The following is a 72,089-nucleotide window of genomic DNA, read 5'->3' on the forward strand; positions in this document are numbered from 1 at the left end:
TCTTGAAGTGCTCTGAGCACCAGAGCAAGATCCCAAGAGGGTATGGAGGGAGGGCGAGGAGGATTTTACCGTCTCGCCCCCCTAAGGAACCTGACGACCGGGTCGTGCTTCCCAACCGTCTTACCTTCTACATGGTCGTGATAGGCAGATATTGCAGCAACATAAACCTTGAGGGTGGAGGGCGACAGCCTACGCTCCAACCCCTGTTGCAGGAAGGAAAGCACAGACGCGATCGAACATCTTCAGGGGTCTTCTCAGCGAGAAGAACACCACTCGACGAACAGGTCCCACTTCAAGGCGTAAGCCTGTCTTGTAGACGGTGCTCGTGCCGAAGTGATGGTGTTAACTACCTCTTGGGGTAAGTCACCTAGAACCTCCGCGTCCCGTCCAGGGGCCAGACATGAAGCTTCCACAGGTCTGAACGCGGGTGCCAAAGGGTGCCCCGTCTCTGAGTCAGAAGGTCCTTCCTCAGAGGAATCGGCCAAGGAGGGGCTGTCGCGAGGAGCATAAGTTCTGGGAACCAGGTCCGGTTGGGCCAGTACAGCGCCACCAGCAGGACCTGCTCCTCGTCCTCCCTGACCTTGCACAGTGTCTGTGCAAGTAGGCTCACTGGGGAAAACGCATTTGCGCAGCCCCTGGGGCCAGCTGTGCGCAAGGGCATCCGTGCCGAGTGTATCCTCGGTCAGCGAATAGAACCACTGGCAGTGGAACGTTTCTGGGGAGGCAAACAGGTCGACCTGTGCCACCCCAAACGGTCTCCAAATCAGCTGAACCACCTGGGGGGTGGAGTCGCCACTCGCCTAGGAGCGCAGCTCGTGAAAGCTCGTCGGCCACACGGTTGTGCACACCAGGGACATGAATGGCCCGAAGCGACCTCAGACACTTCTGACTCCAGAGGAGATGGCGGGCGAGTTGCGACATGCGACGGGAGCACAGACCACCTTGTCGGTTGATATACGCAACGGTCGCAGTGTTGTCCGTGCGGACCAGTACATCTTTGCCCCGTAACCGCGCTTTGAGGCGGCCCAGAGCAAGATGCACCGCTAGCAACTCGAGGCAATTGATATGCCAATGCAGGTGCAGGCCCGTCCAAACCCCTGACACCGCATGCCCGTTGTACGTGGCTCCCCAGCCCATGGCAGAGGCATCCATGAAAACCACAGCGTGCCTGGACACCTGTTCCGGGGGCACTCCGGCCCGAAGGAACGAGGGGTCTGACCATGGACTGAAGGACTGGCGGCAGGCCGGTGTGATGCTCACCCGGTGAGTGCCGCGTTGCCACGCCCATCTCGGGACTCGGCCGTGTAGCTATTGCTGAAGCGGTCTCACATGAAGCAGGCCGAGCGGTGTTACTGCCGCAGCGGCAGCCTCTGAAACTGTTTCAGTGGAACCGCCATCCTGCCTTGAAACGTGTTCAGGCAGCTCAGCATCGACTGGACACGCTCCTCCGTGAGGCGCGCTGTCTGTTCGACCGAATCCAACTCCATACCGAGAAAAGAGATCCTCTGCACGGGGGCGAGTTTGCTCTTTTCCCAGTTGACCCGAAGACCCAACTGGCTGAGGTGTCTGAGCACCAGGTCCCTGTGTTCGCACAACTGATCCTTGGACTGTGCTAGAATGAGCCAGTCGTCGAGATAGTTGAGGATGCGAACGCCCTGTTCTCTCATGGGCACAAGGGCCCCCTCCGTGACTTTCGTGAAGACACGGGGGGACAGGGACAGCCCGAAGGGCAGGACTCTGTACTGATATGCTCGACCCTCGAACGCAAAGCGCAGAAACGGCCTGTGTCGAGGAAGAATCGAGACATGAAAGTACGCGTCCTTCAGGTCGATCGCTGCAAACCAATCTTGGGGACGGATGCATTCGAAAATGCGTTTCTGCGTGAGCATCTTGAACGGTAGCTTGTGGAGGCTCCGATTCAGGACTCGCAGGTCCAAGATTGGCCGTAACCCACCGGTTTTCTTGGGTACAATGAAGTACGGGCTGTAGAAGCCGGTCTTCATATCGGCTGGAGGGACCGGCTCTATCGCGTCCTTCGCCAGTAGGACAGCGATTTCCGCACGCAGGACATGGGCATCTGCAGCATTCACCGAGGTGAAGCGGACGCCCTTGAACCTGGGGGGGCGCCGGGCGAACTGAATCGCATAGCTGAGCCTGATAGTCCGAATGAGCCAGCGAGACGGACTGGGGAGCTCTAGCCAGACTCGCAGAGACCGTGCAAGCGGGACCATAGGGACCCCCGGCGTACCCACGGTGGGGCAGCGAGGTGGAATGCAGGTACCGGGCTGGGGCGGCTGTCTCGTGGAGGCGGCCCGCAGCGAGGTGAGAGTGTGCTGTGCAACACTTACCTGATTCCACAGGTGGGCAGGAGGAACGTGAGGAGGTCGTCCATTGCTGCCCGCTGGCGAAGGGGGAGGATGAATGTGGTCCGGCGTTTGACCGGCCACAACTCTCCGAGCCCCGTGAGGACCCAGAGATGGAGGAAACTGCTCTTTTATTGAAAATTTGGGTACCGAAACAAAACGTTTTGTTTTGGAACAGAAACAAAACGGAACACAAAATTCTCCTCCCGGCCCTCCGCCGGGGGATGGAGCGGTGCGGTCACCGTCTCCAGAAGAGCAGTCCTCCCCATCTCCGGGTCGCCCGTCTCAGGGCCGCTTGCCCTAGCCCCTGCCTTTGCCACCTCTCTTGGCAGGAGCCTGGACGGGCTGGGCGGCCTGCTTGCGCCCGGCTCCACGATGTCGCTTGGGTGGAGGCTGCTGCGACGCGGGAGCGGAGGCAGACGCAGGCGGCCGCCCTCGGCGACGAGCAGACTGAGGTGCTGCCGGCGGCGGGGTGGAGACAGCAGCTGACCGCCGTGGCAGGATGTGACTGATGGCCTCAGTCTGCTTCTGTGCGGCCGAGAACTGCTGGGCGAAGTTCTGGACCGCGTCGCCGAAGAGGCCGGTCTGGGAGACGGGGGAGTTAAGGAACCTGACCTTGTCGGTCTCCCTCATCTCTGCCAGACACAGCCAGAGATGGCGTTCCTGGACCACCATAGTGGACATCGCACGACCCACGGCCCGCGCCGTAACCTTCGTCGCACGAAGCGCGAGGTCCGTTGCGGTTCTCAGTTCTTGGAGAACTGCGGGATCGTGACCACCCTCATGCAGGTTCTTCAGTGCCTGGGCCTGATGAACCTGCAACAACGCCATAGCGTGTAAGGCGGAGCCTGCCTCTCTACAAGCCTGGTAGGCCTTTCCGATCAGATCGGACGAGTACCTACAGGCTCGGGAGGGGAGACACGGGTTCCCCCTGGATGTGGAGTTAGGGCACAGTTGCATAGCAACGGCCCGTTCCACGGGAGGAACCTGCGTGTAACCCTTTGCAGGTCCGCCATCGAGGGTGGTGAGGGAGGAGGATCCACTGGGCCGGTTTCGGGCAGTAAAAGGTGCCGTCCACGACCTAGTGAGCTCCTCGTGCACCTCCGGGAAGAAAGGAACCGGGGTGGGGCACTGAGAACCAGCACGGGCCACCCCGAGAAACCAATCATCCAACCTTGAAGGTTCGGGACACGGTGGAGGGTTCCACACGAGCCTGATCTTCTCGGCGGCCCGGGAAAGCGTGGCCATCATCTCCGGATCCGTATCGGGCACAGCGGATCTTCCCGAAGGAGCACCCTGCGCCGACACGTCATCTCCAGAGAAGTCTGACCCTCCCTCCGATGTAGCGATGGACATCTGATCATCAGGGGGAGCCCCGAAGGATACGGATGGTGCACATCTCGAGGACGGCCCACCACGTTCCGACGGCAGCTCTACTGGCTGCGGAGTGCGTGAGGGATGAGGGTTCCCCGGGGGTTGGTTCCCTGGGGGAAGCGCGCTCACCGTAACCCTCAAATCACCCGTGCTACTGCCTGAAGTAACCCTCTGTGGAGGGTTAGATCGAGGCAGAGGCACGGGGACTCCACCCCCTGCGAGATGGAGTCTAGACCGCAACTCCGAGATGGTCATGTTCCCGCAGTGAGAACATGAGTCATCCACCAACGCTGCCTCAGCGTGCTGAACGCCCAAACACGAGATACAGCGCTGGTGACCATCCCTTGGTGACAGGTAACCACCGCATCCAGAAACACACAGATAGAATGTCATCTTGAAAAAGACGCAAGCTCTATCTGTGTTTGCTCTTTCAGAAGGACGCTCTCCTTGGTGCTGAAGCACGCAGGGGGCGGGGTCGCGGCGACACAGTCAGGGGGTGGGTGCAGCCTGATGTGCGCGCTCTCTCACACGAAGGCGCTCTCCTACCAGCCGTAAGAACGGCTTTTCAGCGCTCTCCACCTAGCGCACCGAACCAGCTGTGAGAACAGCCTTTGTGATTGCTCTAAACAAACAACACAGAGAGATGATCCGAAAACCACGCGACCGCTGTTGTGCCGTCACACCAACACCGACTGAAGAGATCGCTTCCGAAAGGCGGCTTCCGTCTTCAGTCAGGACTGTGAAGTAGTGAGTGATATCTGGCGTTACCATCTACCACCCGGCTCCGAAGCAAAAGGTTGATTTGATGCAATCACCTGTGTCTCATTTATACCCGCACGGCGTGGCATGAGCACCTGGTGCAATCATTGCATGCCAATGTGCATTGGCTCGTTTAGTTACACTCAAAGTAGATTGGCTCTCGCGAGCGAGATTCCTATTCGTCGGTACTCCGACGTGGCGTCGAGAGTGACCGACTGAATGGGAACAACTCTTTCAGTAGTTTAGTGGGTATTGGATCTAATAAACATGTTGTTGGTTTAGATGCAATGATAAGTTTATTTAGCTCTTCCTGTCCTATAGTTGTAAAGCGGTGTAGTAGTTCTTGAGGGGCGATAATTGAGGTTGAATCATAAGACATCATTAAAGATTGTACATTTACAATTTTGTTTCTGATGCTTTCTATTTTCTCAGTGAAGAAATTCATAAAATCATTACTACTAATTTATTTGTTAGTCTAGCCACAGTGTTAAATAAAAACCTTGGATTATTTTGGTTATTTTCGATTAGTTTGCGGAGATGCTCAGCCCTGGCTGCTTTTAGGGCCTTTTTATAACGTGACATACTATCTTTCCACGCGATTCTAAAGACCTCTAAATTAGTATGTTTCCATTTACGCTCTAAGTTACGAGTTTCTCTCTTGATAACATGTGTAGCACTGTTGTACCATGGTGCTTTAGTTTTCTCTCTAACCTTTTTTAATCTAATTGGTGCAACAATTTCTAATGTACTAGAGAAAATGGTGCTCATACTGTTAGTCATTTCCTCTAGTTCATCTGTTTGTTTTGGTTCACTTAGCAGCTGAGACAGATCAGGTAAGGTATTTGAGAATCTATCTATAGTGGTTGGAAGGATTGTTCTGCCTGGTCGATAACGTGGCGCATCATGACAGATTTCAGCAGTACGCAGTATGCAAGTTACTATGTAATGGTCAGTGACATCATCACTTTGCGGTATAATATCTATATCGGTTGGGTTGGTTCCATGTGATATAATTAAATCTAATGTGTGATTAAGACGATGAGTGGGACCAGTGACGTTTTGCTTGACCCCAAAGGAGTTTAATAGATCTGTAAACGCAGCCCCTAACGCATCATTTGTGTTATCTACGTGTATGTTAAAATCTCCAACAATTAATGCTTTATCGACGTTGACCAATAGATCTGAGAGAAAGTCTGCAAACTCTTTTAGGAAATCAGCATAGGGCCCTGGAGGTCTATATACAGTAGCCAAGGCTAGAGATAATACGGATTTCTTTCTTACATCTAAGAGCGTAACATTTAGCACTAGTACTTCAAACGAATTAAACCTGTGACCTGTTTTCTGAGTAACATTAAGAATATCTCTATAGATTGTTGCAACACCGCCGCCACGACAAGAGGGGCTCATGCTTATAACAGTATCCTGGTGGAGTAGACTCATTAAGACCGAAATAACCATTTGGCTTAAGCCAGGTTTCAGTAAGGCAAAGTACATCGAAACTATTATCTGTGACAATTTCATTTACAATAACCGCCTTAGGTGTGAGCGTTCTAATGTTTAGAAGACCTAGTTTTAGAAATTGTTTTTGTTCACTAATATTGAGATTTTCTGGTTTAATCACAATTAGATTTTTCCTAAATCCTACAGTAGATTTAATGTTTGACCTCACTAAACGAGGAATAGACACAGTTTCTATATAATGTTCTACATTGGTACTTATGTCAATTAAGTTAGGACAGCAAATATTGTGATTTGGACTTTGACTTACTAGTCATATTGTGGTGTGCAACGCCCTCGAGATGTTGTCCGACAGAAGAGCCGCTCCGATTCTGTTGGGGTGAAGGCCATCAGGACGGAAGAGCCTAGGTCGCTCCCAGAACAGATTCCAATTATTTACAAAGAGCAGCTTCTGTTCATCACACCATGACATTAACCATTCATTTAGAGCAAGTAATCTACTGAACTTTTCATGTCCTAGTCGGTACGTGGGAAGGGGTCCAGACACGATGATCGTTGCTTCAGGCGATGGCTGAAGACACGCAAGACAAAAAGGCATTTTAACGATTTATTGATACCACTGCACTCACGTGTCACCGTTAAGGCAACTGGTGAAATTAATCAAAATGAACAAACAAACAAAAACAGACCAACAAGAACATCATCAAAAGAGACACAGATAAACACAGCTTGTCGGCTAACGTTACCGGCTTGACATCAGGATGCACACGAAGCTCGCGCAGCCCGTCATCCGCAGAGGCCATTGCTTATTTCACATAGATCGCTCACAACCCGCGAAAAGTTCAAACAGATGATGACATCAGCGGGGGGTAGCGCCGACACACCGCTGGGCCTCTGGGGCGTTCTATCACCTCACATCAAAATTTGATTGGCTGATCACCCCCGTCAGTCAAAGTTATGATCCAATGGAAAATGGCAGCTTCAACTGAAAGCTAGCTATACTACTAGTGCTGGTCCACGGAGCTGTGACGCGTTTAGATGATAAAAATATAGCTCAACCTCACAAAAAATAATCACATTCTTCCTGGAAATATAATTGTAATGGGCTGAAGTAGACAGTGATTGAATTTAGACATGTTCATACACACATTCATTGAATTATGAAAAAATATATATATTTTTGATTTTGACAGGGCCAGCAGAGAAGGCCCTGATCGCCCACCACTGCTGAATTAGCAGCACGCTTACTGTATGACTTCATTTGCGCCGGTGCAAGAATAGGTTAAAGAGCTTAAAATACTGGTACACAAGTTAAAGTATCAGTTTTGATGTTAATATTTATTCATCTACTGTCGAACTTGACAGTATTTCTTCTCTTGTTATTTCATAGGAAGCTTCAAAGAAGATTCATGTGCCCTGTGTTTATCAGTATCCAAGTAGGTTTGTTGGGTAAAAAAGAAAAACTAAATAAAGTAGAAATTTATTTGACAACTTTCCCCCCAAGGATTCCATAGTGTTGTGAAAATCTAATATCGTGACAGCCCTAGTCTGCATGACAATAAAGTTGACCTTGACTTTGACTTTGCATACAGGCATTAGAGTTGTCTGCCTATTCAAATGATTCATGGTTTGGCTACTCAAATGACAACAAAGTCTATCGGGGACACAAAAAACAAACAAACACTATAATCAGACATTATTAGAAATAAAGAAGATTCTTGCCAGGTTAATGTAGGTGGATCTTGAAAATCACTTAACTCATAACATTGCCTTATTGCTGGCGTCGCTACACAATCAATTCATTGATGATTATTCTTAGATAGTGTTTTATGTGGTAACACAATTATTGTATGTTCATATTTTATTTTATTTTTTATTGGTTATTGTTCGAAATAAAAAAGAGAGAGAGAATTTTGTTTGTTAAATTAAAGTTAAAAAAATTTTTTAAATAACGACCAAGCAGCCGACAATGAGTTAACCTCATGTTTGATCATTTAGCCTCTCAAATCAACACTTGACTTGTCTTGCCTATAATAAAATCCATAGATATAAAACACTTCAAGCTTATCACGATGTTAGTTTAAATGCTTACTATCACCACAACAGTAAAAAGGCATTTTTGTCAAGCTGAGGCAGGCCTGATGCTGCTCGCAGCTCACAACGGTGCTCGCAAACGAAACGGGCTATAGTACAATCTAAACTAATAAACAAAATAAAAAGGTTGTCTTACCTTACACTAGAGGTTTTCAAGGGTCCAAAAATGAATTCATTCGTAATGTGCTTAACGGAACCGACCTGGACCCGTCTATTATTTAAAAAGCTGGACCCGGACCCGGCGCGAAGACACAGACCCAACTGGATCCGATTGTCACATATTCCACAATAACTGATAACAAGTCAATAAACAAGCTATGAAAAATATAACTTTTTGTCTTACCTATAGCCGTCGTCTCCCTTCCTTGTAACGTTACTTGTTATGCATTAATCCTTGCCAAAAAGTTAAATCCATGTTATTCCTCTCTTGTTATTCCAAGCATGCTCAATTCACTCATCATTTCAGCTTTAAAAGTCCACTTTATGTCACGGTGACGGATGCTAAATGCGTTGTTGCAGATTTGCAGCCTGTCGAGGATGCCTCTATGTAGGGCCTACTACTCCAGAATGCCACAGGCATGGGTTTGAGCTCTAAGGCCGGTTTTACACTGCTCGTGTTAGCAGAGCTTATGCAGGAGCAGAGCTGAAGTGACATTGCTGCGATCGTTTTGGCGCTGTGTCTATTTTTTCTGTACTGCTCACGCTAAATTAAACCCACAGTGCATTGTTCTTGGTCAAAATGTATCTGATTTTCATGTAAAATAAAATTTCACCATGAAATTATGTAGTGAAGTGTTCGCTGTTTCACAAATCACCATATGATATTCAGTGCTGTGAACACACGGAAACACATCACTGTCAGAAGGTTTTGCCCAAACTTCAAAAGCCTGTTTAAATTATTAAAACTAGAGGCATCTCTTAACTTTAAGGTTACTTGTATCATATAAACTACCTTTTAAACAGCATGTTATATGCATATGTGTTTGGGACATAGGGAAATACAGTCGCATTCGCAGTAGATGCTGTCCGTCGTAAATCAAAGCACAGACAGACGGGTCGGAGGAGAGCACCAGAAAAGGTGACAGAATGTATGATACTCATCTGTATTCAGCATAGTGCTCTTCACTCTCAAATGAGAGGAAGCCTAACAACACCCAGAGGACATCCACAGGGGAGGCTTTCTCAGTAATAGCCTGGGGGAGCGGAGGCTTCAGCATAGTGCTTTTTACTCTCTCAGTGAGAGGAAACCATTTCACTCAACCTAGGAAGGTTATCAAGAAGGCAGAGAACCAAACATTTGAAATCGTGAACTTGCCTGGAGCTTGAAAGAGCAACAGCTTCAACAGAATGATTCTCATGAGGAAGCCAGCTTACCCAGCACAGAATAATTATCAAGCCGGCCCTAGAGGCCAAACACTTGAAATCTGGTAATCTGGAAGCTCAAATGAGCGGCGGCCTTACAAAAAACGACTCTAATTTGAGAGGAGGCCAGGTCAAGTCAAGTCAAGTCAACTTTATTTATATAGCGCTTTTAACAATGTAGATTGTTTCAAAGCAGCTTTACAGTGTTAAACAGGAAAATAATGCAGCATAATTTTATTCAGCTGTATAGCCATTCTGGAAAAATTTCAAGTATCATACAGTGACAGTGTGGGCTTTAGATCAATAATTTGATCAGTAATTTAGTTTAAATGGTTAATTTAGTTTATTATTTAGATGTATTTCGATGTTTAGTTGAAAAATTTAGTGTCCCCAACTGAGCACGCCAAGCCAGAGGCAACAGTGGCAAGGAAACCAAAACCCCATTAGGTGACCTAATGGAGAAAAATAAACCTTGGGAGAAACCAGGCTCAGTCGGGGTGCCAGTTCTCCTCTGGCCAATTAACAAACAGCGTTTTATTATTATTATTCTGGCAGTTTTACAGCTCGGAGGTCATAATAGATCAGAATATTCGAGGGACCGGGGGCAACATGCTGGAGACGGGTTTATTGAGGATGATGTTGATTAAATAATTATTAAAGTGCAATATTCGAATGATCGGAGGCACTCGCTACAGGTAATGTTCTTTCTGAATGTTACCCACTATATAAAAAAAACTTTGCAAAAACTACTCTCATAGGAGAGGAGGTATATAGTAAAAGTGTGACGATAACCTCCCTTAGTAATGGGAGCTTCCCCTATATAATACTATATAACATATAATATTGTGAAACCGCCCCCTTTAAATGAGGCCTGCCATACTCCAGCCTGAAAGGATGCACTCACTACCAAGCCCGGCGCTGGACCCACAGAAGGGTTACAATGATGGAACAAAGTCATCATCGTCTCACCTTCTTCACTCTCGATAGTCATCTCCTGCTCTTCCTGGCTTGACAGCAGCAGAGCACTGTCTCTCACTTACAGCCGCTGGGTATAGATACCTGTCCCTCTTCCCTTAGGAAGATGCCCAAACAAACAACGTGTGTGTGTGTGTGTGTGTGTGTGTGTGTGTGTGTGTGTGTGTGTGTGTGTGTGTGTGTGTGTGTGTGTGTGTGTGTGTGTGGGATCAAGTGTCATAAAGCTTTGAACACAAATCCATGCACAACTTGAAACGTTTGCTTACATAAGCCATTCTTACCTTGATTTTGAACAAACGCTTCAAATAAACAGTCCCTGAATACGGAAAAGAGAGGATGACATGTTCTCTAGGTGCCTCTTATATAATTCCTGGTCGCACTAGTATGATGTCATAGGCTGTCAATGGCCAATACGATTGCAGTGATTTTACAGTTGCTTCAGATACCAGTCACGATGAGGCGTTTACCCATAGTGTCTCAGGACACAGTGACTACGTTTACATTTGCACCAATAATGCGACTATTTCTAATAATCAGAGTAAGGTCTTGATCACAGTAAGATTTTCACATGGCATGAGCAGAAGGCTGGTTCTTCACTCCAGTTTACATGCAATTTTCATTATTCTGATTATTTGCTAATAAGTATGGTTATACCACACTCAGATAGGCATACAGTATGCATGTTACCGGCCGTTGTTTTAATCTACTCGCATCAAATTCATAATACATTATTATTCGGTGACGTGATGAACATCGCAATGCCGGGTTTGCCTGCTTCCCTCATGTTCTTCGCACCGTCTTGATGAAGACGGAGCAGAGACTGCTCAGCGAGTTGTGTCGACAGAGTTTAGTGATTTGGAGAAGAGAAGACTTCAGAATAATGTCACAAAGTTCTTTCATGAAGTTGTGTGAACAACATCCGTGTACGTCCGCGCACATGCGCACTTTGGTCAGAATGGTAATAATGCGATTAAGGTGTTTACTTGCCTGTTTATTGCGATTAAAATCAGTGAATGCCACCTAGTTTAATGTGAATATGGTTACTACAATTATGAGCTTAATCGCATTAGTTTGATCGAAGTATTGCATTTACATGAGGTAAAGTTTAATCGTAATATTGTCAAAATCCTATTATAATCGCATTATGATGTAAACGTAGTCAAGGAGAGTTTCCTTTTGAAAGGAAAATGAACTGAGCTGGACAATGACATCACTGTTTTCTCCAGAGTGGCTGTACAGCCGAAACAAACTTTGTTGCATTATTTTCCTGTTATCACTTTTAAGCTGCTTTGAAACAATCTGCATTGTAAAGAGCACTATGTAAATAAAGGTGACGACTTATAGTCAAAGGGTTAGGGTCATTACTATTTATTACTAAAGACATTCATATCATAACTTGTTCATTTGTTTATACACGGATTTGAAAGATGATTTATTTGAAAAATAATACCCTGTTTTTAGGTCAACATTTTTTGAGAAATGTTCCAGCTCCAGTCAACGAGAAAAAGAGAGAAATATGGGAATGGAGGAGGAGAAATATGATCATGTGACTCGACTGACAGAAGTCTCACTGGTATGTAAAGGTGAACTTTTGCATCATTCCATCATTCTATCTCTCACTCTCTCAGAGGAACAACTTTAATTCAGTGCTCAAATAAAAGCAGAAAGAATCGAGAAGTGAACATGAGGGTTTTCTTCAGGAGTCTGTTGCTTTTACTGGGTAAGTGAAACATCTTTTCTAATATCTTGGGCGTTTCTGAAAGATGAGGCTGGAAACAGAATGTAGATCACTAACAGAAATAGCTCATTCTAGAGAACACTGAATATTACTCAATTGGTCTTTTCTTTCTTAAGTGTAAATCTAACAAAATACTATACTTGACTGGTTCAAATAGAGATCATGATTCTCTCACGATTCTGAACAAACAACTAAACAATATGTAAGGGATAATGTCTAGGGTCACTCTGAAGGGGTTTATTCTGCGATAACAACCGGCTGGATGTACATTATCCTGCTTATTACACGGCTACTTGTCTCTAGTATATTAGACACAAAATATTGTCTTGAGTTTAAATATTTTATTAGCTCTTACGCAAAGCTTCCGTGAAGAAAAACAGTTCCAAACTGCATTAAGCCTTTATCTATTGCTGAAAAGATTTGTTTTTACCATATATGTGGAAATTAATTCTGAAAGGTATAGTTCACCCAAAAATGAAAACCAGCCCATGATTTACTCACCCTCAAGTCATCCTAGGTGTATATGACATTCTTCTTTCGGACGAATAAAATTGTAATTATAATCGGCTGAATCTTTACTTTATAAAGTTTTAAATATGGGTATGTGTCTTACACAAACGCATCGATTTGCTTTAGAAGGCCTTTAATAACCCCCCAGAGCCGTGTGGAGCACACTATTTGATGGACAGATGCATTTTTATGGACTTCAAAAACAGAAAACAATCACTGCCATTATAAATCTTGGATTAGCCAGGACTTTTTTTTAATATAAGTCTGATTGTATCTGTCTGAAAGAAGAATGTCATATACACCTAGGATGACTTGTGGGTGAGTAAATCATGGGCTAATTTTCATTTTTGGGTGAACTAACCCTTGAAGTCTTCCATTGTAACCCGTGGTGGCTAAGTTATTTTCAGACAGTCAACGTCCGCACTTTCACAACGAGTGACACGTTAAAGGGTTAGTTCACCCAAAAATGAAAACCAGCCCATGATTTACTCACCCTCAAGTCATCCTAGGTGTATATGACATTCTTCTTTCGGACGAATAAAATTGTAATTATAATCGGCTGAATCTTTACTTTATAAAGTTTTAAATATGGGTATGTGTCTTACACAAACGCATCGATTTGCTTTAGAAGGCCTTTAATAACCCCCCAGAGCCGTGTGGAGCACACTATTTGATGGACAGATGCATTTTTATGGACTTCAAAAACAGAAAACAATCACTGCCATTATAAATCTTGGATTAGCCAGGACTTTTTTTTAATATAAGTCTGATTGTATCTGTCTGAAAGAAGAATGTCATATACACCTAGGATGACTTGTGGGTGAGTAAATCATGGGCTAATTTTCATTTTTGGGTGAACTAACCCTTGAAGTCTTCCATTGTAACCCGTGGTGGCTAAGTTATTTTCAGACAGTCAACGTCCGCACTTTCACAACGAGTGACACGTTAAGCATATAAGTAGTACCGGTCAAGATAACTCATAGTACCCGGATGAGCGGTGTGTTATTCACTTTGGCGGTTGTTATCTGGGAATAACATTGACCAATCAGAATCAAGTATTCCACAGAGCTGTGAAATAAAACATGTAGGGGTTCTGACAAAATGTTAATTGCTGCAGTCTATTTAATAAATGTTTATTGTTTAATCAAATGAATGATTCAATGACTCATTCACTCATAAAGACTTCACTTGTTTCATTATACCAGATGAATAAGTGTTATTGAATGAATCTCTTGACTGAATTATTCAATGACAAATACATTTAACACTCACGTGTCTCCACCGACTGATGTAACGGTGCAATCAATACAATCATTGTTTGAAGCAACAAGTTACTTTCAAAGGGTGATTTACTCTATTTTGATCGCAACCATATAAATCAGTGTTTATATCCGAAATATAAACTTTCATCCCAGTTCTTCTGTGATCATTTGAATATTTGTAACAGAAATAGTGAGACTGTGAGGTTGGAAACACAGATCTGAATGTTCCGGTGGGATTTTATCAAAGGTCTAATAGACACAGGAGAATCGCTGTCATTTAGGAATGAGATTGTGTGGGTGTTTGAATTGAGATTTGTGTTGTTTTAACGATTAATAGTGCAGCTCTAATTATGCAAAAATATAAGGAGCCAATAAAAGGACATAATGGGAGGAAAAAATTATATATCAACGTGTTCGGGTTCTCTTGCAAAAGTTCTACATTCCCCTGTGGACATAACTTTTGTGAGAGAATGCAAAAGCATTGAAATATATTTTTTTTTCCATCACAATGTTCCTTTAGGGGCTCCATAAAAAAATTAAGCCAAATATGAGACAAGTTCAAATTTACAGCAGAATTTGAGTTTGTCTCATATTTGGTGACATTTGCATCATTGATTCTGTTATTTTCCTGTTTATTACTGTGAAGCTGCTTTGAAGCAATCAGTATTGTATATAAAGTGCTGTATAAATGAAGGTGACTAATACTGCCCATCATTCTGTGTTTCTCATTTCAGGGTTTTTCTCAGTTCAAATCAAGGCAGATGAAAAAGAAGGTGAGATTTCATGAATTAAACACAATTACATCTTTTGTTAATTAGTCTTTGCCACTGTGAAACATGTTTAGGGCTCCACAATTTCAGACACATAATGAAAACTCACAAACTCAAAAAGCCCATGAGTAACCCCTCCTGTACAAACCACCCATTCCAAGCGGGACTCGAACCTGGGTCCGCCGGCATGACAGTCGGACGCTCTAACAAAGAGGCTAAAGGCTAGCGTCAGTCGCTAGAGCGTCTCTTGAGATCAGAGGAGTGAGGTTTACTCGCACAGCAACTACTAGCTGTCCTCCGTTACACATGCAAAGGAAATTTAAATACCAACGGATTTAAAAATGAAAATAAAGTAGGTACAGAATAATTCATAAAATTAATTTAGGATTTATTATTTATTTTACAAAATATAATAGATGCCAGTTTGAAAAATTAAAATAAGCATTCCTGAAATCCTTATTTTATTTCAATTAAAATTGGCTGCTGTTCAATTCCTTCCATCCAAGTCAAAGGAGAAATCACAACATGATTTGCACCTGGGCAGCAAGATGTGTGTGAAAAGAGATTGTGATTTAGTCCTGCAGATGTTGCTTGTTTTTATGGGAGTGTTTATGAAATATTGAAGATCCACCCACCTACTGTAACAACATCTCAATGACTCACAGTCATCGGCTCTGAACTTATTTATCACCATAATGAACCAAACTATTATTTTCAATTAAACATCAACATCTAAACCTCTGGGCCCGGTTGCATTAAACCTCTTAAGTTTAGTTTAGTTTAGTTTAATTGAATAAATCTGTGATTGACACGTGAGAAGACAAATAACCGCATAATGAGCTACATAATGAACAAGCCTTTCAGTCAGGTGTGTGAGAGTGAACTAGAGAAAGAACAAAACAAATATATATTTTTGTAGTTTATTTAGAATATAGTTTTAGAATATAGAATATAGTATACAAAATAAAGTGAGAGCCAATGGCAGAATGTCCTATGTGGGCCAGTATCAGGTCACTGTCCAAAAACGGTAACACTTTATTTTAAGGGTCCAGAATAATGCATTAGTTAAGCATTAATTAAGGGTTAACTTGTTCACAACTAAGCATTAGTTAATCACGAACACACTAGTAATTAATGATTAACTTTACATTTAAAGGGTCCGTAATTATGCATTAGTTAACTAGTAATTAATGATTTGCTTGTTCACAATTATGCATTAGTTAAGCATGGACACAATAGTTATTAATGATTAACTTAACATTACAGTAAGGGCATATTAGACATTATTTACAACTTAATAAGCCATATATTATTTTTCTGTAGCTGTGTAATTATATGTCTGTATTTTCTGTTAAGTTAACTGAACAATAAGCTAGTAATTATGTTTAATTACTGCTGATTTTGGTGTTATAAATTGCTAAAATAGTGTAATAAAGACAACTTGAGCCCCTATTCTGAAGTGAAAGTTTTATTCTCATTAATTATTGCACTTATTGAATGATATTTAAGTTTATTAACCAGAATAAGCCAATAATTAAGCCTAACTACCATTAATACAGTACTAATAAAGGCAATTTGAGCCCCTATTCTAAAGTGAAAGTTTAATCCTCATTAATTATGGCACTTTTTCAGTGATATTTAAGTTTATTAACCAGAATAAGCCAATAATTAAGCCTAACTACCATTAATACAGCACTAATAAAGGCAATTTGAGCCCCTATTCTAAAGTGAAAGTTTAATCCTCATTAATTATGGCACTTATTCAGTGATATTTAAGTTTATCATCCAGAATAAGCCAATAATTAAGCCTAACTACCATTAATACAGTACTAATAAAGGCAATTTGACCCCCTATTCTAAAGTGAAAGTTTAATCCTCATTAATTATGGCACTTATTCAGTGATATTTAAGTTTATTGACCAGAATAAGCAGCTTTTACGGACACAAAACATACTTTTGTTGTATATTTGTATATTTGGATAAATGGTTTAAGGTAAGGTTAACATTGAAACAAACGTATTATGTTTTACAGAAAAAAAACCGAAAAGTATATTTTATTAAATTTTAGTAACAATATAGCATTTCAATTATATGTTGAGCCACTAATCTCACTCAAACCTCTAAACCTACATATAAAAATTTCTTAAAAGTATGTAACGTTAGGGTGAACTTATGAAGAAAAAACATAACAAAAGTGTAATCACAATAGTTTCTTTATTGTGAAAATGTCAAAAGCGGTACCAATAGTAGTCCAAATGACGATGTTTTGCAGTCGGAGTCCTCTCTGGCGATATAGATAATTTAAGTTATTTAATTTAAGCTTCACTCCACTATTTGAAGGCGCGCGCGTTTCTCATTCAAACACTAAAACACGGCATGTCGCAATCTGTGACGAAGCAGGCGAGAGCCAATGAGCGTTTGATATCACTGCCGTAAAGCAAGTTTTTTTAATTCATAACGTGCGCAGGCTTTGTTTACGGTCGCTGTTGAACATGAAGATGAAGATCGCTGGATAAAGATCATCATATGGATTCTAAAGATGTGGATTACAGCGAACAAATTAAATTGGTGTATTTTGTGAATTTATGTTGCGTTTTGGTGTACTTTCTAGTCATTGTGTCCACGGTATACAATAAGTATTGCATGATAAATAATAGTTAAATGATTACAGAAATGTTACTCATTTTAGAGTTTTAAAGTGAAGTTTTGTTTAACGTAATCCTTTGAACCGAGTTTGCAGCAGAAGTCACAAACAGCGAAATGTTTAGTGATAACTCAATAAGTGCCATAATTAATGAGGATACATCTTTCACTTTAGAATAGGGGGTCAAATTGCCTTTATTAGTGCTGTATTAATGGTAGTTAGACTTAATTATTGGCTTATTCTGGTTAATAAACTTAAATATCACTGAATAAGTGCCATAATTAATGAGGATACATCTTTCACTTTAGAATAGGGGGTCAAATTGCCTTTATTAGTACTGTATTAATGGCAGTTAGGCTTAATTATTGGCTTATTCTGGTTAATAAACTTAAATATCACTGAATAAGTGCCATAATTAATGAGGATTAAACTTTCACTTTAGAATAGGGGGTCAAATTGTCTTTATTACACTATTTTAGCAATTTATAACGGCAAAATCAGCAGTAATTAAACATAATTACTAGCTTATTGTTCAGTTAACTTAACAGAAAATACAGACATATAATTACACAGCTACAGAAAAATAATATATGGCTTATTAAGTTGTAAATAATGTCTAATATGCCCTTACTGTAATGTTAAGTTAATCATTAATAACTATTGTGTCCATGCTTAACTAATGCATAATTGTGAACAAGCAAATAATTAATTACTAGTTTAACTAATGCATAATTACGGACCCTTAAAATGTAAAGTTAATCATTAATTACTAGTGTGTTCGTGCTTAACTAATGCTTAGTTGTGAACAAGTTAACCCTTAATTAATGCTTAACTAATGCATTATTCTGGACCCTTAAAATAAAGTGTTACCCATATTACTAGGTTTAATGTTTTTGAAAGAAGTCTCATGCTCACAAAGCCTGCATTTATTTGATCAAAAATACAGAAAAAAGTAATATTCTGCAATATTATTACAATTTAAAATAGTGGGCTTCTATTTTAATATAATTTATTTCAGTGATGTAAAACTGAATTTTCATCAGCCATTACTCCAGTCTTGTTTCACATGATCCTTCAGAAATCATTCTAATATGCTGATTTATTATCAATGTTACAAACAGCAGTGTGTCACGGGTGGCTGCAGGCAGATGGTGGCTGCGTTCGAAACCACATACTCATTGAGTAGGTACTTAATCTAAGGCCATGTCCCAAATGGCACACTTCATGTGCACTTTAGGTCTTGTGGACTTACAATGGCAGACGCGTGTGCGTGTCGGTTAAGTCCACGAGACCGTAGGGTGTCCCCTTTGTCATTTTAGGTCTCAGAAGGGTGCTCGCGAGCGCCCCCTTTGCGGTCGATATGCGTCCTTGATGCGCACTTCAGCCGAGCCCACACTGGTGCGGGTTCCTCAGCGGACTTCTTCCCAACAGTCAAAGTGGCGTTACGTCATGAAAGTGCGGACTCAGAAGAAGACTGCGAGGGTTTAAGCTTGGTACATACTCTGCAAGAACAGTTTGTTTTCTCGAGTTGGCAAGAGCAAGAACAAAGTTAGTTCTGGCCAGGACATTCCATACTTCACGAGAAAAGCAGGTGTCGAACATCTCTGTTTCTCTGCATTAACCCCGCCCACATTACATTTCTGACCAATCACACAATAGTTCTCGGACACCCACAAGAAAAAAATTCTGCTCAGACGATGTGTCGAGAACAAGCTGTGAGAACAAAATTATGTCTCTTTATTTAACTGTTCTTGCAGAGTATGTAGTGGCCTTTAGGGTGCCGTTTGGGACAGGGCCTCAGAATGATGTTCAACAACAGGTTGTAATAATAAGATTCCTTTGACAGGCAAACAGGCAGACACAACACACACTAAACATAGCGTAGATCGGACAACTGTGGTGATGATGGTGAATACTGATATAGGGAGTGCTGATGAGTGACTATAGCTGTGTCCCAAAGTAAAGGGTGCGTACTTCAAAGGCTGAACCGAGGGACAGGGTTGCCAGGTCTGCACAACAAAACCCCTCCAAGTGCTAATCAAAAGTAGTGGAATCACGGCCAAAATGCGGCAAAACGTGGGGGGCGGGCGGTAGAAATATTGCTAAAGTAAAGCAACTTAAACCTCTGGACTATAAGCTACAAACAACCCACAGCAACAGTAAATACAGCCCAATTCCAGACTGATCTCATGAAATAGCGGATGTATGACACGCCAATTCGCTATGCCATTTTGGGGTGCTATCAAGACGCATAATCGCTTTTTAGCGTGTTTATCAATGCTGTTTCATTCTATCCCCCTACACTGCCCCTACCCCTAAACCTACCCATCACACACACACGCACACATACACACACACACACTGCCCCTGCCCCTAAACCTACCCATCACACACACACTGCCCCTACCCCTAAACCTACCCATCACACACACACTGCCCCTAAACCTACCCATCACAAGAAACATTCTGCATTTTTACATTTTCAAAAAAACATAATTTAGTATGTTTATAAATCCATTTACATTCACGCGGAATCACACGCCGTAGACATACACGCGGAGATGATGGTTCGTTTCGGCGTACACATACACGCGGAATTACACGGCGTAGACATACACGCGGATAGCTCAAAATGCGTACAGATAACACACCATTTGGCTTTAGAGAGTGGCGTGTATGTTTAGAAAGTGGCGTGTATGTTTACGCAAAGTTATGATGTCATGTTGCAAATTCCAGACTTGGCAACACTGAACCGAGCGTCGTTAAATGGGCTAGCAGGTGTGTGACAACTGACAGTGGACGTTCGCGAGGAGATTTTAAAAAGATAAATGGAGCAGAGAATTTTTTTTGGTGCTTTTTATAAGTTTTTATTGGATTTTGACATGCTTCAAAGCCTGCGACGATGGGAGACCGGACCATATTAACCAGGTAAACATGTAGTCTATGGTTAAATATTTAATCGTTAGCAAATTGCAACTATTAGTTAACAGTTTATTTCTTATTAGGGCCCGAGCACCGATGGTGTGAGGACCCTATTGGATTTCGAAAGTTTTTTATTATTATTCTTCTTCTTCTCCCGAATGAATCGCTTTTTTGGGGGCCTAAACACACTCGAAAACTCACAAAACTTTCAAAACTCGTCCAAATTGGCGAAAATTTACGTCTGTTATGGTATTCAGAATTAGGCGTGCCAAAATGGCTCGACAGCGCCACCTAACGTAGTGCCCCTCCCGCTACGTTTCACGTACAGCTATGAAATTTGGTATACACATGTAACAGCCCAATACCTACAAAAAAGTCTCTACGTGCAAAATCTGAATACCAACAGGAAGTCAGATATTTTTTATTTTTTGTGGCAAAATGTGCCATTTCCAGACGTTGTACTTTAACAAACTCCTCCTAGAGATTTAATCAGATCAACATCATATTTGGTCAGTCTAATCTAAAGGCCTTTGCGACGTTAAATTGCGAAGATCTTGAGTTTTCCCTGAAGGGTGTGTCCGTGGCGGCCTCGCAAAATCTGATGTTTCGCCATGAAAAAGGAAGTTGTTGTAACTCGGACATACAATGTCTGATCTGCCCCAAACTTCACATGTTTTATTAGAGTCTTTGCCTGAAGACATCAATATGCCAATATTCAGTGACAGTCATAGCGCCACCTGTGGGCAACAGGAAATGGCATGTTTTACGCTGTGATTAACTCCTCATTGAGATGTAACCCGATCAACATCATATTTGGTCAGTCTAATCTAAAGGCCTTGGTAATGTTATATTGTGAAGATCTTGAGTTTTCCCTGAAGGGCGTGTCCGTGGCGGCATGACAAAGTCTGATGTTTCGCCATGATACAGGAAGCTGTTGTAAATCAGGCATACAATGTCCAACCTGCCACAAACTTCATATGTTTGATAAGAGTCCTGGCCTGAAGACATCTACATATGAGTTTCAGAATTAGGCGTGGCAAAATGGCTCCATAGCGCCACCTACTACATTTCAACTAAGTGCCCCTCCCGCTACGTTTCACGTACAGGTATGAAATTCGGTAGACACATGTAACAGCCCAATACCTACAAAAAAGTCTCTGGGTACAAAATCTGAAAACCAACAGGAAGTGAGATATTATGATTTTTCTTTACTAAATTGTTGCAAATTTTCCCATTTCCAGATGTTGTACTTTAATCAACTCCGCCTAGAGATTTAATCAGATCAACATCATATTTGGCCAGTCTAATCTAAAGGCCTTTGCAACGTTAAATTGCGAAGATCTTGAGTTTTCACTGAAGGGCGTGTCCGTGGTGGCCTTGCAAAATCTGATGTTTTGCCATGAAACAGGAAGTTGTTGTAAGTCAGGCATACAATGTCCAACCTGCCACAAACTTCATATGTTTGATAAGAGTCCTGGCCTGAAGACATCTACATATAAGTTTCAGATTTAGGCGTGGCAAAATGGCTCTATAGCGCCATCTACAACATTTCAACTAAGTGCCCCTCCCGCTACGTTTCACGTACAGGTATGAAATTCGGTAGACACATGTAACAGCCCAATACCTACAAAAAAGTCTCCTGGTACGAAATCTGAAAACCAACAGGAAGTGAGATATTTTGATTTTTCTTTACTAAATTGTTGCAAATTTTCCCATTTCCAGATGTTGTACTTTAATCAACTCCGCATAGAGATTTTATCAGATAAACATCATATTTGGTCAGTCTAATCTAAAGCCCTTTGCAACGTTAAATTGCGAAGATCTTGAGTTTTCACTGAAGGGCGTGTCCGTGGCGGCCTCAGAAATTTTGTTGTATCGCCATGAAACAGGACATTGTTGTAACTCGGACATACAATGTCTGATCTGCCCCAAACTTCACATGTTTTATTTGAGTCCTTGCCTGAAGACATCAATATGCCAATATTCAGTGACAGTCATAGCGCCATCTGTGGGCAACAGGAAACGGCATGTTTAACACTGTGATTAACTCCTCATTGAGATGTAACCCGATCAACATCCTATTTGGTCAGTCTAATCTAAAGGCCTTGGTGATGTTATATTGTGAAGATCTTGAGTTTTCCCTGAAGGGCGTGTCCGTGGCGGCATGACAAAGTCTGATGTTTCGCCATGATACAGGAAGCTGTAGTAAGTCAGGCATACAATGTCCGAACTGCCCCAAACTTCACATGTTTGATAAGAGTCCTGACCTAAACCCCTCTACATGCCAATATTCAGTTAGTCATAGCGCCACCTGCTGGCAACAGGAAATGGCATGCTTTATACTATAATTCACTCCCAGAAACACTTTTAAATATGCCATGAAATCCCAAAAATGCTAGAAACACAATAAATCTTGCAACACGTGGATACGTGCTACTGTATGTGATTTACACCATTAAACAGGAAGTTGTTGTAACTCAGGTATACAATGTCCGATCTGCCTCAAACTTCACGTTTGATAATAGTCCTGACCTGAAGACTCTACATGGCAATATTCAGTTATAGTCGAAGCGCGACCTGCTGGCAGAAAGAAGTGTGGCACATTGAAGTGAGTTTGCCATATTTCTCCTATATTGACCCGCTTAAATGCATGTCGCCCACTATTCACTGTTTTCCTGAGGCCACTGGGTGGCGGTGCATGTGCGAGGGCCCTTTCATCGCTGCTAGCAGCTTTAATGTTAAATGTAACTGTTATATATTTTCAATATATTTTCACATTTATATATTTACGTCCAAGTCTTTATTTAAGTACTTATTTTTATTTAACTCACATCATCTCAGATGCATTGTACTTTTTATGATATAACAGCCGTCGATTGATTCAGCCCTGCAAACCTGCGGACAAACAAATAATCTTAGATCATAGATTGAAAAGAACATTTACAGACAATACAGGCAAGTTACTAAGGAAAAATATATTGACAGTAATAGCACCCCCTCTTGCTCAATCTCCACCTCATTTATTAGATGTCCTCAGAGTGTGCCCATATGTGGCCGTTCAATGTCTTCTTGTATGTCAGGAAATAAGACACAGCCATGACATCTAAAAAAGGATTATTTTATTCCTGACTGAGTCTCAAAGGAGACACAGCCTTAATGTATATGCTTAGGGTAGAAAAAAAAAGTTTTTTTGGGGATACACTTCCCATTAATGAAAAGCTGGCATATAACAAAAATAATCAAACCACTCAATCGACTCCAATGAGTGCAGAAAACAACATAGTAACAGAATTACAAAACAAAATAAGAAGGTTCTTCACAATGATAATCTCAAAAATAAATAAAAGGGGTGCAAAACAACGGTAGAGGCTTGTATGTGCCTAAAGAAATAAATAAAACACAGCATACATGAGAAATCAGCACATTTTACCACATGAATACATTACACTTTAACCCTCTTTGTTCAAAACAGTCAGTAACTAAACTGAAGGAAACAGTATACACTTATCACAGGGTACAAAATGCTTCATAAACACACGTCAAGAGAATAGGAACAAAACTCACTCTTATTGAAACCCTAAAGCACAGAGAAAAAGCTCACGTGGTAGCTGGCACACGTGCAATCTCACTTATCGCTGTTCTCCCCTCTAACACAGAATAAAGAACAACAATTATTGCATGTACCATTAACATGTATGATAAACAGTGTTATTTTAACCTTTTAACAACTTTAATGACATTTTACTTTAACTCACGCTCAATCTCCATTGATGTGGACTGAATTCCCCTCCCCCACTGGAGATCTCTCACATGCAGGATTGCAACACTTGTATAAATGGCGATTTACACCATCCACTCAATACAATCACACGATTGTCTTTACCACAGGTATATAAGTCAACATTAAACTGAATATTTTCTCTCTTTGGCAGTTTTATCAACTCTTTCTTCCTCTGTGTAACTGGCTTTTCTAACTGCACTCTCTCAGTCTGACGCACGCTCACTCTCCCTGAGCATGCACACACTCTTAAAGGGGACAGCGTGCACAACTGCGTCATACACACATGAAAGTGAATTACTGGTGAACTTGGTCAAATACCAGGATATTCCTGACCCGGTTACACATACATATGTGTGTCAAATGTGTTGTAAATATCTCATTTATTTTTGAAGTTATAGACACTTATATTTATGAGTGTCAGGGTTCAGTTTGTGTTTTGGACTATTAGTTTGTGTTATTTTACTCCTGTGTTCCTTTGCTCATTTTCCCACCAATCCTTAGTTCCCATGGTTACCCTTGTTAGTTCACGGTCACCAGCTAGTCACTCCCCCATCACTGCATTTCCCATCATCCTCCCTGGCCCTCACCTGCATGCAATTCACTATCACACACACCTGCACCCTCATCAACCTGCTACTTAAGCACACACCTCACACAGACACATTGTTTGGTATTGTTGTTGAGTAAGGACTCACCTACCTGATTCCAACAAAGATTACCTTCCTCCATTGTATCTCCTTTGTTCTCCGTGTCTGTTCATTGTCTCCTTCTGTCACAATGGCAGAGCTAAAATAAATGCAAAAGATCCAATAGTGAGTGCGAATGAATATTTATTCTCAGAAAAGTCCAGAGCAGGTTGAATCGGGCAGAAGATCAGATCACAGAGGCCGGTGACAGGTGACGCAGGAACACAATTAGGGCTGCACGATATGAGGAAAAGCTGCGATGTGCGATAACATTGTTTAATATTGCGATGACGATATGACTTGCGATAAATATTCAAACGTGAATGTTAGCTATACTGTTCCCATGTCTTAGTGCTTTAATAGGTCGTGTTCAGTGTTGGGCAGTAACGGAATACAGGTACCGGCATTACGTATTCAGAATACATATTATGAGTAACTGTATTCCGTTACAGTTATAATTTAAATAGTTGATATTTAGAATACAGTTACATTGTTGAAATCAATGGATAACATTAACGATACTTCTCTGTTTCATGAGTTTATTTACTCTCTAAATAAATTAAGGCAACTCAATGCATTTCTCAGAACGCCCTAATATGAAAACAAAACAAAAAAATGCACAGTTTGCGTGATCAGTCACAATGGAGTCGGAAGAGCAGCGGGAGCTAGAGGTAGAGATGGAGCCAGAACAACAGAGCCAGGGAAATAAAGCGTTTTTATCTTGGAAATTCAAACAGCATTTCATATTTTAAAAAAAGAGAAGGGAGAACGAAATATAACACTGCAGTGGAACTGTGCAGTGGCGCAGTGGTTGGGAGTGGCGGCTACACACGCATGCACGCCTATATTTTTTTATATAGCCTATATTATATATATAAATTTGTCATATATTCGTTAAATATATTATTCGTTTATATTTTTTATTTTCAAAATGTAGGCTATTTAATTGAGGTGTATATATATATATATATATATATATATATATATATATATATATATATATATATATATATATATATATATATATATATATATATATATATATATATATATATATATATATATATATATACACACACCTCAATTAAATAGCCTACATTTTGAAAATAAAAAATATAAGGCTCAAACATGTTTATTTTAGTAGGCCTACTTCCGTCAGGGAAACAACATACTACAGTCTGTAAAACATTTAAATAAATATCTGTAATAATAATATAAGTTAAATATTAGTTAAAGAAAAAAATTGTTTATATTTCCCCATAGACGTGCGTCATATGCCTCTTTGCGCTGAAAGGGAAGACACGAGCAGGAAAGAAGCATCGTTTTCTAATATCTTCATGTTTTCTCCCGATGTTCCAAAACTGATAGGCTGCTTGTAGTAAAATGTTTAGAACGAAATTATCTTCTGCAGGGTCAAGAACTGAGGTTTTGTTTGATTATGCGCTGTGAGAGAAAGCGAAACTAAAAATCTCCGGCGTGTATGAAATGCGTTATACACAAAATCTTGACCAAGTCTAATAGCAAGCACAAACTGTGTTAAATAAAGTAAAGTTTTAAGTAAAATGTATCTGTCCTACTCCATTTTCTACTTTACCACAGTAAATTATGTGAATATAGCCTACTCCTAAATAAATCAAACAAGGAAGAAATGTTTCATCCCCTGTCAGAGACGAAAATGAGGATTTGGGAAAATAAATAAGAGATTCCATGTCCAGTAGAATAAAATGGAGTAGGCTAAGCCTATTGTTAAATTAGTTGAAAATCGTGTGACCAGATAGCAAAACGTAAGCAATTCAACTTAGGCTAAATTTGGCTCACCACACAAAGCTTCCTCTCTCGTCTCGTTTTTCTGAAATGCCTTATTTTATTTTGTAATTAAAACACTTTACTGCTGCAAACCTGCTTTTTCATTTCTTCCATCAACCCAACGTGGCAGGAAATGTATATTTGTGGTATATTTTTCCTGTTTGTTTGATGACACATTGTCATAGTGTTTGCTACAGTAAATTATTACATGTATATGTAAAAGCCTCTAAACCTGTAAGTCAAGTCAGTGTCATTTGTATAGAACTTTTCACAATCCAACAATTTCACAATTGTTCTTTCCCTTGAACATATTCCAGTGGACAGAGCAGGATGGGGCACAGCTAGCCAGTCGGCGGTATTAGCAAACGAGTATCCCCAAAACGCTCTGGATAGGAATCCCTCCACCTGGACGCATACACCGTCAGAAAGCAACCCGTGGTGGATGCTGGATCTGCTGAAGGTGTACACCGTGAACAGAGTGGTCATCACTAACAGACTAACAGACTGCTGCAGCGACAGGATAAAGGGGGCAGAGATTCGGGTTGGAAACGTTTCTTCAGATGTTTTCAGTAACCCCATGTGAGTCTCTCTGATATATTCTTATTTACAGAGATTCTTTCCAGTTGGCTGGTAACTTTTTACATTGTTATTAAGTCAGGTCAGGTCAAGTCAAGTCAACTTTATTTACACTGTAAAAAAAATTCAGGTCTCTTATTGAAAATGTTCTAGTGAGCGATCACATCTAAATTTTTCAGTTGGCCAAATTGAATTTCTGTGAATTGATGCAATTAAAATTCAAGAAATTCAATTTGGCCAACTTAAAAAATTTAGATGTGATCGGTCACTAGAAAATTTTCAATTGGAGACCTGATTTTTTTTTTTTTACAGTGTGTATATAGCACTTTTTACAATGCAGATTGTTTCAAAGCAGCTTCACAGTGTTAAACTGGAAAATAATGCAACAAATTTTGATTTGGCTGTACAGCCGCTCCGGAGAAAACGGTGATGTCATCAGCTCATTTCAATTATCACACAGTGACAATGTGGGCAGATCAGTAATTTAGTTTATATGGTTAATTTAGTTTACTAATTAGATTCATTTGGATATTTAGTTGAACATTTAGTGTCCCCAACTGAGCAAGCCAAGCCAAAGCCGACAGTGGCAATGAATCAAAACTCCATCAGGAGCATAATGGAGAAAAATAAAGCTTGGGAGAATCCAGGCTCAGTCGGGGTGCCAGTTCTCCTCTGGCCAACAAACAAACAGCGTATGATTATTATTCTGGCAACTTTAAAGGTCAGAGGTCATATTAGATCAGAATATTCAAAAGATCGGAGTCATCACGCCGGAGACGGGTTTATTGAGGATGACATATCGATTACATTTTTTTTAAAATAGGAATATTCAAAAGATCGGAGTCATCACACCGGAGACGAGTTTATTGAGGATGACATATCGATTAATAAAAAAATAAAAAAAAAGGAATATTCAAACGATCGGATCAAGCATCTTTAGAACCAGTTAACTGTTTGTCCCCACTGTTCACTGATGCTAACTCGTTTTACAGAACATCCTGTTGATATGAATTAGAGACGTCAGCACTGTTTTTTTTATCTCTGTTTTCATTGTGAATATATAGTAAAGTGTAATTTTTCCAAATTAATTCATTACTCCAGTCTTCAGTGTCACATAAACCTTCAGAAATCATTCTGATATGATGATGTTTTTTGCTGCTTAATATTTGTGGAAATTATGATACTTTTTCTGAATTATTTAAAAAGAAATGAACAGCATCTATTACATTTATTATTAAATTAAAGCATTATTAAAGTATTTGAATGATTTCTGAAGGACCATGTGACACTGATGACTGGAGTAACGATGCTTAAAATTTAACTTTATTCACAGGAATAAATTAAATTTTACAATATATTCACACTGAAAACAGTTGTTTGAAATTGTAGCAATATTTTGCAATTTTACTGTTTTGTTGTATTTGATTATGTAACAGACTTTATTTGATCCTGTCATGATGTATTGATTTAGTACGTTCTGGCGCTCGTTGTGTATATGTGTGTGCAATGTATTTTTTCCCCTCGGGGCTTGCCGTATATAGGTTGGTGCATGCGCACTTTTTGGGTACTGGAGTGTCGCGGGTTTTTGAAGCTGAATTTTACACATGTGACAGAGAATAAAGTGAAGCAAAGTTCGGACGACTGTCGTTGATTGTTTTCTTATTCCTAAAGTATTTTAGGCGAACCCTGCACGAACGCTCGGTCACATTGGTGGCAGCGGTTTTGTTTTGTTTAGTTTGCTTTACGTGGCTCAGTGTTACGGCGTGTGTTTAACTAGTTAGTTTGCAGTTAAAAGTTCTAAGCCAAGTTAGCACGCGCGGGTTCAACATTGACGGCCATCATGTGGTACAAAGACGAGGATGATTTTTATTCGAGACGGGACCGCGAAAAGGTCAACAGACACGTGAAAATCGAGCTGCCTCCGCCGTTCTCCGGTGATGAGAAGCAGAGCTTTCTATGCTGGACGCGGCAGTTCGAGGTTGCCGTCAGAACGATCACAGAGGGAGACGGCGCTGCGTCAGTTAATTATGAGCTGGTGAGGATTCTGCCGACACGTTTGGCCGGCGCGGCGTTTCTTCTGTGGGACAGTCTTCCTGCTACCGTTCAGGCTGACTATAAGACTGTGAAGGAAAGACTAAAAGAGGCTTTCGGGCAGAGACAGTTTATGGATCGCTTTCGAGCCAGTTTATCAGCCCGCCCTCGTGCCCCGCGCGAAAGTCTGGAAGTGTATGCGGCAGAGATCAGCAGATTAGTGGACGAGGCTTTTCCTGAGTATGGTGACAAGGCCCAAAGAGAAGAAAAGTTTCGACGTTTCTTGGCTGGTCTGGATCCTGTGCTCAGAGCTAAATGTCATGAACAAGGAGCAACAGATTTGGAGGAGGCCGTAATTATCGCAGGTCGGTGCGAAAATGCTAGAGACTCAATAAAGACTGATTACATGTCTGTTAATGCTGCCTACGGTAATAATGAGGGAGGAGCAGTGGCTGCTGTTCACTCTGTGACTGATAATGGAGGGCTATATAGGGCAGTGGATAGATTAACAGAAGAAATGAGAGACATGAGAATGGAACTGATGCGCTTGGGTGACGAGAACCAAAGACTGAAAGCCAGAGCGAGTCCTAGAGCAATGGATGAGTGGAGTGGAGATCGCTCTCAGTCTAGTGGAATGTGCCAGTGTGTCTGCGGGGGTCGTGGATGCCAGTCACGTGTCTTTGCCGCACGGAGGGGTCGTTCGCCTGAGAGAAAACCGTTCCAACAGCATGATGAGCACACATCAGGTATGGATGATCGTGGTTATAAAGACTCATACTCTGCTCGGTCCCCTGCTAAACGCAGCCCTAGCCCCAGTCCTCGCAGATGGAACAGCTATGAGAATGACTCCAGAAAGCGGGGTGTGCGTTTCATGTCTCCTGGCGGATCAGAGCGCCGCAGTGGGCCGGGAAACGGATTTTAGCTGATGTTGCGGCCCAAACACCAGCTATGCTGCCTGCGGGCCTTAATATAGACAATGTTGATGATAGTGACTCCATTTCAAAAGACGTTAATGTGATTGCGGACACTGGTCGGGATGGGCTAGTGTCGTATGTGAGAGGGGTGATTGAAGGTGTGGAGGTTCAAATGCTAGTCGACTCCGGTTCCAGTGTATCTCTCATGAGTGCAGACTTCCGTATGTCAGTTCCAACACTTCGTAATCGTCCATTGAAAAAGGACTATGTGTCAGCCCGTGCTGTGAATGGACAATTGCTAGATACACTCGGCACCATCACAATAACATTTCAGCTGGGTACTGAGTCGTGGCAGCATGTCTTTCATGTGCTAAGAGAAACCACACAGACTGTGTTGCTGGGCTGGGACTTTCTTTTGAAAAATCATGCTTTGATGGATCTCAGCCATGCTAAGCTACAACTCTGGGACATTTCAGTTCCTCTCCTTACCAGCAAAGATTTTGTTCCGATGTGCTGCAACGTGTCGCTGGCCACCGCTATGAACTTACCACCCCTCAGTGAGTCAGTTGTGGCAGTTAAAGTGTGTTCACCCAATGCAGCCCATTTGGCAAGTGACTTTGTTGGCTATCTGGAACCCAATGTGGCGGATTCTTCCGGTCTAGTGGTTGCTCACACGGTGGCCACGGTTCACAATGGACTGACAAAAGCTCGGATTTTGAATCCTACTGGACAGGACATTTCATTGAAACAAGGTATGCACCTGGGTGAGTTTTACTCAGTTGATGACTCTGATGTTCAGCTGTTTCATGATCCAGCTGATATAACTACAACAACAGTGTCCAGTGTTGCGCCTCCTGTGTCGCTGGATGAGTCGCCTATTTCTGAATCCGAGAGAGCTGCGCTTTCAGCATTGCTACTGGAATACAATGACATCTTCAGCTCCTCCAAACGGAACTCTGGTAAATGTACACTAGTGAAACATCACATTAGAACTGGTGAGCAGACTCCCATCAAACAGCGTGCATATCGTGCATCCCCTGAAAAACGTGCCGAGATAGAGAAACAGGTGGCTGGCCTGTTAGCGGATGGCGTCATTGAGGAGAGCTGTAGTCCCTGGGCGTCACCAGTTGTTTTGGTGAAAAAGAAGTGTGGCACATGGCGCTTTTGTGTAGACTACAGACGCTTAAACAGTGTGACTATTAAAGACTCTCATCCTCTACCCCGTGTGGATGATACACTGGACGCGTTAGCAGGCGCAGTGTGGTTCAGCACACTAGATTTCTCTAACGGTTACTGGCAGGTGGAAGTTGCTGAGGAGGACCGAGAAAAGACAGCCTTTACGACAGGACAGGGCCTCTATCAGTGGCGGTCCATGCCGATGGGGCTATCCAACGCCCCCGCCACATTTCAACGTTTGATGGAGCTGGTCCTCAGGGGGCTCCCGTGGCACATCTGCATGGTATATCTCGACGACATTTTGATTTATAGCAAAACCTTTGAAGAGCACCTGTCAAGTCTGAAAGAGGTGTTTTTGAGAATCCAATCTGCTGGTTTAAGACTGAATCCAAGCAAATGTCACTTTGCCAGAGATCACGTGGTCTTTTTGGGCCATGTTGTTTCTAAAAAAGGTCTTCAGCCTGATCCAAAGAACACAGAGAAAGTCTTAAACTGGCCAATTCCCCGTTCTCCTTCTGAGGTGAGAGCCTTTGTGGGACTGTGTTCCTATTACAGACGTTTCGTTAAGGACTTTTCTAAACTTGCTGCTCCACTAAATCAACTTGTTGGGAAAAACGTGCCCTTTGTGTGGACTGCTGAGTGCGACAAATCATTTGACCTTTTGAAGAGTGTGTTGTCATCTGATCCTGTGGTAATATTGCCTGACTTCAGTGTGGCTTTTAAAATTTACACTGATGCGTCCAACTTGGCTGTTGGTGCAGTCCTTGCCCAGGACAGAGATGGACTAGAGCATGTGGTTGCGTACGCCAGCCGGGCATTGAATTCCACACAGAAGCGTTGGTCCACCTTTGATCGTGAATTGTGGGCTATTGTGTGGGCAGTAAGGGAGTTCAAGCATTACATCGGACTTGCCTCATTTACCATTATCACAGACCATCGACCACTCATGGCGCTTCGGCGTTTGTCCATTGATAATGATCCAACAGGAAGAAGAGGGAGATGGATTCTGGAGCTTGATCCATTGAATTGGGTCATTGTGCACAAAGACGGAAAACAGCACAAGAATGCTGATGCACTTTCTCGCCGCCCTGATACACCTAGCCCTGGTGAAGCAGAGGCCAGTGTGGAGGAGGTAATGGAAGTGAATGTGGTGAGTTCTAATCAAAAAGACTACATTCAATGTTCATCTGAAGTCACTGATTCTGCTGGAGATGCGACTGCTGCGAACTCGCTTGACAATTCAGACAGTATGTCTTCCATGAATGTTTTGTCTCACAGCTTATCAGATATTAGGGCAATGCAGCGGGCTGACCCCGATATTGAGACTGTGTTGAGTTGGGTGACACAATCCCAAAGACCATCCAGGAAAAAACTGCAAGGGGCTTCTCAATGTTTACGGAAGTTTTGGACTGAATTTAACCGTCTTTCTATCATTGATGGACTGTTATGCCGCACAGTTTTCTGTCCCCTCACAAGCAGCCCTGTAATCCAGATGGTTGTTCCCTCTGCTTTAATATCAGACATTCTTTTGCAGTTGCATGGTGCCCCAGCTTCTGCCCATTTCTCTTCTGAGCGTGTGTGGGAACGGGCGAGACAATTTTGTTACTGGCCGTCCATGCACAGGGACATCAAAACATGGTGTGAGCAGTGCAAAGCATGTCAAACACGACGCGGTCCGACTCCAGCCCACTGTGCACCTATGGGTGGGTCCCAGTCAGTGCGGCCATTTGAAAGAGTGGCTATGGACATATTAGAGCTGCCTGTGACTTCGAAAGGAAACCGGTATGTGCTGGTTGTCGAGGACTATTTCACAAAATTTGTCAATTTGTATGCTTTGCTCAATCAGTCGGCACAGACAGTGGCTCGTTGTCTGTTTGAGGACTATGTTTTGATTCACGGCGTTCCAGAGACTTTGCATTCGGACCAGGGTCGTCAGTTTGAGGCGGAGGTCGTTCAGAATCTCTGTCATCTGCTGAACATTAAAAAGACACGCACCACTTCCTACCATCCGAAGTCGGATGGTATGGTTGAGCGCTTTAATCGGACTTTGATTGATCAACTAGCTAAGACTCTTTTGACCTATGAAGGCGAATGGGATGATTACGTGAAGCATGTGGCTTTTGCTTACAACACAACGACTCATTCCACCACTCGTTTCACACCTTTCTTCTTAACCCACGGTCGGGAAGCACGGGTCCCTGCTGATGTACTGTTGCCCACCCGTGCTCTTGACTCTCAGATGTCAGCATCACATGCTGAATTTGTTTCCTCATTGCTGACAAAACTGAACTCTGCCTTTAGCAGTGCACGGATGCACGGTGATGCAGCTCACGATCGTCAAAAACTGTACCATGATGTTGGCTTACGTCACCAACCTTATGATGTAGGTGCTATGGTGTGGCTCCACAACCCAGTGGAGAGCCGCATGAAGCTGGCACCCCACTGGAAGGGACCTTATAAAATTGCACAGGTCATGGACTCATGTGGGGAACAGGGACTGACCTACAGGATTGAAAATCCTTTTGACTCTGGTGAGAGGGCACAGGTAGTACACTATAATAGGTTGCGGCCTTACACATTGCCTGTGTCTCCTTTGTCACAGAACCAGACACTTTCTAATCCTCAGGACTCACAGCCTGAGTCTCTTTCCTTGGAGTCGGGAGTTTCTGGTAGAGAGGTGTGTGTTCCTCCCCAGGAGGATCTGAGTGTTTTGTCTGACCCACCGTGTTCATTTAGGCGGTCTGTACCAGACATGAGTAGAACTGGGAGGGTTCGTAAACCTCCTAGTCATTTAAATGATTTTGTTTTGTATTGAGGGACCTGAATTTCTCTGGGAATGAGAATTTGTTCTATTGCTGAGCATGTTATTGCTGAGAAAAAATTGTGTTTGTTGCAATATGAGAAAAAAAAAACAAAGGGAAAAGACAAAAGTACTTTGTTCTCCGTTTCATTGTACACAGCTGTTTATTGTTTATGACTGTGAATGTTGTTATTCTGATACATAAACGGGGACGTTTATTTTGTGAGGGGGGGACGTATGTAACAGACTTTATTTGATCCTGTCATGATGTATTGATTTAGTACGTTCTGGCGCTCGTTGTGTATATGTGTGTGCAATGTATTTTTCCCCTCGGGGCTTGCCGTATATAGGTTGGTGCATGCGCACTTTTTGGGTACTGGAGTGTCGCGGGTTTTTGAAGCTGAATTTTACACATGTGACAGAGAATAAAGTGAAGCAAAGTTCGGACGACTGTCGTTGATTGTTTTCTTATTCCTAAAGTATTTTAGGCGAACCCTGCACGAACGCTCGGTCACAATTATATACATGCAGCATCAGTGAGCATACGAGACTTCTTTGAAACACTTTTGACAGGAACGTAAAGCGTTCTTCAATTTGATACAGATGTAAATGAAAATAAAGATAACTTGCTTTTCAGTACACGTTTTTCAGATATCGATTCAGTTCAATGAAAGATTCGTCAGAATGATTCAAACTGGCCTCGTATTTTTGAACAAATGAATGGCATGATGGCACTAGAGGTCCCACTTCACAACAAGAATCCCTTTGTCCACACATCCCTTTGTAAGAAGACAAACGGGTGTGATAAGTCCCTCAACAAAGAATTCCACAAACAAGTGACCATTTTGATCAGGATTGTCAGTTGTGACAATTTTGACAAAGTTGTGAATGACCATGGGCTGCCTAGGGCCACCAAGCCAGTTCTATCTAGAACACAGTAAGAACAAAGAAAGAAAAAGACAATCTCTACACACATTGGCTTGAAACCACAAAATGGACAGGAAACTGTAAGGAACATGTCCTATACATCTCCATACTCATCCAGGGAACTGAGTACACACAGTAGAAACCGCACCTGGAATAACAGCCAATGCAATCTCACCCACTGACACAGAAATGGACATATGGGTGATATCTCAAACAATTTGCATCAAGTTTGGACTCTATGAGTTCAGAACACTGCCACAAGGACGAGAAAGGTTTGGAAAATAAATGAAGCATTTCCAAGGGTCAACTGTGTATTTTGGGACAATTCAGCAAGCTCCACAGAGTGGAAAGGTGGGATGTGATGGGCGGACACTTGAAATGCTACTACCCAATCACAACACTACAGCAGGAAGGCGGGAATTAGTAATCCCCTCCCCAACTGGAAGGTATAAACGCTTTCCCAAGCGAACACACCCTTGTTCTGAGTTTCTTACCTGACAAGGGAAGGAACAACAGCATGACCAAGGTTATACTCTTGCGAGTAAACCTTCACCCGCACGGACCTTCAAGCAGCCCAACCGCTCCTGCTGAGACTTCAGCTCCAGAAATCAACGCCTTGACTCTTGCTGTTGTAACCTTCAGTCTACAAAGTCCCGCTTGTTCTGTAAACATTTGATAGAGTTACTTTTATCATGGCGGGGACCCGACACACATCACTGAGAGCTGGAATCAGTTGTTTTTGGTTAACCTACAGGTGGAGGAGGGTGTGGGCCCTGGCGTTGTGACCGAAGAAATCTCTCAGGAGGAGGAGGGGGAGGGCGAGTTGGGCCCATCCACTTTGGTGGTCGCTGCTTTTTGGTTGATATCTTGGGACTCGCGATCAGCGATAGTGTGATAGTCTGGTCCATTTTCTCTGAGAAGCTCAGAAGTGGGGAAGCTGGAGAGAGGAATGACATGTCTGGTGAAGGGGGCTGTTGCTCTGGTGTTACTGGAGGCAGTAATATGTTGTCCTGGCTTCCCTTGTTGTTTTCCATAAAGTCATCCTTGGGTGCTGAATCTTGCAGCAGTTCTAATCCGTCACAGTCTGTCTGTGGTGAGCTCTGTGGGCATGGCTCAGCTGGGAATGTGTCCGTGAGCAGTGGTTGTTGTGGCTGCGTGGTGTTATCATTGCCCTTGTGCGATGTGTCAGCTGCATGTCCATTCAGATGCTAAAATTAAGTCCTGACCACTTTAATTTACAGCTGCAGATTCACACTTACCCTGTAACTACATGAAACAAGAGGGGAACAAACACCACTGTAATTTAAGTTAATGCAGCCTAAAACAATCGTTTAACTGATTTGAATAATATACATTTATAATGTTCTATGTGTATGCTATAGTAAAGAGATTTGTTTTTAGTCTTGATTTAAACTGACCGAGTGTGTCATAATTTACAGCCCGTAGATTCCAGAGGTGGAAAGTAACGAATTACATTTACTCGCGTTACTGTAATACTGTACTTCTACTTTTTTAAGTAGATTTAAAAATCTTTAATTTTACTTTTACTTAAGTATGTTTTGTTTGAATTATTGTACTTCGTTACATTTTAAACCACATCCGTTACTGAGTAAACATAAATAATACAAAGGGGGGGAAACGCGATCTGGAAACAACTGCATTGAATTGAAGGCGGGAGAATGAACGCAAAAATCACAAAAAGATGGAGACGTCAGACCCAGCTGAAAGCGAAACGCCGTCATGAACCCCTGGATAGTATGGAAAAACTTTGGATATAGACAAAAAATAGCCGGGTGTTGTCCTGGAGGATATCAAATTAGCAAAAAAATGTTGATGCAAAGGAGGAAACACATAGAACATGTTCGGGAACACCATCCCTCTGTGCAGATAAAGGTACGTTTATAACTTAATAACATTTATAACGAATGTTTTCTGTGATGCAGAGGGAATCCCGGAATTACCTACAGTATAACGCAGATGTCACGTAAAACACACAAACTGATGGATGAATGAATACATCGACAGTAGAGCTGTACAATAAATCAAATCGCGACATGGACTGTGAATATTAAAGCTGAAAACACTGCTATATGAATATATGATCATCTGCTTGTTCTGTCTCTGTTTGAATGAGCAGCGCCATTCGTCTACTAGCCTACATACTTAAGTAGCCTACGCAATGCTCGTGGTGTTTAATGTCTAAAAAAACATATTTGGGCATGAACATACAGTATGAACATTTCCAGAGCTGATCTGAGACCCCCTAATGAACATTTTCATCATTTTATTTGATTAAAAGCCATTATCAAATACACTCTGAAACAGATCTTCCCTGAAATAGGTCCTCACTAAAACCCGTCAAAATAAACGGTTTAACTAGATGAAATTGTGACAGAAATATATTACTATTGTAGGCCTATAGAATACTTGTCAAAATAATAATAACAACAAAATTAATATTACATAATTGAAACATTATTTAAGAATATATTTTTAAATCCATGGTTTAATTTAGTAAAACAGCAGCGCTTTGCCCAAAAAATGAAAGGATAAGTATTTGATTACCACCGTTTTGGTAATGTATTTGTATTAAATCATAAAAAGAAAAAAGGCTCAGGACTTTATTATTCTTAAAGTTGTTAATCTAATTCATAATAATTTATTTAGTTCATTAGACATGTTTTATTGAAATTTTAATAAAACAAAAAATGGTTTCAAGTTTGTTATAATAAAGCATTTGTTCAACCAAAAAAAAATGTTTTCATTAATTTAATGCCATTTTAACTGGTGATAATAATAACCATAATTTAATAATACAGTTTATTTATTAAATAATTAATACTGTGAAGCTGTGAAACTGATGTTTTCATATTGTGAAAATCTCATTATATTACTGGGAGAGTCCTCGACCCCGCTGTTAAAAAAAGTAACTCAGTAACTTTTACTCTGAGTACATTTTAAATGAACTACTTTTTACTTGTACTTGAGTACATTTTTAGACAAGTACTTTTACTTCTACTTAAGTAAAATATTTTGTTACTCTTTCCACCTCTGGTAGATTCATACTTACCCTGTAACTACACAAATAATTACTCCTTAATTAAAAAAAATACTTACAGTATAAATAATTTGTTTATTTTCCTGGTAGTTACCTTTTATTCCCCAAATATTACATACTGTTCCCTTATATCTACACATACATACTTTATAATTACACTATAATTACCGAAAGTTACGCTGTAAATTCGTTTTAGCTTAAGCAGTACTTTCCGGGCTGTTATATAAAGCGTTAGAGAGTCATTTGTTTGTTCATCACGTTGTTTACTTTCTTTGCATTCAGGGCATGAGGAAAACACTGGTTTACATACCGGATAAAATATAGCACAGATCAGACTGTTGACGGTATTGGTTTCCTGAGGCACAGGAAGAGTCCCACAGGAAACTCCCTCAATGATCACAAAATTAATTTGGCCATATACAATAAAATACAACACTAACATTGTTTCAGAATAAAGAAATATTCTACATTCCTTGCGTTGTATTACATTACAATATAATGATCTAAAGATTAAACACTGAGACATGAATAATGGAGCCAATATTGGTGGTTGTCTTGATTACGAGAATGTTTATAACATTACAAAATTCAACGACGCTGTTTCTCTGTTTCTCACTCTTTCTAGCATGGCAAATACTCACACGTTTCAATTGCATTCGCAGCTTGGCTGCAAATTAAGAAAACAAATAGTATAAAACATCATATGTTATATAAGTTGGGGAAAATATCAAACCCTACAATATACAGTATTAATTTAGAGAAAAGATGATAAGTGAAGAGTCGTAACTAAAACTATAACTATTTACTCGCGTTACTGTAATACTGTACTTCTACTTTTTTAAGTAGATTTAAAAATCTTTAATTTTACTTTTACTTAAGTATGTTTTGTTTGAATTATTGTACTTCGTTACATTTTAAACCACATCCGTTACTGAGTAATCATAAATAATACAAAGGGGGGAAAACGCGATCTGGAAACGACTGCATTGAATTGAAGGCGGGAGAATGAACGCAAAAATCACAAAAAGATGGAGACGTCAGACCCAGCTGAAAGCGAAACGCCGTCATGAACCCCTGGATAGTATGGAAAAACTTTGGATATAGACAAAAAATAGCCGGGTGTTGTCCTGGAGGATATCAAATTAGCAAAAAAATGTTGATGCAAAGGAGGAAACACATAGAACATGTTCGGGAACACCATCCCTCTGTGCAGATAAAGGTACGTTTATAACTTAATAACATTTATAACGAATGTTTTCTGTGATGCAGAGGGAATCCCGGAATTACCTACAGTATAACGCAGATGTCACGTAAAACACACAAACTGATGGATGAATGAATACATCGACAGTAGAGCTGTACAATAAATCAAATCGCGACATGGACTGTGAATATTAAAGCTGAAAACACTGCTATATGAATATATGATCATCTGCTTGTTCTGTCTCTGTTTGAATGAGCAGCGCCATTCGTCTACTAGCCTACATACTTAAGTAGCCTACGCAATGCTCGTGGTGTTTAATGTCTAAAAAAACATATTTGGGCATGAACATACAGTATGAACATTTCCAGAGCTGATCTGAGACCCCCTAATGAACATTTTCATCATTTTATTTGATTAAAAGCCATTATCAAATACACTCTGAAACAGATCTTCCCTGAAATAGGTCCTCACTAAAACCCGTCAAAATAAACGGTTTAACTAGATGAAATTGTGACAGAAATATATTACTATTGTAGGCCTATAGAATACTTGTCAAAATAATAATAACAACAAAATTAATATTACATAATTGAAACATTATTTAAGAATATATTTTTAAATCCATGGTTTAATTTAGTAAAACAGCAGCGCTTTGCCCAAAAAATGAAAGGATAAGTATTTGATTACCACCGTTTTGGTAATGTATTTGTATTAAATCATAAAAAGAAAAAAGGCTTAGGACTCTATTATTCTTAAAGTTGTTAATCTAATTCATAATAATTTATTTAGTTCATTAGACATGTTTTATTGAAATTTTAATAAAACAAAAAATGGTTTCAAGTTTGTTATAATAAAGCATTTGTTCAACCAAAAAAAAAATGTTTTCATTAATTTAATGCCATTTTAACTGGTGATAATAATAACCATAATTTAATAATACAGTTTATTTATTAAATAATTAATACTGTGAAGCTGTGAAACGATACTCGGTTACTTAACGTAACCTCGGTTCTCTCTAGAAGAGGGAACGAGTATTGCGTAAGTTCCTTACGCTACGGGAAAGTATTCTTTCTTCGAGATTTCTGAAAAACCCAAAATTATCCTTAATTTTGTAACATTGTCAACGCAGTGCGGCAGCCTGGCAGACCATAGCAGGCTATTCCAGCGTGCTATTGGCTGCTCTGCTGGCAACTGCAGCAGCCTATCGGTGAGCCCGCGTGACGTGGCGACCAATGAGGGCGCTTCGCGCCCACCTGGCTTCATTTGCCTACAGGTGGGGCGTGGCCACGTGTATATAAGCGGGGCTCACGGGCTGCATATTCGGTTTTCGTAGTTCTGAAGCGTAAAAGCCCGCGGGGCGCACGGCAAGGAACGCAATACTCGTTCCCTCTTCTAGAGAGAACCGAGGTTACGTTAAGTAACCGAGTATCGTTCTCTTACGAGAGGTTCTCTCGTATTGCGTAAGTTCCTTACGCTACGGGAACATATTGTCAACGCCGTGCGCGCCTCGCATACAGCATATGTATCCCAGGGAACCGGGGAAAAAACACTGCTCGGGCAGGGTGGCCGGTAAAGGAAACGGTCCACCACATATACGGACACTTCATTTGAACTGACGGGTGGTTACAACAGGTGGTTACAACACCCTGTCCCATGAATGAGGGAACGGCACCTGCCGGTCTCCTTCAAATTCACCACACCTTGTCTCATGAATGAGGGAACGGCAACGCCAGTCGCCTTCAAATTCACAATATCTTGTTATATGAGTGAGGTAACGGCACCGCCGGTCACCTTCAAACTCACAACAGCTCGTCTCGTAAATGAGGGAACGGCACCGCCGGTCTCCTTCAAATTCACATGAGCCTAGTACCGAACTTACTACCAGTATGTGAGCTATGTCTGCGCAGAATCACTGGGCAGAACCAACAGCCCTATTGAACTGATAACACTTTCGCCTGTAAGGCAGGAACTTCCAGATTGTAAAATCTCACGAACGTAGACGGGGAGGCCCAGCCTGCCGCCATACAGATATCGTGGATGGAAATCCCTCTGGCCCAAGCCCACGAAGAGGCTATGCCTCTGGTGGAGTGTGCTCTGACACCTAGCGGGCACTGCAGGTGTTTGGAAGCGTATGCAGTTGCAATCGCGTCCACTATCCACCTGGACAGGGTCTGTTTCGAGGAGGCGAGACCTTTAGCGCGCCCTCCAAACGAAACAAATAGCTGCTCAGAACGCCTGAAGGTGGCGGAGCGTGTGACATAAACCCTCAATGCCCTGACAGGGCAGAGGATATTGCCACCGTCCCCCTCGTCGGATGCTGGCAGAGCCGAGAGGGAGATAATCTGCGCCCTGAAGGGAGTGCCGATCGCTTTGGGGACATAACCATGCCTCGGTCTGAGAATGACCTTAGAGTCATTAGGACCGAACTCCATACACGTCGGGCTCACTGAGAGCGCGTGTAGATCCCCCACGTGTTTCACTGAAACCAGAGCTATCAGGAACGCGGTTTTTAGCGAAAGGAACCTTGGTTCCACAGTCTCGAGCGGTTCAAAGGGATGAGCCTTCAGGGCCTCTAGGACCAAGGCCAGATCCCATATAGGAACCAAAGGGGGCCGCGGGGGATTCATCCGTCTGGCTCCTCTGAGGAAACGGATGATGAGCTCGTTCCTTCCTAGCGTGCTACCTAGCGTCGTCTGAGCGAACGCTGCTATAGCCGCCACATACACTTTGAGCGTGGAAGGGGACCTGCCCAGTTCCAAAAGCTCTTGGAGGAAGGAGAGCACCCGCTGGACCCCACATTGCTGTGGGTCCAATCCCTTGGAAACACACCACTCAGTGAACACCGACCACTTAGAACTATATAACCGCTTCGTCGAGGGGGCTCTAGAGTGTGAAATCGTGTTCATAACCCCTTCGGGCAGGTCAACGGGTATCCGTTGGTCACCCATACATGCAGAGACCATCGCTCTGGATGGGGATGCCAAACTGACCCTCCTGCTTGAGAGAGGAGGTCTGCTCTCAGCGGAACTGGCCAGGGGGGTGAGTGCGACAGCTTCACCAGCTCTGGGTACCAAATCTGGTTCTCCCAGCGCGGCGCTATAAGGAGCACCGGGCGGCGCATCTCCCTGATTTTCGCTATGACCTGGGGCAATAGGGAAATCGGCGGGAAAGCATACAGCGGGAGGCTGGGCCAAGGTTGGGACAGCGCATCCTCGCTTTTGGACAGAAACGTCGGGCAGCGGGCGTTCTCTTTTGTTGCAAAGAGGTCGAGCTCCGCTCTGCCGAATAGGCGCCATACCAGCTGGACTGTCTGGGGGTGCAGGGACCATTCTCCTGAGAGAATGAGGCCCCTGGACAGCTTGTCCGGGCCCACATTGAGGTGGCCCGGTATGTGCGCAGCTCTCAGCGAGCGCAGCGAGCTGTCTGCCCACACGAGCAGGCGTTCTGTCAGATTGCCCAGACACCTGGACCTGACACCGCCCTGCCGGTTCACGTAGGACACCACTGTGGTATTGTCCGACCGGACCAACACGTGGTGTCCTCGTATAAGCGGGAGAAACTGCTTGAGCGCGTTCTCTACCGCTATCATCTCCAAACAGTTTATGTGTAGGAGTTTTTCCTCGCTCGACCAGAGGCCCGAGGCTGATCTGCCCTCGAAAACGGCGCCCCAACCCGTGGTGGAGGCGTCCGTCGAGATGACCTTGCGGTGTGAGATGGCTCCCATCGTCACTCCCCTCTGGTACCAGTCGGCTACTAACCAGGGCTCTAGGCTGAAACACAGCTCTGAGTCACTCTGATCCTGAAGCCTCCGGACGCCCAGGCTCTGTGAGGCACTCGGGCGTTTAACCAGCATTGCAGCGGGCGCATGCGCATTAAGCCCAGCTGGAGCACAGCTGCAGCTGAGGCCATACGTTCCAGCATCCTCTGAAAGAGCTTGAGAGGTGCGATTTTGCCCGGCCGGAAGTACTCAGCCATGCGCTGAACTTGGCGCGCGCGTTGGGGTGACAGGCGGGCTGACATTGCCACAGTGTCCAGATTCAAACCCAGAAATGAGGTTGATTGCGTGGGCACTAATGAGCTCTTGGTCCAATTGACCGTGAGCCCCAGGCTGTCCAGATGGCTGAGCAGCATTGCCCTGTGGGCGAGGAGCTCGGCCTCTGACTGCACCAGGATGAGCCAATCGTCCAGATAGTTCAACACTCGCATCCCTCTTTTTCTCAGAGGAGCGAGGGCCGCGTCCATGCACTTCGTAAATGTACGGGGTGCTAGTGACAGGCCGAACGGAAGGACGGTGTATTGATAAGCCTGGCCGTCGAAGGCGAATCGTAAGAATGGCCTGTGACGTGGCGTTATCTTGATTTGAAAATATGCATCTTTCAAATCTAGGGAGATTAGCCAGTCTCTCGGGCGAGTATGCGCGAGGATCTGCTTGGTCGTGAGCATCTTGAACGATCTTCTCATAAGAGCTTTGTTCAGACGCCTCAGATCCAGAATCGGTCTGAGCGACCCATCCCTTTTTGGCACGAGAAAATACTGGCTGTAAAAGCCTGACTCGCTCATAGAATGGGGAACCGGTTCTATAGCCCCTTTGCACAGCAGCGTGGCTATTTCTGCTCGAAGTAGATGTGCTACTTCCTCGCTCACTCTCGTCTCTGTACGCGCACAGAAGCGCGGAGGGTGGCGAGCGAACTGCAGAGTGTAGCCGTGCTTCACTGTTTTCAGCACCCATTCTGATACACCTGGAATGGCTTCCCACGCTCTCGCGTGTGCCACACGGGATAGAACGGCCTCCGGGCTCAAAACGCCGCGCTTCGCGGGTTTGACGGCCTGTATAGGAGGGGCGGGCGCAGTGCGCGCGCTCTCTGTGCTGTGGGCCAGCCGATCGCTCTCAATGGTTGGCCGCCTTACACACTGTATCTCTGCCGCTTCGAGCGGGGAGTGGCTTGTGTGTGGCCCTACACTCGTCGTTCCGGCCACCTTGGGCGGAGAACAAATGGTGTGTGGCGCGGTGCATGGCGCCGGGGCAGAATGTTCGCGAAAATGTGTGAGCGCGTTTGAGCGGGCACAACTCTTACGCGTGGAACATGACCGGTTAAGAGTGGCTGTGTGACAGCGCGTGTGGTGATTAGGCGTGGGCGCAAATAAGCGGACACGTGACCTAACTCTAGCACTCGAGCGGCCGGTGGCCGCTTTATGTGAGTGAGAGACACGGGATTTGTGGTGCTTGGGTGCAGGGGTGAACACAAAAGTGGGCACGTTTACTGCATTTGAAAACACATACGGCGTGAGCCGTGCAACCAGAAATAAAAGCAACTTCGTGATTTCTCTGGTTCGTCGTAAAACGGCGGTTGTAGACAGGCGAGAGGGCAGTTTTGCCGGCTCGTTGGCTGCGTGAGAGCCATCTGCAGCAGCCACAGGAGTGGGGGCTGACAGGAAGAAGAGTTTTGACGGTGGTCCGGCCACGGCGGGACTTAACCGTCACTTCCCCCTTCTGCTAGGAGGACTTTGGATGGGCTTCAGTTGGAAACAGGCGAGAGGGCGAGTCCGCCGGCTCGTAGGCTGTGTGGAAGACATCTGCAGTAGCCACAGGAGTGGGGACTGACAGGAAAACAGAGTTTTAACGGTGGTCCGGCCGCAGCGGGACTTAACCGTCTATTCTCTCCTTATGTATAGACGCCCAAAAATACTCGAGCGCCACGTGGTGCAAGTTAGCTTTCTGTATGTAAGAAAAGCTGGCTGGAGCCCGGGGAAGCGGACAGTAAACATTTTTATCTGCCGCGAGAGCTGGGCTCGAACTCGGGTCTCCGGCGTTTCAGCCGCTGATTTTGCCGCTGTGCTACCGGGAGGGACACAATAGCGTTCAGTTAGCGCGAGCATACGGCAGTACGTCCTCGTGCTTATTGGCAGTCGTGCGTGCATAAAAGACAGGCTCGTTACTGCAATAGAAATATTTCCAGCCGCCTGAACTGGAGAGGGGGCTGAGAAATGCTAGAGAAAGGCGGTTCGTCCGGCCACAGCGGGACGAAAACACCCTCTGTTAATTTTCCGGTGAGTGCGGCGCGCACACGCGCGCTGAACATGCTCGTGACCGTGCGCACTCTCATTCCTTGCGAACGGCGCAATCTGCGCGGTCCAACAGGGGGGAGTGCGGGTTCGTTAGAGAGCATATGTCAGCGTCATGTCTCATGACGGCGTTTGTTCGCTGGCGTGCGTGTCTTAACAGGCTCGTGTACAGCAATATGAACAATTCCAGTCGCCTGAACTCATGAGGGGACTGAGAAATGTGCGCGAGGGTGGAACAGCTCTCTTGTAACGTAAAGAGAGCTGCAGGACCGTCCGTTTCTGCCATCCCTTGTATGTAAGCGGCGCATTAGCGCGGCATGAACAGAGGGGGGAGGAGGCTCGCTCCGAGACCGTTCATTTCTACCATCCCTTGCAAGCGGCGCGGTGGCGCGGCTTGAACAGAGGGGGAAGAGGCTCGCTCCGAGACCGTTCATTTCTACCATCCCTTGCAAGCGGCGCGGTGGCGCGGCTTGAACAGAGGGGGAGGAGGCTCGCTCCGAGACCGTTCATTTCTACCATCCCTCGCAAGCGGCGCGGTGGCGCGGCTTGAACAGAGGGGGAGGAGGCTCGCTCCGAGACCGTTCATTTCAACCATCCCTTATAAGCGGCGCGGTGGCGCGGCTTGAACAGAGGGGGGGAACAGTGGAGTGATGTCATCATAAAACTGCTCGAGTCGAGCCCGCAGGGTCGACATAGAGAGTTCCTCGCACTCGGGGCAATCGCCCGCGAGGAGTGCGGCGGCGGCGTGGTCACGGCCCAGACAGAGAGCGCAGACACATGGCGGTCTCTGGTGCTGAGCTGCACGTGGCACGAGCCGCAGGTGGAACGAGGCGTTTTGATAAAAACGCTCGTGCTCTTTTATGAAACGTGTGACGCAACGGCGAGAACACGTGCAATGAAAGGATATAATGCTGCCGGATAGCAGAGCAGGCACGGATGGCTGAAGGTGGCGCGATGCTGCCGGCTTCTTCAGGCGCTGTCCTCTGCTTGCTCGTCTGCACGTTCAACGGCGGCGGGTTCCAGATCCAGCGATGCGAAGGGCTTCGCTGAAGAAAAGAAAATCGAATATGCAGCCCGTGAGCCCCACTTATATACACGTGGCCACGCCCCACCTGTAGGCAAATGAAGCCAGGTGGGCGCGAAGCGCCCTCATTGGTCGCCACGTCACGCGGGCTCACCGATAGGCTGCTGCAGTTGCCAGCAGAGCAGCCAATAGCACGCTGGAATAGCCTGCTATGGTCTGCCAGGCTGCCGCACTGCGTTGACAATGTTACAAAATTAAGGATAATTTTGGGTTTTTCAGAAATCTCGAAGAAAGAATACTTTCCCGTAGCGTAAGGAACTTACGCAATACGAGAGAACCTCTCGTAAGAGAACTGATGTTTTCATATTGTGAAAATCTCATTATATTACTGGGAGAGTCCCCCACCCCGCTGTTAAAAAAAGTAACTCAGTAACTTTTACTCTGAGTACATTTTAAATGAACTACTTTTTACTTGTACTTGAGTACATTTTTAGACAAGTACTTTTACTTCTACTTAAGTAAAATATTTTGTTACTCTTTCCACCTCTGGTAGATTCATACTTACCCTGTAACTACACAAATAATTACTCCTTAATTAAAAAAAATACTTACAGTATAAATAATTTGTTTATTTTCCTGGTAGTTACCTTTTATTCCCCAAATATTACATACTGTTCCCTTATATCAACACATACATACTTTATAATTACACTATAATTACCGAAAGTTACGCTGTAAATTCGTTTTAGCTTAAGCAGTACTTTCCCTGCTGTTATATAAAGCGTTAGAGAGTCATTTGTTTGTTCATCACGTTGTTTACTTTCTTTGCATTCAGGGCATGAGGAAAACACTGGTTTACATACCTGATAAAATCTAGCAAAGATCAGACTGTTGACGGTATTGGTTTCCTGAGGCACAGGAAGAGTCCCACAGGAAACTCCCTCAATGATCACAAAATTAATTTGGCCATATACAATAAAATACAACACTAACATTGTTTCAGAATAAAGAAATATTCTACATTCCTTGCGTTGTATTACATTACAATATAATGATCTAAAGATTAAACACTGAGACATGAATAATGGAGCCAATATTGGTGGTTGTCTTGATTACGAGAATGTTTATAACATTACAAAATTCAACGACGCTGTTTCTCTGTTTCTCACTCTTTCTAGCATGGCAAATACTCACACGTTTCAATTGCATTCGCAGCTTGGCTGCAAATAAAGAAAACAAATAGTATAAAACATCATATGTTATATAAGTTGGGGAAAATATCAAACCCTACAATATACAGTATTAATTTAGAGAAAAGATGATAAGTGAAGAGTCGTAACTAAAACTCACACTATTGTCTCTCTCCAGATGTGCTATAATTTCTAGTATTCCATCAGGAGCTTCCCAAAGCTTCTCGTGTAATAGGATGGAGGGACGATATGTATCTGTGGTTATTCCTGGAACTGATAAGATTCTTAGTCTCGCTGAGGTGGAAATCTATGTGGTTTATCCAGGTAATTCATAACAACCTGCTCTAAACCCTTTTCCAGGGGAATTTGACTTTTTGAAGTCATTCTCATTGCATTCAAGTGGTTTTAATATAGTTATAAAGTGTAGTTCTAGTCTAGATCCAAACAGATCTGGCAGACATGCATTCCTAAAATGAAGCAAACTAAAATATTTCTTGATACTGTCATTTTACAGGTAATTTGGCAGCAGGAGGAAGCGTCACACAGTCATCAACCATTGACAGCTGGATCGCTGAACAGGCCATTGATTTAAATCCAGGTTTTTTCACACAACCATCATTAGCGTGCATTAGAACCATTGATCAGACTAACCCATGGTGGAGGCTGGATCTGCGTGATATTTACAGAGTAAGTAAAGTGGTCGTCACTAACAGATACTACTTACCGGAACGAATAAACGGAGCAGAGATTCGCATCGGAAACTCTTTGGATAACAATGGCAACAACAATCCCATGTGAGACCCTCTTTCAGTGCTTAATATCCATAGAAATCCCTGATTCCTCAAGGCTGAAAACACAAGTGCAGATAGAATAAATTCTAAATGAAGTTTTCTCTGTCTCTCTGTAGATGTGATGTGATTTCTAGTATTCCAGCTGGTGTTTCGTCCACCTACACCTGTAATGATATGGAGGGTCGATATGTGAATCTGATCATTCCTGGAGATTTGAGGGTTCTCACTCTGTGTGAGGTGGAGGTCTATGGAGAAGGTCTGATCAAACACATTATGTTGAAATATGTCCATTTATTATTGATTATACATGCTCTCAGCAGTCAATAAAACACACATGTGGTCGACACTAAACCATGTTCGTCCTCACTGCAAGTGAACCTGTATTTAATGGTGTCTGGGAAGAGGTTGTAGCGTATTAGGGTTACATATATATTTAAATTAAAAATTAGCTCAATAGGGAATTGTGGGTATTAATATTTAGGGATTTATGATTAATCATAACGGGTTATAATCTAATCACCAATCTCCAAAATCACCCAAAATGGGAATACCTCACCTCGGTATTTATGCAATATAATATATATGGTTAACAACAATTTATTGTAATTAACTACAGATATATCTATATTAAATAATCACAGAATAACCCCAAGGGAGTTGATTCAAAATTCCTCTCCGTTCCGTTTAAAGAACGAGCGGAGATTCCACTCACCAGGTCTATTCTTCCTACCCAATTTTCGGGAAGTTTATCCTTCTGGCCACAAAGGACAAACTTTCCGAGTTATGGTATTAATTAAAGCATTCAACGATGCTTATAAGAGCTCGTAGCTTAGATCTGACATTAAAGGGACTCGTGTTCCGTGAGCAAACAATGACAATCAAAACGTGAATATCATGGTTTTAATAAAGATTAATACTACGATTACATATGACTACATAAAGAATACATGTATTTACAGAATAGTGGAAAGTAAAGAGGAGGATGAGGGGAAGGGAAAGGAAAGGAAGGAGGGTAAGATCGTGTCCGATCCGACACCTTCCCAGACAAAACCATTGGAGCCAGCAAGAAATATCACCTTAAACAGGGGTACAATCTTTAAAACGCATCTAAATTTCGGTAGAATTGATACTTGCATGGTTTCTTAGTGTTGTGTAAAGCAAGATGCGTGCGTTGCCGTTTCTCAGAGAGTTTGCGCGCTGAAGCGTTCTCTCCGTTTGGTTCTTCCAGAGCTTCGTTGGTCCGCGGGACTTTTAAAGGTGTCGTCTTGGAGGGAAAGTTCATCTCGTCCAGCTAAGTGCGTCCGCTGACTGCGTCGCGGAGCGCGTCGATCTTCAAAGGAAACATCAGCTTGGCTGGACCGCGCCGGCTCGCAGGTCGAAAACCCGCGAGCCGCGCTGATGAGATGGGAGGAAAAGGGAATTTGTCTCGTCCGGGGTCCTTGCAGAGTGACTGAGCCCGGGTGTGCTCGAGTTACTGTACTTTAAAGTCCAGTAACCTCCACCCACCTTCTCTGAGATGACCAATCGTAGATGTGGATTGGAGGCGGGAAAGTTCCTTTGTTTGGACTTTTATCACTCACTGGAATGTTAATGCTGGCAAACACAACGAGTGAGGTTTTGCTCCAAAAGGGCTAAGCATATTAACGGTACATGTCATAATCATACTTTTTACATAATTGGCTAAGGCAGAGAAAGAGGAACGGATAGACACCAAACATGCTAGTTTAAATGCATGAAAGACGGTGTATCTCTTTTACAGAGCCATCTTGAGCATTTAAGATTAACATCACACAAATACATAAATCTATACTTTGTGGTCAACATACATACAAAAAAAGGGGTCATCACATATATTTCTGGGATGGTTTAATTAAAATAGTTCAAGCCACATGGCACAGGCTGTCTGTGTGTGTGGAGGTCAGTTCTCGGCCCCTCTGCAGGTGTGAGCTAGTGGCCCGGGGTGTGTGTGTGTGTGTGTGTGTGTGTGTGTGATAGGGATCTTTTGAAGTCCCCCCCCCCAGAGCAATTGTCGTAGGCCTGGCCATTCTCTGGTGGGTCGTCAGCCTGGCATTGAGGGCCATTCGCCCCAGACGTATGGGTGCCGGGATCTGACTTCCCTGCAGAGCTTGGTAGCGAAAGGCATCCCTGCTGTTTCGCATCACTTTGATCCCATGAGAGAGAAACGGAGAGAGAGAGACAGAGAGACTCCAGACGCTACAGCTCCCCCTTTGCCATGTGACGACGTCCGGTTGACCTCGTCGGATGGCAGTTGTCGTTTTGATCGGATGGTGGTCGAGTGGGATCATGACGGTCGGATGACAGGTGGTTTCTAATTGTTCTCAGCCTTTGGTTCCTCAGGCTGAGAGTCCATCTCGATGAGATTTGGCATTGTCTCTGTCTTGGTACCTCCCTTCCGTGGGTTTCGTTTGAATCCCAGGAGGAGAGAGGCTGTGTTCTTGGTCATGGACTCTCGCATCTCGTGGACCCTCTTGACTAGGATGAAAGCCAGGCCCAGTGTCAGGGTGTGGCATGATGCTGTAGCAAGGTAAAGAGCTGTGTCGATGAGAATGATGTCAATTGGCTAGGACCCCCTTTCTTAATCTTTAGTTCCAGTTCTGGATCTAGAGTAAAGTTGTGATTCTTGAAGAAGGATGGGGTTTCCAGCTCTGACCAGTACTCTTCACTTGGGAGGTATTACGATGCCAGATCATCAAGGTGGAGGATGGTACCCTTTGGTACGTGAATCCACACACTCTGGTCGTTTGTGTCCCCTGGAGTGATGGTCACTCCACGGCAGATAAGGCAGGCAGTAGCCAAGTTCAGGTCTCTGACCTTGTGCAACAGGTGTCGAGGCAGCAGGTGCCATGACGGTGCGTCACCTGTCATCCTGAAGTCCGTCTGTGTGGCGCAGGTTTCTGCTTGTGGTCTCAGGAAGTGGTAAGGGGTCTATGTGGCCTGAAGAGGGTTTCAGACTGACCTAGTGCTGGTGACAGGAGGGAAGCAGGTAGTTGTTAGCCTCTCAGTCACGAGAAGTCCGAAGGATCGGAGTTCTACTCTGCTTCTTGTAGCAGTGCTGTTGTGAGCTTGCCTGAGCTGTGTGTGGCAAGGAGTTGGAAGCTTGTCCTTTGCAGTCCTCATCTGGTGAGTCCTGTTCAGGGGCTATTTTGCTGGTGTCAGCAGCTCCTGTGACCCTGAGATAGTAGTGTCCAGCTGTCCTTGTGCCGCCTCCGCTTGACAGCTGCGTGAAGGGTTTGGCAGAGGGCGTTGTTGTCGACGGCTGTGGGACATCCTGTGGTGTGCGCAGGGTGGACGCGCTGTCTTCCGTGGCTCCACCCAGTGGCTTGTCTGGTACTTGGCGTTTGCCATAGTGACAGTTCTGCATGTGTTTGATCTGTCCAGCTGCTCTCATGGTTCAACAGCTGTCTGAGCCACTTCAGGTGTAGTTTGTCAATGTGCTGGTGAGCAGTGTAAGTTCTGACAAAACTAGAGTCTCTTGTTTGATGCAGCAGGGTCATCTGACACCCAGTCACAAGTTCCAAAGTAGACACATGAGTTGATTCATGCGGGGTGGCTCTGATGGTCATGAGCACCAATGGACGTTTCACATCCCAGTCTTTCTGGTTGGCAGACACATACTTTCTCAGCATGCTGGCCCCAGCTCAATTGGTTCGTTCAACTTGGTGTCGTTGGGTGCTCAAAGACATTCTACTCACTTGGAGAACTGGCATACAACTGTGAGGAAGTACTTGTGGTCCCTCGTCGATCTGGGAAGGGATCCCGCCCAGTCTATTTGAAGGTATGACCACGGGACTGTGACTCTTCTGCATTGCAGGGGCTCTGGGGTTTGGGTTTGCCGGTTAGAATTGTCAGCAAACCAGACACTTCTCTGACATACTCTGACACGACTTGCTGCATGCCAGGCCAATATTTCACTTGCTTCTGTGTCTTGTGGCTCTGGTACCGTGGTGTCCGGCACATGGTGCGTTGTGGGCATACATTTAGCATTACCCCCCTTTTGACACTGTGGCATCACAAGCTTTAGCGCTGTGAGGGCGTCAGAGGCATACCCCAGAATGTTTGTTTTCTCACGCAGCATGTGTTTGCCGTCGTGCGGTCGTCTGAGGCCTGTGGTAGCGGTGAAGTCAGACATCGTGACAGGGTGGTTGGAGGGGTCTGAGAGGTGGTTACTCATAGCTTTTATGGCAGTGTCAGAGGCTTGCATGTCAGCTGTGTCATTTATGGAAATTGTAGAGCCAGCGTAAGCGGCTGTGATGTTGGAATCGTCGCAGGAATAGTCAGTTTGCTGCGGGTTATCACAGCGCCATCACGGGTGGTTGCGTGGGTGGGAGGTGACCATGGATTGCCGTGAAGTGTGCCAGTCTTGGCCAGGGAATCAGTTTGGTCATTCAAGTCTTTGTCAAGGCCGGGTTGCCTTGAGTGTCCTGTCACCTTTTCCCGGTGGACAGTCATGTCGTGTGTTCTTGTGATGTCATCACACGCGTCGAACAAGTGTTGGGCATGCTTTGTTTCGGAAGATGTTAAACTCGGCTGGTGAGTTGGCATAGCCGATTGGGCACCTGGTGAAAGTACGCTGTCGGTTGCAGAAGGTGAAAGACAGCTGGTGCTGCAGTATCCTGTTCGTTGATTAAAGTACAGACTCTTGGGATGGTCTGGCCTGGCAGGAGGTTTTCAGGCTTGGCAGGAACCACAGGGGGCTGTGATGTCAGTGGGGCTCACACTACCTCATTGGTAAAGTCCACATGAGCCTTGAGGCGAATCAAGGGGTCTGCTTCTATGTAGACGTTATGCAGTGGATCTTGAAGGACCAGGATGTGGTGTGTGAGGCACTGATCGTTCCATTTCAAGTTCAAAGTGCAGGTGCCCTTGACAGTTACCATGGTTGTTAGGCAGGAGTCCAACGGGCAGTGGGTGCACTTGCTTGCAGATGGAAGGTTGGATGTGTCTTTCATGAGGGCTTTGAACAGTGCTAGACTGATGGCTGAGTTGTCTGCCCATAGTGAGAGTATGATGTCTGTAGTTGTTACATCATTCAGCTGGAGGTCAGTCATGACCTTGGGGCAGTGAAAGTCAGAGTCTATGGTGAGTTGAAAAGTGCAGAGTAGCTTGAACTTTGCTCTGGTGCTGAGACAGTGTTCTTGCGGCGGGTTGCAAGATTTCTCGTGACCTCTGTGACCTGACAGTCTGGCTCAGGTGATCTGGGTGGCTGGAGAGGCAGAGGTTCTCGTACTTGAGCCCAAATCTTTAGCTGTTTGAAATCTAGTAGGGGCTCAAAACGATCTAGCAGATCTTTGCCGACGAGAAAGGGGTACGTGTCCATTGGTTAGATGTACACTGGGTGTACCAGACTCATTAGGCCCATCGTTAGCTGGATGGGAGCTATCTGTTCAAGTTGGATCTCATTTTGGCTATATGACTGCATATTCAACTCACATTTTGGGATTTCAGAGTTCGATTGTTCAGGAAGTGCAGCTGTCAACTAAGGGAGTTGAGCGACGCTGTCACTTGGTGATGAAGTCTCTGGATCTTTGGACTGTGGTTTGTGCGGTGCTTGGTTCCGTCGGAGAGCAGTCAGGCAGGACGTTGGGTGCCGGTCTTGGTCACAGTCGTAAGCTGTCTGGCCTGTCCTTCTTGTCTCCCTTGCGAGAAGTTCTTTCAGAATCCTCAGGATCTCTGCTGACTCAGATGAAGCTGCACCGTCTGGCTCTGGTGAGTGCTCAGACTTGTGTTCGTTTGGGGCGAGCCGTTCCGCCGCTGGCTGTTTGGGCTAGGGGTGCTGCCATTTCTGGGATGTCGGCTGGCATCTCACGCGGCTCCACCTTTGGGTGGTTAGACAGATGTGGCTTGTCTCAGAGTCTTTCAGAGTGCTCGGACAGGTGCTTAAGATGGGCACCGTGCCAGTTGCGCTGCTCTCTGCTGGCTTGGAACGGTCTTGCCGGTTACAAAGTCTGTCACTGCGTTGTTGCAGGGCGCCCCCTGGAGCCAGCTCTGAACGGTGATCAGAGACAGGGTAAATCATTAGATTTCTCACAGTCTTTTCAGAAACAGTCTTTTTGGTTGGCAGTCCCGTAGCTGTTGGTAGTCCAGCTTTACGGTCTCATGTTGTAAGTGAAAGTTCATACCCTGCAGGGTTTGGGGTGAAAGTTGGGATGTTTCTGGCCAGCTTGTAGAGTTCTTGGGAAGCCATGATGTGCCTGAGCGTGATTCTCTGGATTGGCTCCCACCCCCTTTGCTGCTGGTGGGGGCTTGTGGCTGCTGGCTGGTGACAACTTGGGCAGTGGGCTTTCACCCCCCTTTTGAGCTTGGAACTCTTGGCTGGGGGTTTCTTGTCCCACTTGTCAGGGGAAACTGTGTGGTGCGTGTTTCCCCTTGCTGTTCACTATGCGATGTACATGTGAACTTCAGTTCTGTGTGAACAGTTTCAAGTTCTTTGTCTTGAATAGTTTTTTTTTTTTTTTTTTTTTTTACCGAATCTTGGACCTTGGCATGGGCGTTTGCAAGTGGGTTTCACAAGCTTTGGCCTTGCTGTTTCTTTCTTTCAGTTCAATCTTTGCTCTTGTTAGGAGAACTTCACCTCGTTGGAGTTTTTCTTTTGGTTCCTCTTCGGATTCTTTCTCCAACTGCTCTCTGTGCTTGTCTCTACATGAAGTTCTGCCGGGGCATTTTGGAGTCTCTCAACTTCCTCCCGAAGTTGTAGGTCCGTTCCGTCCTTCCGTCCGCGTCGGTCCTGGGTCTCGAGGAGTAGCTGATCTAATCGACTCTGCGCGTGGTCCTGGTTCCTACGGGCCTCCTCGGCATGGAGCTTCAACGCTGCCATTCTTGGCTCAGGGGCTGCAGGTCACCGTGGCTTTAGGCAGGAACGCAGTCGTCCTGGTGCTCGATCAGGTCTCGACGTGATCCCAGTGGCGGTGGGGCTGGATGAACGGGACACACCGCTTACTGTGGGCAAGAGAGAGACAACACAAAAGAGGCCAATGCAAGTCCGTATAGGGTGTAGTGCTTATAGCCATATGTGACTATTTAATTGTGTGTGCAATTTTGGACTAACTGGTGCAGACAGTTAGTGGAATCTAGGCCGTGCACCTGTTGTCTTGGCCGTGAGCGGCCAGGTGGGGCCGATTTGTGTGGGTGAGTGCCGGATTTAAATAACAATTTTGACAGTGCGGTAGCCTAGTGGGTCATTTACTGACACTGGCTGCTGATCGTCAATCTATTATTCAGCTTTCCTTGATGGCTCTCATAGGTTCTGTCTTTAGGTGAACTGGAAGAAACTAAACAACAGAATAGTAGAGTAGAAAAGAAAAGAAAAGAAAAGGGCGAAATATCCAAGAATACTAAGAAGGCACGAAATAAAACAGAATGAGAACATGAGAAGAGATAGATATGGGAAGGCTCTAAGCTTAATACCAATGCTAGGGTTTATGACAGGGCCAACGAGTGAGGGGGCGCTGTTGAGCTATAAAGCCTAGGGGAAAGGTATGGCTTACAAAAAAAAAAAAAAGGTGTGGCCAAACACTTAAGTGACCGGGAATATGTATATTCTAGGGCTTGCAATAAGTGAATGGGCTTATTTAACTTACTATGCCTGGGGTGAATCGGGGTCGCTTCAGGTGAGAACCGATGGTGAGGTCAATCTCGCCGACGGTCCCTGGACACTCGACCGCGGTGTTCCCAGATCCTCGTCCCTTGGTACCACGGTGCGCCCACTCAAACAGCGTGTGACTTTTAGGATGACTGGGCAGCACTCAGGTAAGTTTGGTCAACGGCCAGACTGAAGGGTTGAAATTGGGTTTCCTCTGAAATCCCTTTGGAGTCCAAACGGAGGATCAGAGTAATTAACCAAGATGCCCTTGAGCGGTTCAGTTGGACTCGTTGACTTCTCCCTGGAGTGCCCGAAATGCTTAGTCTGCTGCGTGCCGCCGCCAATGGTACGGAGACAGGTGTCTGCGATTCACACACGACCGGTGTCAGTTACGCAGGCCAGGTGACTCCACTCACCGGAACCCAGCCAGAAGACAACCGGAAATTCACCACAAGCACTAGGGGAGGTACTACCTGTAAATATATAAATGGCTAACAAGGAAAACGTGACATCAGCTTAGCTTAAACTTGTTTGAACCAAATTCAAATAATTCTGTAAAGTGAGTGAGGTAAAAGACTATTCAATAAATAGTACTAAAACATAAAATGATGATAATGTTGGTAATTATCAGAACAACCTTGAAAAAGGGAGAAATAGAATTAATTAAATTAATCTATTCAGAAATGGAGCCAAAGGAGAAGAGAGAGAGGAGAGCCAACTTATGAGAGTGCCCAACAGGGGGCGTGCTACTGATAAGTGGCTGTCGCAGGCTGAAAAGAGAAGGCTTAATTTAAATTCAGGTTCAAATTTGCTTAAACCAAAATTTAAATAAGTGCAGGGTATCAGACTGGTATGAAATGTAAGAAACCAATTGATAAACAAATAACAATAAAAAGGAAAGAAAAGAACAGACAAGCAAAAATAACTGAAATTGAAACAATGAGAAAGAAAGGGAAACTGACTTAGCAGGAGATGTCACAAAAGGGGCCCATTCCCCTTAGGTAGCATCACTGGCTGAAAGGAGAACTTAATTTAAATTCAAATTCAAACTTTGTTTAAACCAAATTTAAATAAGTGTGAGAAGTCATTGAACCCGAAAGATTGAATGATACCAAACAATAGCAATAACAGGAAATAAATGAAAATAATTATAATAGTAAACAAATAAAATAACGAGAGTTCGCTTGAGAGAGTTTAATAAGGCAAACATCTGCAGACGTCCACAAGATGGCGTAGTGGAGTCAGGCGTGGGTAATTTGAGAGGTGCAGCACACCTAGCGGGCTGCCCCCTTGTGTTACTCGGAGGTATTACACTACCCAAAATTAGGTGATTATGAAGCTTGAGCGTCCGACAATGGGGAGGGTCCAGCTTCCTAACGCAGCAATTTAACTGCAATCACAAGTGTGAAAAGAATTTGTTTTCAAATTTCCTTTGTGCCAATTTTGAAGCACAGAGTGTGTGGACGGATTTATTTACCGCATATACACACAAATGTAGAACAGAGCATTTTCCCTGCAACAAATTTTAACGTGATCAAGGTTAAAATTAAATACTCCCATTCACACATCAAGCAGATACTGGCCAGCAGTTTTTTTCTGGTTGATTTGTGCAAGGTGTGCGTTCTGGTTAGCTATGCCAAAACTCCACCTAAGGGGGTGAGATCGCTAGCGATTGATAAGGCCTTTTACAAAACGAATAAGAGGAATACGCTCAAATCGTCATCACGCTGGGAGAAGATTTCTTCGTTCTAACAGGTGGCATCACAGGTGGCATCACGCACAGGTGGCATCCCGCTGAAAGAAGATTTCTTCGTTCTAACAGGTGGCATCACGCACAGGTGGCATCCCGCTGAAAGAAGATTTCTTCGTTCTAACAGGTGGCATCACGCACAGGTGGCATCACGCTGAAAGAAGATTTCTTCGTTCTAACAGGTGGCATCACGCACAGGTGGCATCACGCTGAAAGAAGATTTCTTCGTTCTAACAGGTGGCATCACGCACAGGTGGCATCACGCTGAAAGAAGATTTCTTCGTTCTAACAGGTGGAATTGATAATATTAAAATGTTCTGCACAAGAAGTTTTTTTTTTTCCTTTACAGAGACAGTTTTAATATTATGAACTGCAGTTTCTTTTTAACAATTAACAGTGACCAAAATGTTTGACCAAAATAGACGCTGTTAACATAGGACTAACTGAAATGAGCTTTGGGCTTTTCAGTTACAGATACGTGAGTTCGCGATTGCGACTTGTCTCACTGAAGCGCGCATATAAGACAACAATTAACACAAATGATATACGCATAAAATTGACAAAGTTGCTCACAAAACAGAGTTTAGAATGTGCTCGAAATATTCTCCACCAAAAATATGTAGCGTATTAGGGTTACATATATATTTAAATTAAAAATTAGCTCAATAGGGAATTGTGGGTATTAATATTTAGGGATTTATGATTAATCATAACGGGTTATAATCTAATCACCAATCTCCAAAATCACCCAAAATGGGAATACCTCACCTCGGTATTTATGCAATATAATATATATGGTTAACAACAATTTATTGTAATTAACTACAGATATATCTATATTAAATAATCACAGAATAACCCCAAAGGAGTTGATTCAAAATTCCTCTCCGTTCCGTTTAAAGAACGAGCGGAGATTCCACTCACCAGGTCTATTCTTCCTACCCAATTTTCGGGAAGTTTATCCTTCTGGCCACAAAGGACAAACTTTCCGAGTTATGGTATTAATTAAAGCATTCAACGATGCTTATAAGAGCTCGTAGCTTAGATCTGACATTAAAGGGACTCGTGTTCCGTGAGCAAACAATGACAATCAAAACGTGAATATCATGGTTTTAATAAAGATTAATACTACGATTACATATGACTACATAAAGAATACATGTATTTACAGAATAGTGGAAAGTAAAGAGGAGGATGAGGGGAAGGGAAAGGAAAGGAAGGAGGGTAAGATCGTGTCCGATCCGACACCTTCCCAGACAAAACCATTGGAGCCAGCAAGAAATATCACCTTAAACAGGGGTACAATCTTTAAAACGCATCTAAATTTCGGTAGAATTGATACTTGCATGGTTTCTTAGTGTTGTGTAAAGCAAGATGCGTGCGTTGCCGTTTCTCAGAGAGTTTGCGCGCTGAAGCGTTCTCTCCGTTTGGTTCTTCCAGAGCTTCGTTGGTCCGCGGGACTTTTAAAGGTGTCGTCTTGGAGGGAAAGTTCATCTCGTCCAGCTAAGTGCGTCCGCTGACTGCGTCGCGGAGCGCGTCGATCTTCAAAGGAAACATCAGCTTGGCTGGACCGCGCCGGCTCGCAGGTCGAAAACCCGCGAGCCGCGCTGATGAGATGGGAGGAAAAGGGAATTTGTCTCGTCCGGGGTCCTTGCAGAGTGACTGAGCCCGGGTGTGCTCGAGTTACTGTACTTTAAAGTCCAGTAACCTCCACCCACCTTCTCTGAGATGACCAATCGTAGATGTGGATTGGAGGCGGGAAAGTTCCTTTGTTTGGACTTTTATCACTCACTGGAATGTTAATGCTGGCAAACACAACGAGTGAGGTTTTGCTCCAAAAGGGCTAAGCATATTAACGGTACATGTCATAATCATACTTTTTACATAATTGGCTAAGGCAGAGAAAGAGGAACGGATAGACACCAAACATGCTAGTTTAAATGCATGAAAGACGGTGTATCTCTTTTACAGAGCCATCTTGAGCATTTAAGATTAACATCACACAAATACATAAATCTATACTTTGTGGTCAACATACATACAACAAAAGGGGTCATCACATATATTTCTGGGATGGTTTAATTAAAATAGTTCAAGCCACATGGCACAGGCTGTCTGTGTGTGTGGAGGTCAGTTCTCGGCCCCTCTGCAGGTGTGAGCTAGTGGCCCGGGGTGTGTGTGTGTGTGTGTGTGTGTGTGTGATAGGGATCTTTTGAAGTCCCCCCCCCCAGAGCAATCGTCGTAGGCCTGCCCATTCTCTGGTGGGTCGTCAGCCTGTCATTGAGGGCCATTCGCCCCAGACGTATGGGTGCCGGGATCTGACTTCCCTGCAGAGCTTGGTAGCGAAAGGCATCCCTGCTGTTTCGCATCACTTTGATCCCATGAGAGAGAAACGGAGAGAGAGAGACGGAGAGACTCCAGACGCTACAAGGTGGAATGTAATGAATTACATTTACTCGCGTTACTGTAATTGAGTAGTTTTTCTGCGTACTTCTACTTTTTTAAGTAGTTTTAAAAATCTGTAATTTTACTTTTACTTAAGTATGTTTTGTTTGAAGTATTGTACTTCACTACATTTTAAATCACATCCGTTACTGAGTAAGAATAAATAATACAAAGGGGGGAAAACGCGATCCGGAAACGACTGCATTGAATTGAAGGCGGGAGAATGAACGCAAAAATCACAAAAAGATGGAGACGGACAGACAAGACAGACGTCAGACCCAGCTGAAAGCGAAACGCCGTCATGAACCCCTGGATAGTATGGAAAAGCTTTGGATATAGACAAAAAATAGCCGGGTGTTGTCCTGGAGGATATCAAATAAGCAAAAAAAATGTTGATGCACAGGAGGAAACACATGAAACATGTTCGGGAACACCATCCCTCTGTGCAGATAAAGGTACGTTTATAATTTAAGGCCAAATGATTTCTGTGATGCAGAGGGAATCCCGGAATTACCTACAGTATAACGCAGATGTCACGTAAAACACGCAAACTGATGGATGAATGAATACATCGACAGTAGAGCTGTACAATAAATCAAATCGCGACATGGACTGTGAATATTAAAGCTCAAAACACTGCTATATGAATATATGATCATCTGCTTGTTCTGTCTCTGTGTGAACGAGCAGCGCCCTTTCGTCTACTAGCCTACATACTTAAGTAGCCTACGCAATGCTCGTGGTGTTTAACGTCTCAAAAATATATATACATATTTGGGCATGATCATACAGTATGAACATTTCCAGAGCTGATCTGAGACCCCCTAATGCACATTTTCATCATTTTATTTGATTAAAAGCCATTATCAAATACACTCTGAAACAGATCTTCCCTGAAATAGGTCCTCACTAAAACCCGTCAAAATAAACGGTTTAACTAGATGAAATTGTGACAGAAATATATTACTATTGTAGGCCTATAGAATACTTGTCAAAATAATAATAATAACTAACAACAATGATAATATTACATAATTGAAACATTATTTAAGAATATATTTTTAAATCCATGGTTTAATTTAGTAAAACAGCAGCGCTTTGCCCAAAAAATGAAAGGATAAGTATTTGATAACCACCGTTTTGGTAATGTATTTGTATTAAATCATAAAAAGAAAAATTTCTTAGGACTCTATTATTCTTAAAGTTGTTAATCTAATTTATAATAATTGATTTAGTTCATTAGACATGTTTTATTGAAATGTTAAAAAAATTAATTTAAAAAAGTGGTTTCAAGTTTGTTATAATAAAGCATTTGTTCAACCAAAAAAAAAAAAAAAGTTTTCATTAATTTAATGCCGTTTTAACTGGTGATAATAATAACCATACTTTAATAATACAGTTTATTTATTAAAGCAGCACTAGGTAACTTTTCAACCTTCATAATATATTTTCAAGACTCTTGTGATGATACATCGACTTACAATAGGTTGAATGACACGTCTGCCATAGCCTGACGGGGTCTGTATCGTTTTTAATCGTACTTTTAAACTTCGGGTTTCGGGTAGTAACCCGAGAAAAAAAAGAACTACAAAATTCGACTGCTTTACGGCATATACGTCACTTCCACCACCACCACCACTTCCTTAAATTCGGACGTGCAACTAAACAACTATCGTTTGTTTGCCGGATGTTATAGTCATGGCCGAAGCAGCACAGAAAAATAAGAAAGCAAAGGTTTTGTTGGAGGAAAGCAAAAAGAGGAAAGGAGAAAGTGATCGGATTAAAGGCAGGACGAGGATCAACATTGGGCCAGCATTTGCTCGTTGGCGTGAGCTGAAGGAGGAGGGGCTACACTCTTGCAAGTAAATACGTAAGACGTACAAAATCATATTTTAGGATACCTAACATGTCTGTGATATTTTTTTTATTTGTCTTGCCTCAAGCTATAATGCAAATCAATTTTTCAAATTTGCAGATTCATCTATGGTAGCTTGATATTAATATTGACGATATATGGTTATTACCTACCACTCAAACATTGAATTGAAGTATCATATAGATTCTGTAAAACGGTAACCAATAGACTAGGCTACTATAATGACGCTGGCTTGTAAACGTGAGCATCGCGATCATTTGGCGTTTGAAAAAAATAAAACCCATGAAATGATATTCATATGACATGCTGAAACATATGCCACTGTACCTGGGATGAAGACATTTCACACGCGACGCAAGCAGTGTTCAGGGCTATCATGGTTGTCATGTCAACAAATGCACGTGCGCAGCATCCCCTGACAGAGTTTACGACAGTAGTAGAGGACAATACTGTTTCCCAACTGTAGGGGGACCCGAGAGCAAAACCTACCTAGTGCTGCTTTAAATAATTAATACCGTGATGCTGTGAAAACTGTTTTTATATCGTGAAAATCTCATTCTACCACAACCCTACACGGGAGAGTGCACCCCGCTGTTAAAAAAGTAACTCAGTAACTTTTACTCTGAGTACATTTTAATGAACTACTTTTTACTTCTACTTAAGTAAAATTTCATTGAAGTAATAGTACTTTTACTTGGGTAGAATATTTTGTTACTCTTTCCACCTCTGCGTCTGGGTCATATTTTGTTTTACTTTGTGTAGTTTTGTTGATGATTTTCCTGCCATGTTGCATCTGTTCAATATGAAGTGACAGGTGAATTTACACAAGAAAAAGATATGTATATAGATAGAATGTAGATATTATAGACAAACTGCCTTTGGTGCCAAAAACAAAAAGATACAATGATGCATTTTAGGATCCTTAAAAATTATTAAATGCAGTTATCTGCTGTCTGTGACCAATCAGAACCAATGATCTAAACGATAGAGAGGGACATTAGCTGTTCCCCAATTCGGGGGCTGCATCCTTCAAAGGCCGCATTTGAAGACTGTCCCAATTCGATGGGGCCTTCAAATGCAGCCGGCCGTCTGTGTTGCCAAGTCCGCGGTTTTTCTAGCCGTATTAGGCTACTTTTAAGTTGTTGCCACGGGTAAAAATTATTTCAGCGGGTTGGTTTCTACCCCATAAGTACGATTTCGCCGCTCCAACACCCCCAAACGTACAACTCCAGTGGAGAATTCGGCCGCTTGATAGAGAAATTCGCATTGGGAGTTTTGGACTATTTTTGTTGCAGAGACCTGGCAACCCAACCCACCGTCCTTCTCCCCGGCCGCGAAGGATAGAACCAACCAGGACAAGTGGATCCTTCGCAGTGTATTCCTCTGCCCATCCCGCGGCCGAGGAATACACGTATACATGTAAGTATTGTGTTTTAATTTACTCAAATAACCAACTAAACATTTTAAAAGCCGGTGGTCTTTATTTCTGTTTTACCACTGCACGGCTTTATTCGTTAGGTGATCTGATATATTTAGTTTTTTTTATGGATAAAGTAGCAGACAGCTTTATTAAAATGAGGACAGCAAATGAGTGTTTATTTACCGGGCTGAAAAACTCGGCCACTCTTTCCATAGGTTCTCGTGTAGGTATTGGGGGGCCTTATCCTATACAAATCCCACAACAAAAAAAATATAGAATTTGAGTATCTATAAATATGATTTCTGGAGTATTTTGTATGTAACGTTATGGCTACTGATGCATCATATTTTTTAATTTTCTTAAGATTGCACCCCTGCCTTGCAGGTTAAAAAAAATGGAACACCCAAAAAAAAAAAATATAAACTATTCAAGTTAATAGACACATCTTTGCTGAAATGTGTTGTGCTGTTGTGTTTGAGGTTGACAGACATGTTTATTTTCTCTGCCTTAGGATTGAAAGTGTCCTGGGACAGGTAAGGGAGTGGCAAACTTGGCCATGGTTTGTCTTCATGAATGAGATGTTGGGACAACCCCACTGTCCTCATTGCCTCCATCCCTGAGGACACACCAGGGCCAAGTTCAGCAGTGGATGACCAAGATGAGGAGCAACTCCAGCCAAGAGGAGACGAGACCAAGGAGACCGAGGATGAGCTGATGAGTTACTGAGGGAGGACAGGAAGAGAGAGACAGAGGAGAGAATGGACTGATTGTTTTCTCTTCTTGAGAGATTGTTGAGAACTAAAATTTTGTTTTTGTAAATTAAAATGTGTAAATGAAATATTATCATTCTACCCATTATTTTTGATTTGCAAGTTATAATTTGTAAATTAAATAAATAATTCTGTACATTTATTTTTGTCATGTCAATTAATTTGTAAATGAAACAAATTGTTCTATACATTTTTATTTACAGTACTTTTTACAACTATTTACATAAATTACATTTAAGAATAGAAAAACAAAATAAATGTTAAAATTAGCAATACATAAAACAGATGGAAGAAAATGTTTTAATGTAGTCTTTTATTGAGCTGGGCGGGGAGACCCTGGTGAAGCCTCTGTCAGCGGGACATCATCTGGGATCAGTGCATATTTCCACTGTACCAACAGGTTTGCGGTGCTGATTTATGAAAGATGTTTTCAGAAAGAGGGAAGAATAAATGAAATTAACTCACATCCTCAAATCAAACCATAAAATATTTTAACATGCATAACTGTTCTATGAGCTGAACTCTGCAGGACAGCGGCCCTCCAAGACCAACTATCCCTGATCTATAAGACATATTTCTAGTGTATTTTATTTTTAGATTCTTTTTTAAACGATAACTAATATCAAAATCTAATATCCATGTGTAAAAAGTCAGTTTTCCATAAAACCACAATATTTGCCTCTGAGATGAAGTTGAATAAAAATTTGAGGTACTTCACAATTATGCTCAAATACAGAGTAAATGCATTTCGTTACATTATTTGTAATATTTAGCAACTGTTGACAGCTGCCGTTGAAGAGAACTGAAATGAACATTTATACTGGACTTTAAAGTTATATTCAACTGCCAAAAACAACTAAAGATGTTTACCTCAGCCCATTTATGTACATAATAAAGAGTATAAACTATATAAAATTGTATGTTGGTAACATATTAGTCAACATTTTGTAAATTAGTTTACTGGAGTAAATTGAAACCCAATACTTGCATTTAAAAGTGTAATCTGGCAATTTCTCTTCAAAAATCTGACGTCGCGGCGCGCAATGAATTCTGGGGTAGGCAAGGCTGCGAAGCATCCATCCGAGTATCCTTCATTTCATGGGAAAAGAAGGACGCATTTGCAGGCCGTATTTTGAAGGAGCCTTCGAAGGACCTACGAATTGGGACAGTCTTCGTCGCGCCGCGGTGACGCAATCCGCTATACCTTCCACTGTAAACGAGTCTCGGTGCATCCTTTGGAGGCCGCGTCGGCCGCGCACTTAAAAGGACACGGCCTTCAAAGGATGCAGCCCTTGAATTGGGACACAGCTATTGTGTGTGTCACATGTTTAGCCTGTGTTTTGATTTGTCAAATGTGCCTTTGATCCTTTTCCCGCCATTTCTGTGTTTCCCTGATTACCCTCATTAGTTCATTTATCCCAGCTGTGTCTTGTTAGTTATCTCGTTTCTGTTCACTACTTAAGTTACACTCTCACCTTCAGTCTTTGTCCAGTCACCGTTATGTATACTTGTTATGTTATGTGGGAGTGTTTTCCGGCATTGCCTGTTTTGGTTTCTAAGAAGCTTTAAAGTTTTAGTTTGCATTCTGAGCTTTGGAGTCTTCAGCCTCTTCCTGGTACACCAGCCCGTGACAAGCAGATCTCGGCACACATTGACTACCATAGTATTTTTTTCCCCCACAATGTCTGCCGACATCTGCTTGGTTACAAATATTCTTCCAAATATCTTCCTTCGCTTTCAGCAGATGAAAGAAATTCATACAGGTTTGAAACAACTTGAGTGTGAGTAAATGATGACAGCACTTTTCATTTTTGGATGAACTATCCCTTTCAGGTCCTTGTTTAAAGCAAACGTTTGTGAAGCTCAAACTGAAGTCCAGCTCGAGTCTGTCTGATGCCGCAGCGAAAGACCAGCTCCTGACGCAGGTGAGAGAGAGGGGAAAAACGCACAGAAATCTGAGCGCATTCATAGAGGTTTTAAGAGATGTGCTTGTTTCAGCTGGAATCTGTTCTGGCGGGAAGAGGGATTTCTGGCGTGACGCTGCGCTGGTCTCAACTGCCCAAACAGGAAGTGATGCGGAAGGAAGCTGCGCCAGGTGAGTGTGTTCATACAAGAAATACTGGAAAACTTAACAAGACTGTCTATTAATTCAAAATACAAATGAAATAGGAAACAAAGTCTTTATAATGTAATGAACTTTTCATTTACAGCTCAATGTGCTCAAAGAAAGAAGTGATGACGGGAAAACTTTTGGATCAGTTCTTCAAGACGTCAAGTCTTATTTATAGAGCATATAAAGTTTAATACAACCGTAGTTGATCCAAAGTGCTTCACAATACAATAAAAAATAAATCAATAAAGTAAAGAGAAACATTACATTACTTGTATATTCTCTGTTCCTCAATGCTGATCACCATAAAGTTGTATTTGAAAATTGAGACTATGGATTCCTGAAAATGCTCAAACTCTGAAGTTGCTTTAAATAAATTTGTATCACATAAAGTGCTATTATTAAAGGTCCCATGGCATTTTTCTATTATTTTATAATGTTTCCTGAGGTGTACTTATATTGTTAGTATGATTTTTACATCATAAAATGTCATAATTTAGAAATAAAAGGCTTTTTTTTTTCTATACTGATGTTTGCCCTCTGGCTGAATGCCCTGCTTCAAGAGGCGTGTCTGCTGTGAGACTTCAGTAAAAACGCCCACTGTTGTGATTGGCTGACATCACGCATTTGAAATGAGTATCAGATAATAGGCTTGTTTGAGATGAGCAAAATCTGCGCAGAACCGATCACCGGTGATCAGCGTGAGATGCATGCCGATTGGAAATGTGTCCGAGGGCGGTCCGCCTTGCTCTGATGTCATGCTGACCTATGTCAAAAAACTCTCGCGAGCAAAAGGTGGTTGTGTCGGATTCTGCAGATGAGCGCAGCTGCTCTCCACTGACTGCGCTGATCAAAAGCATGATGGGAAACGACTTGCTGATGACACAGCTTAATGCTCATTGGTTTAAACAACCGTGATGAATGGTTCTTTTTTTAAAATGTTTGATTTTAAAACTCTGATATCATGTTTTTATGTTTGAATATTCCCAAACTCTATGTGTGTTATGGGATTGTTGTCATATATATTAAAAAATATATATAAAAACTAGTATGTATTAAAATAAAAATGATTGATGAACACGTCTTTCTAATGGAAATAAATAACAAAAACTGTGGGTGTCTTGTTCATCATATTTATTTTCATATAAAAGCAAAATAACTTAAATTACATCTAGTTTATCAGCAACAAAACGCACGAGTGTGAATCCCGCGATATCCGCCTTTGATCTCGCAGGTGTCAGATCCACTACGAGAAGAGAGAACTGTCCGTCTTGCCTGCACTTTTTTCACTCCTCCCCTCACTGCAGCCGCCTAGTCTCAGCTGAATTTCAGGCGAGGCGCATCTCAAACAAGCCTCTTGTAGCGGAGGGGGCGTGGTTTAACGAGGTCTACCAGGCACGAGTCTGCCAGAGAGACGGGTGGACCTGAGTTCACTTCACATCAGTTCTGTCAGTCTCAGTTCAGTGAACTGTTGTAGCTACTAGCATATACTTCAGGTTATTAGTTTATTTCTAGTCGGAGGGGCTGTCAGTCATGTCAGAAAGTTAGTAACTTTAGTAAATTATGGATCAGCGCTGACTGGAGACGCGAACCATTTAGAACGATTCAGTCTGATTTGGTGAACTGGTTCGGTTCACTAAAAAGAACCGGTTCAAAAGAATGATTCGTTCGCAAACTGGATATCACTAATGTACCAGAGACGGAGCGATTGCTAACAAAGTTATTTATAGTAACTATTGAGTTATGAGAGCGCTGTCAGTCAGCGCAAGTTTATTGTGTTTGTATCTGAGAGTTCTGAATAAACACGAGTCCCAGTCACACCGAGTCCGTCTTCATCATTATTACCAACTTTGTAACACATGCAAAGTACCATTACAGCTGTCGAGATGAACGAGTTACGAGTAAGTGTTGATTTTAGCATTATTTTTAGATATGTTCCTATCATATGAAAAGCGTCAGTGACACGCATTGAGTACACAGCGCAAACAAAGACACAACAGCAGTAATCGAATGTAATCCAGTTTATTGTGGGGAAAGCTTGCTAGCCCGGATATGCTAATGCTTACCCCCTTCTGCTTAATCTCGAGCCGCGTTTGGTGCCTCCGCTGTGGGCCAGATGCTGTACTGAGGGTCGGTGATGTTGAAGGCCGACCGGCCAGTGCAGCCCGAGCTTTGGCGTGCGTGAGGTTTATCTCTAAAGAGATGTGAGTCTGCCGATGTTGAGCAGAAACTCACAACTACATGCACATTTAAGAACAGATAGATGTGACGAGGACGTACAAAAACACTGTCTCACAAGATAGAAAACACGAAAACACCGTTCTGTCTGGAGAGAGAGAAGCCGCAGCATGTGCACGAATAATAAAGTTCTGTGTGAACTTGAATAATTAGCTACACATCAGAAATCACTGATCACAGATCAGAAGGAACTGAAAAAAGTCTTCTGTTTTCATTTGTACATCCAAACACTGAGAAACTGCCAGCATTCACTCGTTCGCAAGCCATGATCTCTCGAGGACAAACAAATATGGCGCTCGCATGGGCATGCCAGATTCTCTGGGCGGAGGAAAGGGAGGTAACCGTTCCTGGTATGACGTCATAACAGGAGAATTCAAGATTGGCTACTCTGGCCTGTCATTTTCTCAAAGGCAGAGAAAGACACCCAGAACTCGGTTTTACACCGATTCACAATATTCAGGCTAGGGAAACTCATATTAATGTTGAAAAACCTCATAAAATGAAAATTTCATGCCATGGGACCTTTAAACTTAATTTGACCATTTAGAGCAGTGCTGTTTTATTCATAAAATGAGTCCCTGGTGCCTAAATGCGGAAGGAGATCTCTCATGTCTCTCTCATCCCTGCTTCATCTCAAAACTAGGGTTTGTAATGACAGAAGACCCTCCTTTGTTCTACAAACTTAAACCCAAATAACACCTTAATGCATAAATCCGTGGCCATATCAGGAAACAGAGACTCGTGAAGACAGGACGGAATCCACAGACCTAATGTGACGGAGGCAGGCCAATAAGAGCTGTGTGTGTAAACCTCACTCCCCTGGCCTCAAGATGAGCACTAGAGACTGACACTAGAGGCTGTGGTCTTTAGTGTCCTTGTTAGTGTCCTCCTCCTACTCCGGATGTAATGGATATATATAGTGATAAATCCACTTTGGTGGCTGAACAAAAACAAGGCTTGACGCTCACTTTCCAATGTGTTCGAACTGAAAAATATTTATTACAAAAAACTGCAAATATCTAAAAACAACAAAAATCAAAATCTCAAGAAAATAAAGGATTAACAAGATATAGATAGGATTGAAGCAGTCTGATATCTGTTAGGCCGTGAGGTCAAAGACTGTCACTTCCTGTTCTGGCCACGCCCTCAGGGGAAGTCACAGGTCCTTTATTCCAGAGGCCTTAGATCTCCAGCTTCAACCCCTAGATGGCATCAACTCACATAACATTGAAAGTTAAGTATTTAACACATACATTAACTCTATTTTAGCTCCTACAATTCCGGCCCCTAAATATTTTAAGCTTAACCTTAAGCATTTACATTTATTTACAAAAGGAGCTATTAATGATCTATAATCTAATAACAACAAAAAAATGAAAAAAGCTTTTTTAGTGAAAGCTTTTTTGAGCTCCCTATATGCACCTATGAGATTGGTACCATTGTCAGACCAAATAAGTTTTACCTGGCTCCTCCTAGTCAAGTCAAGTCAACTTTATTTATATAGTACTTTTAACAATGCAGATTGTTTCAAAGCAGCTTTACAGTGTTAAACAGGAAAATAATGCAGCATAATTTTATCCAGCCGTCTAGCCATTCTGGAGAAAACGGTGATTCAAATTAAAATTTCAATTATCATACAGTGACAGTGTGGGCTTTAGATCAGTAATTAGATCAATAATTTAGTTTATATGGTTAATTTAGTTTAATAAGTAGATTTATTTTGATATTTAGTTGAAAAATTTAGTGTCCCCAACTGAGCAAGCCAAGCCAGAGGCAACAGTGGCAAGAAAACCAAAACCCCATCAGGTGACCTAATGGAGAAAAATAAACCTTGGGTTGTTTCCTACATATGAATCTTCTTAAAGCATGGATTCAGGAGTCCGTGTCCAGGGAGCTGGCCATTTCAATATGAACGGCTCTGCATGACAAGCATATATAAAGTACGCCATATTTTTTGACACAACTTCTTCCTCTTTTTGTTTCTATTGGGCCAATCTTACATCTTACAATTTACATCTGTTTTCTTCTCTTCAGAGATCATCACAAAAACACAGTAGTGTTTATGCAGACACTGCTTGTCTTCATTAGGGGTGAAGAACCAAGGGTAATTTTGCATCAATATCCAACCCGGTCTCACTTCCAAGGTGTTCAAATCTGAAGCATGGTCAAGTGCCTTCCGCATCACAATGAAGACGCTAAAGGCACCCCTAGGTGTCACTATATCGATATGGAAGCATCTGAGTAGCAATATTCAATTTGCAGTGCAATATGTAAAATGGCAATGCATTTCAGTATTTCAATTTACATTTTACATACCATGTGTGCAACATTTGGAGCAAAATGATAATTCAAATTGAATAATATAATTTACATTTGCTATTTCATACACTAGTTTTAACATATCATTGAAAAATATATTTTAATGCTTTAAGTTGCAAAATTAAAATTAAAATGTATTACGGAAATTTTTCAGTTAAGTGTTTAACATGTTAAAGCAAACAAATCATTTAAATTTTATTTTTCTTAATTGCAATTACACTCACAATTATGATACTTGCGATTGCATTTTCATTATATGTCCCGCAATGAATGTAGAAAAATTCAATGTGGAATTGAAAATGCAATCCGAGCCGATCAAGTCTCCGTCCCGCCCTGTCAATCATCGCATCAAGGCGGGGCCAGGTGTTGAAGACCTGGCGGCAGCAGAACTATTAGAGCGATGGGTTTACAGATGAAGTGGAGCGAGAACACAGAAATGATCACGCGCATCTGTCAGTGACTGTTCTGTTGGACCAGCACGTTATTAGAACCATAGATATTTATGGTTAGAACGTCTCGCAGAGAACACACCTGGCGCTCGTGCACCTTAACACGAGCGCGGTAGCGTGTCTGCTGAAGTGAGCGCTGGTTTACAACAGGTTATTTTACTCTCAAACAATCTTAGACAAGCTGTCCATGATTATAGTTTGCTATATCAGTATGGCTGTATTTTTTTCCTTTCATTCTGATTGTTGTTTCATGCATCAAATATATTAATAAAACGATGTGTAGTCCATCTGGATGGTGATGGCTGTTATTTATAACAATAATAGGCCTAATAATAATAATTTATGTTCCCCAAAATAACTCTGGTGATGTGTAAAAGTGAGTGCGCTGTGAGTTACACTTTTAGATCACTGTGACCTAACATTTTGACCCCATGGTAAGATCACTGTGAGACAATGTGTTGACTGGGATATGTGCTCTGGGCAGTGTTGATTTAACACTGGGGATTTTGCTGTGCAGACAGTTTTGTGATAATCTTAGACAAACAATCAGAGTTAAATCAGTGCTTTTGGTGACAATCGTGTAGTGTGTAGTTTCAAAGATGTGATAGAGACACGCAGACAGGTACTTTCATTTAGATCGCAGACATCTTTAATGTTGTAATAGATATTTCACTCTTGACATCTACATAAGCTGAGAGAGTGTGATTATAGCTTTAATATTACATTACAGAACAAACATGTCAACTAAAATGGTTGCCTGTAGAGTTTCACAAAACTCCAGTGCAAGTGGTTCATTTACTGTTTACAAATAGAGTTTATCCAAGGCCATACAGAACCAGAAAAACAAGAAAAGA

General features: G+C 42.9%; 1 protein-coding gene and 1 long non-coding RNA gene across 2 annotated transcripts; one reads left to right on the forward strand and one right to left on the reverse strand.

Moving 5' to 3' along the window:
* Positions 1-6,336: 6,336 nt before the first annotated feature.
* Positions 6,337-35,752, reverse strand: LOC307138896. The gene is made up of 4 exons (XR_013818066.1): positions 35,681-35,752; positions 35,423-35,590; positions 24,712-24,798; positions 6,337-6,525 (listed from the first exon to the last, which is right to left on the reverse strand). It is a non-coding gene; the product is annotated as an uncharacterized lncRNA (long non-coding RNA).
* Positions 35,753-47,703: 11,951 nt separating this feature from the next.
* On the forward strand, positions 47,704-66,355 carry LOC307118682 (fucolectin-1-like; the record flags this gene model as incomplete). The annotated part of the gene is made up of 6 exons (XM_079804398.1): positions 47,704-47,791; positions 47,982-48,261; positions 48,375-48,514; positions 65,953-66,044; positions 66,118-66,214; positions 66,330-66,355. The coding sequence occupies 6 exons, from the start codon at positions 47,704-47,706 to the stop codon at positions 66,353-66,355; spliced, it is 723 nt and encodes a 240-aa protein (XP_079660524.1).
* Positions 66,356-72,089: the final 5,734 nt, after the last annotated feature.

This window comes from Gobio gobio (genome assembly GCF_949357685.1).
Source record: "Gobio gobio genome assembly, chromosome: 2".
NCBI lineage: Eukaryota > Metazoa > Chordata > Actinopteri > Cypriniformes > Gobionidae > Gobio > Gobio gobio.